General features: G+C 37.8%; 3 protein-coding genes and 1 long non-coding RNA gene across 5 annotated transcripts; 2 read left to right on the top strand and 2 right to left on the bottom strand.

The window, feature by feature from the left end:
* Nucleotides 1-13,975: 13,975 nt before the first annotated feature.
* LOC108698633 (homeobox protein Nkx-2.1) lies at nt 13,976-18,879 on the bottom strand. The gene is made up of 2 exons (XM_018230259.2): nt 17,279-18,879; nt 13,976-16,021 (listed from the first exon to the last, which is right to left on the bottom strand). Exons 1-2 carry the CDS (start codon nt 17,532-17,534, stop codon nt 15,477-15,479), a joined length of 801 nt encoding a protein of 266 aa, XP_018085748.1. The 5' UTR covers nt 17,535-18,879; the 3' UTR covers nt 13,976-15,476.
* Nucleotides 18,880-23,892: 5,013 nt separating this feature from the next.
* Nucleotides 23,893-30,959, top strand: selenow1.L (selenoprotein W1 L homeolog). The gene is made up of 6 exons (NM_001351454.1): nt 23,893-24,150; nt 25,110-25,134; nt 26,062-26,115; nt 28,198-28,272; nt 30,569-30,685; nt 30,772-30,959. Exons 1-5 carry the CDS (start codon nt 24,125-24,127, stop codon nt 30,644-30,646), a joined length of 258 nt encoding a protein of 85 aa, NP_001338383.1. The 5' UTR covers nt 23,893-24,124; the 3' UTR covers nt 30,647-30,685; nt 30,772-30,959.
* Nucleotides 29,136-60,754, bottom strand: LOC121397064. Its single transcript, XR_005963402.1, has 2 exons — nt 60,591-60,754; nt 29,136-31,292 (listed from the first exon to the last, which is right to left on the bottom strand). It is a non-coding gene; the product is annotated as an uncharacterized LOC121397064 (long non-coding RNA).
* On the top strand, nt 60,486-70,040 carry crx.L (cone-rod homeobox L homeolog). Of its 2 annotated transcripts, XM_018228707.2 has the most exons (5): nt 60,486-60,625; nt 63,128-63,180; nt 66,212-66,429; nt 67,771-67,922; nt 68,238-70,040. In XM_018228707.2, the coding sequence occupies exons 3-5, from the start codon at nt 66,333-66,335 to the stop codon at nt 68,859-68,861; spliced, it is 873 nt and encodes a 290-aa protein (XP_018084196.1). In that variant the 5' UTR covers nt 60,486-60,625; nt 63,128-63,180; nt 66,212-66,332; the 3' UTR covers nt 68,862-70,040.
* Nucleotides 70,041-72,089: the final 2,049 nt, after the last annotated feature.

The following is a 72,089-nucleotide window of genomic DNA, read 5'->3' as shown; positions in this document are numbered from 1 at the left end:
CAACAAACAACCCTATTTGATAGGACAATAAAAAGGTTACAATGTAAAACATAGCTGTAAAGGGAGTAAAAAGGGCCCAATGGCATCCTGACTATTAAAAAGGAAAATTTTTCAGCAGGCATGAATTTGTAGTAAAACTTTTGCCTTGTGCATTTTTTTTTCACAAAACCGCTGCAAAATGTTGCTCCACTTGTCTCCAATGTAGTTTGTGTGAAAAAAGTCACAAAAGTTATTTATTTCTTACATATTAGAATAGGAATTCCATATTTTATTTCCATAAAGGTGAATTATTCCCCACACTATATGACAGTAGGAGCTGACTCATATCGGAAGGTCTGGAGCACTTGCTAGGTGGGCCAAAAGACCTGTTAGGGTGGGATTTAGGGTCAATGTATATTTGCAATGCTAGATAGTCCTATTTAAAGGTAAGGTCTGGTGTCTTAGATATTCTTGCAAATATAACTGTTATGCTTTCATACATTTATTGAATGAGGGCTTGAAGTAAAACTGTCTGAAAATCTCTGCATAACTCCTTTCTATGTCCCATACTGCCACCTCGTGTTTCAAAATAAAATGACGTTTAGAGAAAAAAAGTTTTTAAACAGCACTTTAAATGATACTACCAATTAAATATTTAATTCTCCCTGAATAATTTTACTGCTCACAGAGAGATTTAAGTGCTCATTACAAGAAATACTCATAATGTGTTCAATTTATGTGCCCTATCTAATTAGTATTTTACAAACTGCAATAAAATGGAAAGCAGTAGGTGGCAGAATTGTACATAAGGAAAGCAACAGATATGTAGCATGATGTTTACAAGCAGCTATACAGGCATTGTAGATTACTATATAATCTACACTATATCTATCACTATAGGTCACTATATACCTGGCACATGGCAATTGGAGCATTTAAGAAGCTTGGACCTTTCAGCTGAAAATTATGGGAAGTTTTACACACTCTCTAACCATCTCTGGTGCCTCTATCTAAAAATAAAAATAAATTTCAATAATGGACCCCAATATTTCTAATAAATGTTCAATCTATTGTATTATATAGACAGCTTTGATCTGTTTCATAAATATAACATTTAGTGGCATGCTATAATGCTGTTTTTCATATGTAATTATTTGCATTAAATTAAATTTGAAAATATCAAATGAGTACTCTGCAGTTTTCTGTTAACATAGTCATCACTTATTACATAATTTACATATAATTTGTCTCATCAATCTCACTTAGGGTAATGCCCTGTTTGCCCCTTGTATGAGCCTAAGCTGTCCACCCAAACTGTACAATGTACTGCAGCACTGTAAATATTAGGATATTTACAGCAGAGAGCATAACATTGTAATGCGCAGCTGGGGTGCAGATGTGAATGCACAGAACAGTTCAGAACTGGAGGTGTGATAGAGACAGCAGAGCTGAACACAACTATGTGGATGTGCAAGGGCCAGATATGCATGATGCAATGAATCATCTATATTCGAGCAACAGCTGCAGCAAAGTTTACAACAACTTGGTAAGTGATCCATATTGTGTTAGCTGTTCTTCCCTCCCTTCAAAGTTTTTTTTTACAATTCTTTTTATTAAGCAACTGTATTGCATGGACTGTGTTACATATATAGGAATTAACAACCATTTGTATGTTGCCAAACATTTTTCAATAAACATTTTAAACCATTAAAATAAAGAAAACGTGGTGTTTTCATTTCCATGAACCTTCTCAAGAGGGCAGTGTCTATACATTCTGTTTTTTTAATTACCTACATTGAGTTCCCATCTCACATTAATTTTAGTATTTTCCGGGTTGACTTTAACGTTTTAAAGTAGCGGATTGGTTTGGGGGATGAAATATCACAGAAACCGGAGAGTCTTCAAAATGTGGGTTTGTTTTATCACAGCACTACATGTTTGGACCTCTAGGATCCTTCCTCTGGTGCAAGTGGGGGAGTTTGGGGGGAGTGGGTACCCCCTCGGGGGAGTGGTTACCCCCTCAGGATGAGCCTACATCTGGCTCCACACTCCACAGTTTACTCGTTTACTTGTTACAGGGCACACAAAATCAAGAAAATCCTAAAATAACCAGCTGCATTGAGTTGGTACTTTCTAGGTTCCCTTATATGTTTGCCTACACACACAACTGACATTCACTAAATTTTAAGTTAATACCATTATGGACAACGTGCACCCAAAGTGAAGGTATTTACATACTGATTCAAAAACGTGCACCACAGCTTGCTTGTCATTTAACATTAATTTGTACCTGCACTGATAACATCTCCAACTTTCCATGAGTGTTTTTTTTGTGTTCATCTTCTATTACATTGTAATTCTATGAAGAAAACTGTTGCACTTATAAAAAAAATGACAATTTGTGTGCAAAGCTGATTTAGTAAACAAGCCTTACAGACTTTATTTTGGTCACCATTTCATTTTTTCCTAAAATGCCCAGTCTTTCACCCTACATATCAGGGCTTATTTAATAACAACAGCAAGGCACAAATTAAAAAAAAAAGGAAATAAATCCCATGTATTGTTTGCCTACATTCCAACATATTTGCTACAATCTGTCATAATTCACAGTGGGCTGTGCAGGATGTATAAGATTTGCTCTACAAAGTATAGCATAAGCTGTACCCACAAGGGGCAGCACCTCTCTATACTAGTGCTCATTTGAGGCAAGAGAAAATGTCTATAGGTGCAAACACAGCAAGAGTACTGTAATAATGACTGATTAAGTCAGATTATAAGGACTTTTTTGTGACCAGCGATGCCCCACCTTTAATACAAGTTCTAGGGGGTATGATGTTTTAACAATAACAATTTTGGGTCCATAATTGCTTTTAGTGCTGTGCCTACCATTCATATATAACCCTTATAATGTGATAATGGGAGTTTTCATGTCACTGATTATTGCCTGTCAGGCTGCAACATAGCACCTAGGTGCATATTAAGGGTGTTTCAAGACAGAACTTCTTATACAAATGGCCTGTGCCATACTGTGTAGGAGATTGGGCACAGGTGGCAAAACATGCCATGTGCCACTGACCTCACAAAATACAGTTTAATTAAGTCATAGATCTTGCACTTTCCTTAGTTATGTGGTCCCCCCCCCTACTTTTGTCGGTGTTTTTTTCTGTATTGAATCCCTTTCAGCCTGCTACCATGGGCGTGGTTGGGCAGGTACCATTGCATTATCTGTGTCTGGGCTCTTGAGGCTGAAGAGGTTTTTCTGGTAGAACAAAGAGTTAGATTGTTCATAGAGAAAGTATTTTATGCTGGCAGTGTTTTCAGAAAGCTGAGATGTTTTGTTCAAGTGAGCTAATAATATCTGTCAGCTGGTTCACTCAAAGCCTGTGGGCTTCTTGCATGTCCCAGAGAGTGATGGGAAAATTCAATGTCCTCTCTACCCTGCATATGTAGTAAAAACCTCATCACAGAACACGTACTGTTTCACTTTAGAACAGGCATAGGCAACAGGTGCCCTATAGTAATATGCTGTTGAACCATAACTCCCACTAAATGTCAGGAATTGCTGGGAGTAGTTAAAACGCATGTGAAAAGCTGCCAGCTGCTCATCTCTGCTCTAGAATTGAAGCCCTTGTGAACAGGTCTTTACAGGAGTATCCAGTACTATCTGCCTCCTATTGTGCAGCTCTGTAAGCATTGATGTAATGACCCATCCCTTTATTGCGCTTTGTCTCTCCCACCCCATCCTATGCTGTACACTGCCTCTCCCTGTCTTGTTTACTCTCTTCCACTTCTTTACTCCCACTGTCTTTTTACACCTTTTCTAATTCTCTGACTTTCCCTCCCTCCCTATTTATACAGTAACCCTTCCATGTCTCTCTCCCCCTCCTTACTCCCTGGGCTGGAGCTTTTTTTCCCCTCTAGCCCTCTTATAGTGTTTCCATGGTGATACTTGGTGGCTGGCTAGCAGAAGTGGAAAGCGCCCCTTTCATTTGCCAGTTCTGCCCTTTTATATCTTCTGCTTGGTCACCCCCACCCCCACCGTTCAACACTATTAGACTCAACCTGTTCTCTGTGGTCAGGCGCCACTTGCTCGGTTGCCAGGCAGCTAACATAACAGTTGTTATCCAAACACACATGTAAGGTGTCTCACTCTTATGGACTGCGTAACATGTAATGTCAACAAAGCAAAATGTCCGTATGGTATTCCTTAGACATGTTAGCACAGACCCACATTCAAAAATCATATCCAATACTGCATAGTGTTAGGGATATACAACCTGCAGTTTCTTATTTGGGAGAAAGAGAAAAGCACAGGGAGATGAAAACCTGCAGTACAGTGCGGCATGGAAATCACAAACAATATTTTGCAGTGAGGGGGATGTGACTTCATACTGTATTGTATAGAAGAGATCGGGCCTTATATTTACAGCGAGGGAGGCATAATAAGTGCACTTTACAGCGTTGTGCTCTCAGGCTGTAAATTTAAACTGTGCAGAAGGCAGAGGTCAATCCCTGTAGAGTGTAGGGCAAATCAGACCCAATATTATACAGGTGTTGTGAGATCAGACCCATTACTGCCCCTGTACTCTACATTGTTGGAGATCAGACCCTGTATTATTATGGCCATGTCAGATTAGGGAGTTATGGTATTGTACTGGGAAACAGGGGAGTTGGGATTGGAGGCAGGCTTGGACTGGGATTCAAAATAGGCATTTCTAGTACACAGAGGCCCAAATAGCCATCCACCAGCCCTCTAAATAGCGACTGTCTATTGCAGTGATGCCCAACCAGTGGCTGTGAGCAACATGTTGCTCCCCGACCCTTTGGATATTGCTCCAAGTTGCCTAAAAGCAGATGTTTCTTTTTGAATTTCAGGCTTGATGTCAGGCTTTAGTTGCATATAAACGAGGTGCTGCCAAACAGAGCCTTCTGTTGGATGCAAATCCACACAGGATCTACGAATAGCCAATCACAGACCTTATTTGGCTCCTGGGGAACTTTTTGCATGCTTATGCTGCTCTCCAACATTTTTTTACATTTGAATGTGGCTCATAAGTATAAAAAAAAGTTTAGGCACATCTTACAGCAGCCCCTCATCATTTACCAGAATCCACTGATTGCCAATCTGGGCCTGGGGGGGGATAAGTCACTGTACTTTACAATGTAAGGTACTTATGGCCCCGTAATGTACTGTATGGCGAAAATTAGACTCTGTATTGTAAATTAGGGCAAGATCTGATACTGCACTGCACAGTGTGGTATAGGTCACTATACCATGTATTGTACATTTGGGAGTAGATCAGACCCTGTAGCGAAGAACAGATTCTGCTATGTACAGTACAGTGTGGGGCATCCGATATAGATTTAGTGTTGGTTACACTTCTCTTAAATTAAGTCCACTATGTTATACAGTGTGTGGAAGATCAGGCCCTGTATTACATTTTACAGATCAGATTCTTAAATTGCAGTGAGAGTATCAGACTGTGTATTGTATAGTGTAAGGAAGATATTACTAAACTAATCTAGTAAAGGCACCTGTAAGGTTGAGGGGGTAAATCCTGTTATTTAACAAGAGGTAGAATGTGGAGGAATCTAGAGATTGAAGCATACAATACATGGGAATTGGGTCCTATGTGCTGTACAATGCTCCTTTAAGTTGTGCATTTTTGCGCGTCCACACAAATTTTGAGGCCAGCGCACACAACCATTGCTCACAAATAAATTTGCATGAAAACACAAAGTATTGCATTTATTCTGACCTGTGCACACAGTTTTTAAAATTGCTCACAAAAGTTTAAAATAAGCTCACATAACTGAGAAGGAATTAGAGGGAACATTGGTTCTGTATCCTTATCTGTAAACACTGTAGCCCTATCTCGGCGGTTAATAGCATCATTCTTTCTTTCAGTTGCACGAGCTACAAGAGAATCTTTTGTTAGAGAAATGAGCCATGGCCGACAACATTGTACTGAACAACTCACAGACAATGGCTGCTCAGTGCTCTGAACTGGAGGTAAACGCTCTTGAGGCTGCTGGGATCTGAGGGGAGCAGAACATTTCACAGAAACATGTCAGACGTGCAGTGTCATATAGAGAGAAGCACATAGGCCAGAGATACCTGACAGGACAGGAGGCCTGGGGGCTAGATGTGGCCTTCAAAATGATTTTTGTTTCGTTTATTGCTTATGCAATGATATCCTATCAGGTCCCTAGTGATATCCATCCCTGTATTTGTTCTTGAAAAACTGTCAGACAAATCTGTCCCAGATCTCACAGTCCCATACTGCATCGCCTGCTAGCCATGGACTATATTTCCACATTTGTACTCTCATGCAGGTAGTAATACAGGCACACAAAACAAAGGCTGGACTCCAGAGAAGCATTGGCAAGTACACATAACAGAATATATGTCAGTTAAAATAAAGTAGTTAAAACAAATAGTGTTCAATGCATGATATTTGCAGGAACCAATCAACCAAATACCATATGGTTTTTAAAACTTTGGACAAAATATATATTTTTAGACAAAACGATAGAGAACCATAACCATCACTGTTCTTTTGACTTGAATTCTATAATTTCAGCTGACAAAGTTCAGTATCCTCCCCTAGCAATGCTTATTTCCACTATGTGTACAGTTATGCTATGACCCTAGTTTTGCTCAGTCAAGCTATTTGTTGTGCAGTGCAAATCCTTGCTATTTCTCTGTACTGCACAATTCTGCTATCCACAGGCAGATATTAAATAAGACTATTACAGCTCATTCCCTATACAGTTAGCTGGGTTTGTACAATTATCAGCATGTGTATGGTGGCCCACTGAACCTGACCAATATTCATGTACTATGGATACCAGTTAGTTCAGTATTCAAGCAGATTTGAAAATGTCATCTGCCGATGCTCCATGTCAGGTGGTACGTTGGGCATTGGCAGATGAGGAAAATAAAAGGATCTTACCATGACTCATTATAGAAGCCAAATAATGGCCACCAAGTATGTGTCCATCTTATGTGTGCTAACATTGCTTTAAATCTAAAACATGGTAGTTAGTACAACCTTACCAATTATATTCCAGGACAATGAGTAAAGGGGTTCTCAGATTTATCCAGATAGATAGATAGATCCCTATATCATTCATTAAGGAAAAGTGCATCTTGTGCATTGAGCTTATTTATAATTTTTTTTAACTTGTGCAATAAACCAATTCCCAACTCATCTTTCTTCACTATATTCTCCTTACTGACATGGGGGCTAAGGTAGGTTTGTGAATTATAAAGTAGTTTATAAAAACTACTTTTCTTACAAAGACAAATAAAATCACTGAAAAAAACACTAAAATCCACTAAAACACTGTTTAAGAACATAACAGTCCATATGCTATCCTCACCACAAGATTTAAAGAGATGCTCGTTCATTCAAGAATCTAACAGCACAGGGTATAAAACTACTACAAAACCTAGCTGTGCAAGCCCGAATAGTACAATACCTTCTGGCAGATGGCAGGGGATCAAAAGGAGTTGGATCTGTTACTATAATAGTTATTTTACTGGCACACTGTTTCTTAAACAATGTAGTATATACACCGCACACCCGGAGTTTACTCTAGTAACAGCAACTTTCTATTCATGGATCCGCACACAAACACAAATTTTCTGCTGTAGGGAAAGGCTCCCTTCTTTTTATTATATATTGGTTTTGTAAACAAATTAAAAGAAGGGGCACTTTCACCACTGCAGAAAATTTGTGTGTATTATAGTTTCTTAAAAACATCTTGAATCAATGGTAAAGTCTCACCAATAATCTGACCTGATGTTTTCACAATCCTTTGCAGCCTACTATAATCAGCACTACCGCCATTTCCATACCACACCATGATCTAGTGTACAGTACAATATATAACTTTAAAGATTAAGCTGCAAATGTAACCATATAATAATCCTATGGTCTGCTTGATTTTCAAACAGACCAGAATACATTTTTATTCCCTTGGCAGTACAGCTTTTAAATGATTCAAAAGAATTGAGAGTGAGTAAGAATTACAGAAAAATTACAAGGCTACAAAATGAATAGTGAAGGTGCTGAGTTGTTAATATTAATACAGGATGTTGCGTCAGTGAGATCATAACTTTATGTCATGCACGGCAATTATCCATTGGTGATCGAGCCCAGAGGGGATTTGCACAAGGTACAATCCATGAATCACTGCACAGTGCACAATTCACTAAATTGTATGTTTATATTGATTCATTTTAGTGACATCTGTCATTTACAGCCTATGGACTGGCTGGCTATATTTTTACATATAGGGACATATTTATAAAGTTGTGTATTTCATTTTAAATAAAAAAAAAAGTTTAAAACGTGGTACAAAATTAAAAAGCATTAGCATTTAAAGTAGGAAAGCTTCCACTTTGGCATAAATTCCAAATATAATAGCAATTAGTACATACTCCAGGGCTATGCTGGAATGTATGCCAAAAGTATGCACTTCATTGTGTGCATACAATGGTGGTTGGAAAAAGTGTGTGTATTCCACTAGCCACACTGGTTTTATGTAAGTTTACTGGAGTTTCTTGACTCATGATTTCATGGCAGTTCCTTAGCATATTAAATATACTTTCATGGCATAAAAAAGTGTTTAGAAAAATGTAGTCATGCTTTACTTTTAACGTTATAAATATGTCCAAGGATGATAGACATAATTAAATTAGCTTGACAGAACTAAGAGAAGATCTAAGTTCATACTGGGATTCTGAATGCAGGAGTGAGCAGATGTTGTAAACACTACCTATGCGACTCCAACAAGAGCTATAGCAAAATAAAGGGGTCATTTATAAATGTCCCTGCTGCAAGTGCAAGAACATTAACACAAAATCACACCCATTAAAGAGATACTGACACCAGAAATTGCCTTTGAAAGCTACTTATAACTTTGCCATATTTGCACAATGATTTTACATTACCTGTCATATGCCCCATAATCCTGAATGAGGGGGCTGCCATATTTGTGCAGCAGGAGTCCATTAGCATTGCAAACTTTAACTGGCAGGCTGAGATGGGACAGTCAGGTTGGCAAAACAGTCAGGTTTAGGAACTTCTACTAACAATTACTTACAAAAACAAACCTCTCAGCAAAAAACAATCAACATAGGTGCCTATAGGTAACTTTTAATATTCTTTCATATTTTAAAAAGTAGTTTTTAGCGTCAGTATCACTTTAAGTGCTCATTTATAGAGCATAGCTAAATGTAGGCAGTTTTGTCCAAGCAAGCAGTGATGCCACAGTGAACCCTAAGTCATTCTGATGTGAATACAAATAGCAACTGTGAGAACTGAGAACTCCATGTTTGCTAATAAATTATTCATATGGCCCTGGTACAGTATAATCAATGAGAAGCTGTAAGCTTTTTAGTAGAGGGTAGAACACACAATATCAACTTTAGTGGTGTAACTACAGACCCTCCATGGTACCTGGCTCCGACATGTGACATCAGTGATTGGATTGTGGATTGTGGAGGGGGGCTGGTTGCAAATTTTGTGCCTGTTGGTATTTAGTTCTGCCACTGATCAAGTTTTCTAACATTGGCATAATTACTAGGCCCAACAAGTTTTTCGGGAGCGTAGCCTTGAATTCTTTGGTGGATTTATTCTGTAATAGGTTTGTGCGAAAAGTACTAAGTTGCCCCTCATTTTTAGATACAATAATTGTAGTAAGGAGTCCAAGCTTAATGTTTTCTGGGAATAACTTTGAAAGCATAGTAAAGTCTGGCAGCAGTAGGAGCTTAAGACAAAGAGAGAACACTGGGTACAATTTACACTAGTAATTCCTTGACTCCTACATTTGCACAAACAGGATCAAACGCTATTACTGCTCAACTACCAAGGTCAAAAAAGTTTTTTCCACTCTGGCGCCGGAGCCCTGACCTGGTTTAAGAAGAAAGAACTGGACAACTTGGCTATCTCCACCCAAGTCAATATTGACCCAAATCTCCATGTATTAGGGAGGAATGATGTCAGTCACATCTCCAAATGGAGTTTGCTCACTTTGATAAGACTAAAAAAAAAAACCTTAACAAGGAGATCTGGCTCCTTGTCCTGGTCTTGTGGGTAAAGCTCTTTCATTTGTGCTTTTACTCTGTGCATTCCAATGTGAGTAAAGAGAAAATCAGAGACATGCTGGATTATGATGTTTACACTGAGGTGGCCTGGAGCCAAAGGTGTCCTGTATGAGGCAATGAAGAGAGGTATGATGTATGCACTCATTGTAGGACCATGCCAATTGGGAAATAATTACAGAAAGTTCTCCTGTGTTTGTTCACATAAAACAAAATCACAGACTAGTATACCATTAATCAATCTGAAAAGGACACGCTAAATCCATTACTTTCGTCTAAAAGTGGCTGTTACTTTGTGTCTGCTTCTGCATATTTTACTGTTTAGTGTACAGACATATTCATTTCACAAGGTATTAAGGCTTTATATAGATTGTATGTGTCACATGTAGAATAGACTGATATATTGTTGTAGCAAAAGTCATTGGGGCAGATTTACTAAAGGGGCGAAGTGACTAACGCTGGCAAAGATTCGCCTGGGTTACCTTTTCCAGGGACTTCGCAGATTTACTAACGGGCGCAGGCATCACTTCGCTAGCAAAGGAGATAGATGCTAGCGGTGATTTGCACTCTATCGCCTGGCAAATTTTCGATCTGGTGAATGTACGTTACTCTGCAAATTCACTAAGATGGGGATTTTACTGAACGTTACCTCTTTATCCAGACTTGCCTTCGCCAGCTCAGACCAGGCGAAGTGCAATGGAGTGCATAGATCTTCCTCATTCTTCTGTTACTTACATCATATTTTTTAGTCCAAAAAACGCTGGCGTCTTTTCCTTTTTTCAGAGTGAGCCTGCAAAAGTCCTTAAATTTTTTTTGGGTAACCGGGTTCCCCCATACATTTTCTAACATATGGAACTTAAACTATACAGTGGGCTCATGTGTAGGGCATTATAACAACTCTATTTTCTTTATTAACGTTCCATGGACTTGTTTAATGTAATGTATTTGCTGCAACATATACGTCCATTCAACTTTAAATTTCCCGCCGTATGCGAATTAGCCTGAGCGAAGACCTCTAACGAAGTTGTGCTAGGCAGAATTGAACGCTAGCGCATCTTTGCTTTGATTTGCTCGCATTGCCGAAGTAACTCTAGCAAAAATTCGCCAGCATTCGGCACCCTGGACGCAACTTCGCATTTTAATGTGCATTATCTTTGTCTGAGCGAAGTGTTCGTCTACAGTACTGCCAATATACTTTATGGTTTTACAAGTCTGTATTATCAGGTATAATATATAATGTGGTGCTGCTGGATGCAGGTGTAAGGGCAGTATACCTCAATAACATGAAGAACTATTGTTCTGTTCACAGTCTCAGGCATTAGGTACAGCTAGGTTTACCACCTTTTTTGGAAACAAATACCGGCCTTCCTATATATTTAGATATTTTCCCTATTAATAAAATTGGGGTCAATATAATTTTTACTGGTCAGGCTGGCTAGGTGGAAACTCTAGGTACAGCAGATATGGAGCTGGGTGATTAAACAGCAGGCTTAAGAAATCTGGGGCTGGTGGAAACATGTAAGGGTGTGTTTAACATTAATCATGCAATTCTAAGTGTGTCATGCCCAACTGTTATGCTTTTATAATTTGGGCTAAAATGGTTTATCAAAAGGGGTAGCAGACCATGTGACTTGGGGGTCCAGCAAGAGACGGGGCCTGGGGTAGGGGCTGAAAATGCAATATTTGTTTAACATGGAAGTAAATTTGTGTCCCCTCTTTACTGCATGAATGCCTTTAGTTACTCAGCGTTCACAAATCTTTTCTTCTGCTTCTTAGATCCACTTAGAATCATTGTCTGTGACCTGCAAGAACTACACAACCAGTGCTTCCATGGATCATGCAGAATGATTTAAGAAACTGAAGTTAAAAAGAAAGAAGTTAGAAAAAAAGGTCAGTGGAAGGTCTATTGCAGGGGTCCCCAACGTTTTTTACCCGTGAGCCACATTCAAATGTAAAAAGAGTTGGAGAGCAACACAAGCATGTAAAAATCCCTTGGGGTGCCAAATAAGGGCTGCCCCTATGTGGACTGGCAGCCTTTAGGAGGCTCTACTTGGCAGCATACTTTGTTTTCATGCAATTAAAATTTGCTTCCAAGCCAGGAATTCAAACATAAGCTCCCGCTTTGAGGCCACTGGGAGCAACATCCAAGGGGTTGGAGAGCAACATGATGCTCCCGAGCTACTAGTTGGGGATCACTGGTCTATTGACTTCAAGTTGCACCGCAGTATGGGTGTAATATTACCCTATGTCCCAAGATTGTGGACCAAGTGGCATAAACTGAACATTTTATATTTTTGATACTGGTCTCTATAATATTATGTTAGTTCTATACATACTAGCAACACTGCAAACTTTCAAAATTGCAGTTTGTTCTGCAAAAATTCTGAGATTTAGATCCCAATGCACATCTACAGGTTAGACAAGGGTGTGGAACTAGCACTGTGCGATAGTGGGAGGGATGGGGTAAAAATGAGTCACATGGTTGCAAAATAAAAATTTTTACTGCTTTCTTATTGTGCTCCAAGTAGTTGTGAAAAATAAATGCCTAATATGCTCTGTCCCTAAAGTTGTACATTCACAGGCCAATAAAAGTTGTAAACTCAGAGTGATTGTCAAATCCTGACAAAAACCCTGAAATGGGGTTGAAACATTGGTTTTGGAATTTTTTATTTTGCTTTATTTAAGGCCTGATGAGTGCCTAGCTTTATTCTACATACTCAACTCCAATTGTAATTTGATTTGGACTGCAACATTTGCACTATAACTATAGAAAAGTATATGCACATTAAAAACAAAACTAAACATTATTTAATGGGGTTTTCTTGTTTTTCCTTTTGTTTCCATACATACACACTAAACAATAGTAGTTTAGCTACAAACAGAACTTTTTTGTCTGCATTTTGTATAAATGTGGAAGGCGCCATATTGGCATTGATATTGCCAAGATACATTTTATTGTATTCCTATGGACCACTATAAAACAGTGCCCGTTTTTAGCTAGATTATTAGAAAAATATGTTACCTTGGCTTTAGAACAGGGCTGGATTATTCAAGTCTACAGACATGTCAACAGGTACTGTACCACCAAATGAACTTCATGGTGCATTTTGCAGGGAGAGTTTTGACACAAATATCAAACTGCATTACATCTGCCCAGTCCTGTGGGTCTTCCCAGGACATTATGGTGGCTCTACCACCACAAAGCAGCTGATAGAATAATTGATATTAGTGTTAATAGTGTTGTTCTACAAGAAAATATACAAAGCACTTATTCTTAAAATCCACTATAATGTCCCACAATTTTTGTTTTTTTGTCTGTGGGAGCACCTGGAAGAAACCCGACATTTACAATTAAAATAAAGACTGCATTTATATATGTATGTTCTATGTTCTTATGCGTGCTTAGTCTTGTAAATGGGTCTATGTTGTGTGTATGTTGTGGTCCTGGAGGACGTTGTTTCGTTTCACTATGTACTGTACAAATGTGTATGGATGAAATGACAATAAACTCACTCTTGACTTCTCTCTTGACTCTTAAATGTTATATTGTAGTCACTATTTATATTGTTTAAAAAGAGTGATTTATTCAGTCATAATTCTGTGTTTTGTTGGGAAAACTTTACAAAGCAATTTTTCCCACTGTAGATATTCATAACAATGCAGAAACAATATTTTCTGTATTGTTAAGCTTCCCCCATTGACGTGTATTGTATTATTTTTAGTGCAATTCTTTTTACATTTTGATGATTAATGTTTTGTTGGTGTTTTACAGCTCAGGGCATATATATATATATATATATATATATATATATATATATATATATACATATTTTTTTTTGCAGGAAAAAGGAAAAGCACAAAACAGTAAAAACTAAAATTACATTTATATTCAAAAACTTTATTCAGTTTAAAACGTTACAAAATGTGATTTTTTTCTCCCTTTGAATACATCTTAACTATACAACACTAAAAAAGACTGGTCATAATGTAATAAATATAATTCTTAACAGGAGCTTTATAGGCATGTAATCATATTTAAAAGTACATTATTATTGCAAAAATAGTAGGTTAATATTCACATAAAAGTAAAACTATTAAAACAAAGTAGAATACATTTAAATAGTGTTCTTGTTGCAAGAAAAAATTATGTTAAAATGTTAATGCTTGGCAATAAAATGAACCTTTATTTGCCATTGTTACATTAAATATAAGGCAATTGTTTTTAGGGACTGTGTTGATCCTATAATGTATTTCATTTACTAGTAATTAAATACAAACAATGTTTCAGAGAAAAACCCATGGTTACAAAGAAAGAAAAGGGTGTCTACTTATATTTTAAAAATGATTAACAAAAAAGTAGTGAAAACAAGGAAAAAATCTTTATGGTTTTAAAAACAACTTTCCTGTCTGAAGTGCTCTTAGGGATAAAAAAAAGAAACAGTCATTGTTTTTTCATCCATATAAATCATGTGCACATTCTTTATTTAATATAATATAGTATTTAAATGGTTTGCGATAGAAAGATATATAGCAAAATAAATGTATTTTTATAATAAATTGTTGCACAGAACATTTTATGCAGAGAGGAGGAATTGGGATTTCGCCCCCAAAATAGTGAATTGTACTATATAATTATTTCAAGAATAACTGTCGCACTCTGAGGACTTGCTTATCTGGCGATTTAATATAATATTTCAAATGTTATGCTTATGGCAGTTTATGAGTTGTTTAACCAAAAACAAAGCATCAAGTACATTCTGTTCTTTAGACTATCATTTTGTAGTGGAGGCATGAAAGAAAGCTAAACTAGGAAAAATGAACTATGTATAAAGTGGGGGTTCTTACATTCTGCTGAAGTACATTTTCCAGCCAGCAAACTAAGGCAACCATAACAGCATGTAGTGTTTGGTTAGAATAATGTAATTTTGTTTCTGGGTTGTGTTGCTTATCTCTCTTAACCATAATACTAGTAAAAGTAAAGCAAAGAGGACAGATGACCTCGGACTCAAGAGTCACTGGGGGCCTTTGGTCAAAATATATAATCAAAATATAATTATAAGGTGTTATAATAAATTATCTCTTTAAGCATTTATATAAGGGATAACTAGTAGCATATAGTCCTTCGGCTGTTGTATTACAACTCCAACCAAAAGGTGAAGGTTGTAGGGTATGCTGGGTGCTGAAGCCTAGAAACAGCCGAAAAGTTGCAGGATGGACAGTGTGGATTTAGGTATTTTTTCAGGTCATAACCCCATCTGTCCTTCGTTGTTCCAGTCCCTTTTCTGTAAGTTTGGCCCTAGTAATAACAGGAGATACATGTATTCCAGCAAAACTGTAGAATCAGATATCTGTAACAAAAAGGTAGTTGTTTTTTTAATCTGAATCACCAGGGTTTAAACATTAAATTTCGACTGGCTTTCTCAAACTCCTGAAGATCTGATGCTGAATTAAGAAAGTCCTGTCCTAAAAGTATGCCTTGGTTATTGAGTTGTTGGTCCTGGACTGACCCTTTATAGTCCAACTTGATTTCGGCAGGTCCATAATCCTCAACAGAGGTGCACGGACTGCCGCAGGCTACTTTGCTGCCATTAGACTCCACGCTGTAAGGTTTGGCTTCTTCTTCTGCCAAAGGATCATGGTTCCTTGATTGCCTCTTCATCTTGTAGCGATGGTTCTGAAACCAGATCTTGACCTGGTTAGGAGTGAGGTGAATGTGTTTAGCCAACTGTTCCCTTTCTGGAGCTGTGAGGTATTTTTGGTGTTCAAACCTTTTCTCCAGCTCATACACTTGTGCCTGAGAGAATAGGACTCTGCGCTTCCTCTTGGATGTGTGCTGCAGATACAGAGAATGTTTTGGTCCTTCAGCAAGGTAACCCAAACATCCTGAAGTTGAAACATTGAATCCAGATGGAGCAATAATTCTGGAAACTGAAAAAATAAACAATATTCTTTAAAGTATCGCATATACTAATAATTACAATACTGTAATGCATATACTAATACAAATATATGAATATTAAAAATGTTTATTTTAAAGTGTAATACTTTTGTCATCTTAAATATAAAAAACAAAAGTAATTTCATTACAGATGTTTTTTTTACAAGTGCTTCTTTCAGTGGTTATGTCATTCATTTAGTATCACCTTTGAATAACGGGTTTCATTTCATATCAGAAAAGCATTTACTGTTGTATCACTACGAACGTATGGACCATTAAAGTTTAAAACAACTCTACATATGATATTAAGAATATTAAGAACTTAGATGATAGTGTTATTAAAAAATATAATATTGCATTGGCTGCATGTATATGTTTATTTACTATTTATACATGCTTGACATTTTGATAGAGCTGTCTGTCTGTTGGGGGTCAGCTATATCTCAGTTCAAACAGTGGAGTTTGTCAGAGATAAGATACAATCTTCTATAAGCCTATTCAGTTAGTAAATATCTGTCTGTCTGCTACAATAGCGTTTTGCGTTTAGACAGGCAGAGATTACACAAGGTTATCTTCTTTCTTAGATAACTGATGACGGAGAACAATGGGATTAGCCATATAAATTAGAATCCATTTACATAAAACTGCTCTGGTTTCACCAATATTTATCATAAAAATAATGCAAATAACAATAAGTATTAGCATTAATACTGCAAATAAAATTATCCAATAAGTACATTCTGAAGTAGGACTCAAATTTAAGCCAGCAGAGAACATGCACTGTATTACAGGTATTGTATTGGGGACAGACCATTGACTCACAATTATCTGATAACAAAAGCAGCTATAGCAGATAGTTGTTTAATAATACAAACTTTATCTTCTAGTGACATTATCAAAAGGTTATAATATATCAAGGAAAGCTGAACTAGAACTGAACTAGGGAATTAGTTTTTTTTTCCCTCAGACAGTACAGCATTTAAATAAAACTAAATACAAGCCTGATTTAGTATGTATGCTTTCAAAAATATAAAATAAAATAATAAAAATATCACCCATTGGGCATCATTCTTTTAAATACAATTACATTGATTTTATTGGTGATTGTGCTCTAATGCTATATTTAATTATATATTTTATTATATATATTTGAATAGCTTTAAGCTTGTAAAAAGCATGTAAAAGAAATATAATTTCCTATATCATAAAGGTTGGAAGTGAAAACTTAGAAATGCAATCCTACTTACATGGTGGGTAGTGCATATCCTGGTTTCCCCCATACCAATCGGTGTTCCTAATGTTATCTTGGTAGCTTGGTAGATCTCCGGAATTGGCGTATGTCCCAGGGCAACAAGTCCTTATCGGGTTTTGAGGAAGGCAATGGGTCATAGAAAAGCCAGCTGATGCCATAGGAGGTTGCAAGCAAGTCTGGTGGGGCATTTGCACTAAAGGCCCATACCCATCTAAACAGGAATCCAACGAAAAAGCTTTGAGGTCATCCATGTAGGCTGGTAGCTATAGTTCCCTCCAATGTCAAAGAGCAACAAAATATAGGACCCTGTGGCAGAGCTGCAGTATGACTGTGAGTTGGTTAGACCTCTTCTTGAGGCTGAAGCAAATCTCAAATACTTGGTCTTGTTTCAGCACACACCTCTTATCAAGAGGTTGAGGGGGGACGCCACAGAAAAGAGGACAAGTGGAAGGAGAGGAGGAGCCTCTCCAATAACAATGGGGATAATGGGATACAATGTAGCTATCGATCACTGTGTAACAACAAAGGGGTTGAAATTCCTTCTTTAAGAGTAAAAGCGGAAAAGAAGTAAAAGTATAGAAAAAGTATTTCGCATGAAAGGGAATTTTCCAATTTACACAAACCAAAATGAATGCAGCGTCTACTATAGAAAACAACAAATTAATTTTTCATCAGCCAATAATAGACTGTTATTTGCTCTTGCTTATAAAAGGAAATGCTTTATTAATTATATGGATATTGATGCAAAATTAGGATGATCTAAATACACAGACTGACACAAACTAGCAATAAAAGGCATAATGTAATGTATTCAACTGTATTGGAATTGTGTATATATACAGACATATGAAGTAAAATAATTATGTGTGTATATGAATATTTGCTGCTGTATGCAGTATGCAGCTGCTGTATATGGATATACATTAGTGTATATTAAATCAAACATGCAGGTTCTTAATTTTTATTTATTCTTTGTTTAACAAGTACAGTTGGGATTACTATAATAATGCTGACAGCACTCACACAGGCATGCTACCCATCAGCAATTCAAATAAGCACATTCGATTTAGCATAAAATCACAAAAATATGTAAGATTGCTATAATAATAAAAATGCAATATTCCAATATAATGTGGATGACCAGTTAAAAAAACAGAAAGACGGAAAAAAAGAGAAAACAGAAAGAAAGAAAATAAGATCAATGATGTTTTTATTATTAGTCCCTTTCTTGGCCAAAGTGTGCTAATAGTAGTGATGTTTATAGGGCAATCCCTTCACTACAAAGTGTTTATTGGTCAATCCCTCTAAAGGCTAGTACAAGAGTGGATCTTTAACTCAAGCGCTGCATAAAAGAAGTACTCTGCAGTGCTCCACTAGTATAACTCCACCCAGTTCTGCAAGTTTCAGGTTACACAATTGCCAAGGAATGCAGAATTTAGAATTGTCAAAGCAACATTTGTCACTTGGAACAAAAAGTACCGATGCCCATTTCTGGCCCATAGTTTGCACTGAATATCAAACATACTAGTGCTAGCAATACATAAGGGTGCATTTTTGAGGGTGGTGACACACGCTTTCCCGCTGGCTAGAATGTGAATCACTGGCAGAATGGCACTCGGATTGCTTCAGCTTTCCAAAGTTGCCTGAAGATAAGGGATGCAACGAATCCACTATTTGCGTTTCGGCTGAATCCCCGAATCCTTGGTGAATGATTTGGCTGAATACCGAACCGATTCTGAATCCTAATATGCAAATTAGGGGCAGGAAAGGAAAAAGTGTAAAAAATTCTTCTATTGTGTCGAAAAGTCACGTGATTTCCCTACTCGCCCCTAATTTAGATATGCAAATTAGGATTCGGTTCGGCCAGGCACATGGTTTTCAATCGAATCCGAATCCTGCTGAAAAAGGCAGAATTCTGAACCGAATCCTGGATTCGGTGCATCCCTACTGAAGATGCATCACAACATATGAAAGGGAATGCCTTTCGGGGAGATTAGTCCCCCGAAGAGGAGATTTGTCGCTGGTTGACTAATCTCCCCAAATCGCAGCATGTGCCACCGCCTTGACAATTAGTAATTACCTATTAGCAATGCCCTAACTGGAACTGCAAATACTGCATATCTGTTTGATCAAAGCAGTTTGCACAGTTATCTAGCTGAATGTGCAATACGGCATATACAGCACTATAAATATATCCATACATGCAGTTATCGTGTCGTGTGGGATGATTTTTGGTGTAATGGGAAACTTTACCTATGTGTTGACCTAGCCTGAAATTTCAGTGTGACCATGGAGAAGTGTAGACTGCTCATTCTTAGTTAACTGAAAGCTTACACCCTTTCAAATATACAGTACAACCTATGCACATTGTTTTATGAATGATGATCAAAAGACATTTAAGGAGTAACTTATAAGAAGAGTCCAGTGTCCATGAGAGAATTTTTTGTAACTGGCCGCTCCATGCCGTCTGAGGCAAGATTCTCACCTTACCTCATGGCAGGAGCGGCCCTGGGTACTGTACTTCATATTCAGGAGAAAGTACACTGATTCAGATAAATTAATCAAAATAATAAATGCACCTAAAGATTGACTCCATAACCCTTATCATTGCATTTTGCATAATCATATGCCAGTATATATGATATACTGATAAGATGTCTAACAAAGGCCAAGGGGGAGTTTGGATATAAAAAAGGCTTTTCTTCTGTATGTCTGTGAATGCTGTAGGATAGTGTATGGTTTTCCTTTTGTTTCTTTTTGTAAAATGTATTCATATTTTGTGCTGAATGATGAAGAATATTTCCTGATAGTCAGGATTTTTCCCTATGTTTTGTAAAAATAACTAACCAAAGAAAATAGCAGTTCCTATAACACCCTGTGACAAAAGATGAATCACAAAAGAAAGGTTAATGTGAACTGAGGAGAGAAAGCTTAGAAAGTGAGTGCTAACAAGGTGACAAGCAAGTCTAATTTAACTGCATAGCCCGATACCTAGGCCTGCAATGCAAAAAGCTGTAACTGATTTACAAATAGATGAATCACATCAGCATTCAACCATTCAGCTGTAAAATTCTCTCCCTGAATCAGTTGTACGGGCTGATACATTAGATAGCTTTAAGAAGGGGTTGGATGGCTTTTTAGCAAAGGTGGGAATACAAGGTTATGAAAGATAGCTCATAGTTGATCCAAGTTGATCCAGGGACTAGTCTGAATTTTTCCCCACTCTGAGGAAAATTGGAGAGGCTTCAGATGGGGTTTTTGGCCTTCCTCTGGGTTAACTAGCAGTTAGTCAGGTTAAAAAAAAAAGTTAAGGCGTGTGGGGGGGGAGTGTTTTTTTTATATAGGTTTCTTGGTGTGACATACGAAAAAGGACACTCTATCCATGATAATGGTGTAACATGGCCAACGAGCCTTACAGTCTACAAGAAGAAACCTTGAAAATAGGTTTTATTGCCTGGACAGGATTTACAATGTCGTGCTGGATTCACTACCTCTTACAAGGTCAGTTTCAGAACTTATGTCAAAACTTAGAAGTTGTACTTTTAGTTACCAAATGCACATGCAATATATGATTACACAACATAGATGTTTCTGAAAATCCTTATAAAATGTTATACAGTATATCCTGAGTTTCCTAATACTGTACACATTTGTTTAACAAAATATAGGGCTTCAACTAAGTGCAAGACTTTTAACGTCTGACACATTGGAAGCAAACTCTTTTGTACTCCATTCTTGCGACACATTGGGGCATGTTTAAGTGCAAATTTTCTCCTCCTCTAAGTTTGTGTCAATATGTCAGCCATATTTTGATGGCTAGTGGAAGGTTCTAACAAAAGGTGTACCCCTGTGTCACTCGAGATAATAAAAGAAAGGCTACAGTTTCCCGAAGCCTCTTTGGCTGAACTACAATAAAAACTTTATGAAGCTAAGGTCTAAGGCAGAGGTCCCCAACCTTTTTTACCCATGAACCACCTTCAAATATAAAAAAAAATTGATAGAAACATAAGCATGCTAAAAGTCCCTGGGAATGCTAAATAAGGGCTGTGATTGACTATTGGACTATTGGATTGACTTATGTTGACTGGTAGCCTACAGGAGGCTCTGTTTGGCAGTACACATCGTTTTTATGCAACTAAAGCTTGCCTTCAAGTGAGAATTTGAAAAAAAATCCAAGGGGTCCGAGAGCAACTTGTTTCACACAATCCACTGGTTGGGGATCACTGGTCTAAAGGAACCTACCTCTGAAGAGGTGCTCATGTTGGAGCAAAGCCCATTAGAACTCCTGAACAGTTTTATAGATATTGTTTTAGATGGCATAAGTGAGGAATAGGCTGACCAGCTGAGCTCATTGGACTCTACTAAGAAGTTGAATTATTAGAATAGTGCCACAGCGATAGGTTAAGGCCTGCTTCACTGGGGTTTTCAGTCTGATATTTTTGCTAAGCTCTTGTTCTATATCCTGCACTCAGGAGAGATGCGCTGAAGCAGGCAATAACTATAACAGCACTTCCTTGTGCAACTGAGTGATCAATATTCTTCTTTCACTGCATGCGTGTTGAATTTCACTTCAAGTCTTGTGTGCTGAGTTAGTCAGCCTTACTTCTGGCACACAAATCCTGCCTTAGTAAACAAGTGTATAAAATAAGCCCACGGCAGGACACAGGAAAGGCAGCTGCAAACAGTACTTTGGCCTGTGAGGGATGCGGGAAGCTGGTATTTAGGACATTTTTACTTTATTCTTCTATGTGTTTCTAGAACATTAAACATGATGGTGTATTAAATATAAAGATGGAGTGTATTTATATTTCTATGTGTTCTGAGAACATAAAACAGGCTTTATTTATATTGCTGTGTTTCCTATGGGCAAGCTCCAATAGGTGTGTGTGTGTGTGTGTGTGTGTGTGTGGTTTAAAGTGCTTGGCCTAAGAAAATGTTTCACCTAAATATGCGTCCCCAGATTTTACTTATACAATCTGATAACCTAGGAATAAAAGCTTCCTAAGATTTGGCTAACCTTATTAGTACCTAAGGCAATGGTCTCTAACCAGTGGCTTGGGAGCAACATGTTGCTCACCAATCCCTTGGATCAGGGGCGATCCGCCAATGAGGCGAGCTGAGGCGCTCGCCTCAGGCGGCATCGCCAGCTAGGTTTCCAGGGGCGGCAAAAAGCCGCTCCTGGTGCCTTTAAGAGCCGAATTTCCGGTTTTTGAACCGGAAATTCGGCTTTACTAGGGCGAGAGAGCGCAATTGCGCTCTCCGCACTAGCGTTGCTGCCTCCCCCCGGAAATCGAATCGGGCTGGGGGGGCGGCATTACTGGAGCCGCCTCAGGCGGCAATGCATACAGAAACGGCGCTGCCTTGGATGTTGCTCCCAGTGGCCTAAATGCAGGTTGAATTCCTGATTTGGAGGCAGGTTTTGGTTGTGTATTAACCAGGTGTTCTGCCAAAGAGAGCCTCATGTAGACTGCCAGTTTACATAGGGGCTAAAAATTGCAGCTCTATTTGGTACCCTCCAGAAACATGTTTTATAATTGTGTTGCTCTCCAACTATTTATATTTGAATGTGGCTCAAGGGTAAAAGAGGTTGGGGACACTGATTTAAGGGTGATACTGGGAAAAGGTAAAGCAGCCTCATCACACTGTAAGTCACACTATCCTCCCCAACTAGGGTTGCAACCTTTTCTCGAAAAAAATACCGGCCTTCCCAATTTATTTATCTTTTTAATAACATTGGGATCAACCATCATTTTTATCGGCCAGGCCAGTAAAATACCGGCCAGGTGGCAACCCTATCCCTAACAACTGCCACATTGATTAATGTATTGTTTGTGCAGCAGTGAGATTCAGGTTGAAACTATACAACCAATACTTGTAAATCTTGTTGCAGATAACCAATAACAATTTACCCAAATTAAATTGTTCTGGATCCTAATGGCACATATAAGGTACAATTAAGGATGTCACCTTTTTACAGTAAAATTAGGGGCCAGCGGGGGGGGGGCGGCAACAAGAGGGGTGGTCTGTTAGTTAGGTGTCCTTTGCTTTAAGTAGTAAAGTGCTTGAAAATGCATAAGAAAATTGAGGCCTTATGTTTGGCCTCTCAGTGTTAAACAGTATGGCATAAAAAAGAAAACCATTGGAAAATGAATAAGACAGACTAGACAGCAGATGGAGATGGGAGGAACAAAGAGGGTGAGTTGAAGTCGACAAATTAACGAAACAGAGAGATGACAAGAATCAGAAAGGCAAATGAATAAAAAGCAGAAGTTAACTAAGCAAAATAGTTATGAGCATGCCCAGGCTGGCAATTTATTGAAGTTCTGATCAGGAGCACGTCTAATAAATGCAAGTTGTTGGGCTGCCCTGTATTTGTATTAAAATCAATCAGAGTAGCCCTAATAGCCAAATTTCCCCAAATCAGTTTTTATAAAAAATAAAAACCGCGTTATGTCTTTAAACATTATTCGGTAGCTCTTACGCCCACTCTATTTTTACTTCTAAATGACATCACGCTGCCTATAGGCTCTCGTTGTGTTCGGTCGCGCTCAATCAGCTAACGGAGGGGGGGGGATCAATGCAATCGTGAGTGGATAGAAGCAAAATATACAGCACGTTACCTGCTACTTGCCGCATACAAAAATAAAATAGTTCATTCAAATGATTTACACCACCTATATATTTGACTGATTTTTTGATAGGGCAGCGATCTCCCCTCCATCATTGGTATATTCCAGCCAGGAAGTAAGAAAAGTGCGCGGGGTCAGTAAACAAGTAACTGTATCCAGAGCGAGGCTCCAGTGTAGGCTAAGCGGAAGGATCTGTTATGCCTGGCGGCGCTATGTTGGAAATTAATATTGTATACTGGTAAGCTGGGGCATTATTAGACGGATGGAGGATTAGGTGATTGTGGGGCAGGTGATTGTGTGTGTGAGACCATGTTTAACCAACATACTAAATCACAGCCTGAGCGCGTATGTATGTATGTATGTATGTATGTATGTATGTATGTATGTATGTATGTATGTATGTATGTATGTATGTATGTATGTATGTATGTATGTATGTATGTATGTATGTATGTTTTAAAACAGTGTATGTCCATTTAGGTTGCCTGTTTTTGCTTTGTTTTGTGCACATTTGGAGTCCTTTTATTATTATGTACCATTATTATGTATCAACTGTGCATGCTATGTGTTAAGCTCTACTTTAACTTTTAGTATGTAATAGAATGGCTAATTCCAAGAAACCTTTCTATTGGCCTTGATTTTCTATTCCTCATAGTTTTTTTAAATTATTTACCTTTTGTCTTCTGATTCTTTTAATCTTTCAGATGGGGGTCACTGGCCCCATCTAAAAAAAATGCTCTATGAGGCTACAAATGCAATGTTATTGCTACTTTTTATTATTCATCTTTCTTTTCCGATGTCCCTTATTCATATTTCAGTCTCTTCTTCAATTCACTGCATGGTTGCTAGGGTAATTTGGACCCTAGCAACCAGATTGCTGTCATTTCAAACTGGAGAGCTGCTAAATAACTAAAGACCACAAATAATAACATGAAATTGCACATTATCTCAGAATATTAATCTCTACCTCATATTAAAAGTTAACTCAATGGTGTACAACCCATTTAACTGCACTTGCTCTTGTGGTGAAGAAGACTTGAAGCAGCACGAGAGGGCACCTGCCAACCCTGCTGCACAATTATTGTTTTCTGAAAATATACTTTGAACGTTCCTGTATTCATCCTAGTACATCCTCCTATTAATCCATTTTTTTTTAAGTATGTAACTCTTGTCCATCTTTTCCCCTTTCTGTCACAGTGGTGCCTGAGGGTACTTGTCCAAGGTGAGTTTAATTTTTGTCTTTTTTTTTTTTACCGCCAGCAGTTAATTACGTAGCTGTCAGTCAAAAAAGCTCTACCTTTGTTGTAACAAGATTTCATAAGAAATGGGTTCACTCCATATCTAACCCCAGCCTGAAAAGTATATTGGAGTTCTTCTCTCATCCTATGTGACCAAGGGAAAAAGGGGGACCATAGATGTTAATATTTTTAAAATATTGTTTTGTTATTGTAGGACTTGACTTATGATTTGTCCATCAACAAAAATGATCTTTTCAAGCAATATTATCTAGTTGAAGCTAGGAAACTGGGTTAGCTGCCTGATTGGCCCTGCAAACAATTGGACAATGCAGACATTTCACTGTAACCCATAAAAATATTTTTAACCTGACTAATCGGGTTTCTGACCAATGTCAGACAAAAATCTCTTGGCGCCCACTAACCGCATGATAATTTGCCAAATTTGTCAAATCGCACAATAATTGGTTGAAAAATATGTCTATGGCCACCTTTAGGGTAAGTTCCCCTTGGGAAAACCAGTAACTTAGTTGGACAATTCATAATACTGATTGAGAACTGTGCATAGGATTCCAGTCATGCCCTGGCATTAGAAGTTAGACTCTTTGAAATCAACAGTAATGTGATATATTTTTGACTTGTTAGTTATTGCTGTCATTTTGTACAGGCAGAGCGCAAATTCAGTGGGTTATTCCTGCTGTGGTGGAGATGGACTTTTCAAACACAGACTGAGAATCAGCCCAGTGTGACCGTAGTCTTAACAGCTAGTACTACTACCCCCACCCCTAGTAATTTGAAGTATCTTCATGTCTCTCCTTCGAACAGAGTAAATCTGAAACTGTTTTAGTTGGTCGCAGTTTTAAAGATTGTTTATGTTTAACTCTGTGGTAATGTTGGTTTCCAATCTTTTGTAGTTTCGGCGGCTGAAGAATGAACTGGATCAACGGTTCCCAGGCAAGCTGAAAATTGTAAGTATAACATTCTCTATTACCCTGAAATAATAGATTTTGCCAGTGCTGTCCTTAAACACACCAACTTCAGAGGCCTGGAATAAGTTGTTTGGGACTGGCAGCACAGAAGGAGGAGATGTTCGTGAAGATGGGAGTGGAAATGGATGTAGAAAAAGAATCCCTTTTATTACAAACATGCAGTTTTTTGAAAATTTAGTTCTAACGCATCTTAGCATGCTTGCCAAGATCTAACTACAAATATGGACAGAAAATAGCCAATACATCACATTCTTAAAGGGGTGATTCTCCTTTTAGTTAACTTTTAGTATGTCATTGAATGGTCAGCTCTAAGCAACTTTTAAATCATTCATTAATTAATTTTTATGTCTTTTTAATTATGTGCCTTCTGAGTCTTTCCAGCTTTCAAATATCTATCTAAAAACAAATGCTCTGTAAAGCTACACATTTATAGTTATTGCTATTTGTAATTATATCTCTTTCTATTCAGGCCCTCTCCTATTCTAGTCTCTTATTTAAATCCCTGAATGCTTGCTGAATAACTCCAAAACCAAAAATTGTAAAAAATAAAAACCAATTGCAAATTGTCTCAGAATAACTCTTGACATCATAAGATGAACAACCCCTTTAAATAAGCTTCTCTTATTCTACATTTGTTATTACCCCATATCATTGGTATACAGGGGCTTACACTGTTTTTATCCTTTGGAGAATGTAAATCATCTGGCCTATCCTAATTCAGATGCCTCACATCTTATCTGTTATTTGTTCTATAGTCTAAAAATTGCAGCAGACCTGAGTTGATATGAAGTGACTTTAAAGCTGGCCATAGACGCAAAGATCTGATCTTACGAATCATCGTACGATCGGACTTTCCCATCTCCCGACCTGCCACTAACCATTCAGATCAAATAAAGTAGTTAAAGAACAGATCAGCTGATGTTCTGCCCCTGACGGCAATCGTATGAAAGTTATGTCCGACCAAAGCTAGTGACAGTCTCCCTCTGAAAATCGTACGATCGGCAATACATGCAGAGATATTATCGGCAGCCGACAAATCTTTTAACCTGTCCGATCGAAAAAACGATCGCCGGACGAAAAATGTCGGGACTCTCCACACACAGTCCGAAAATTGTACGAATCCTCAATTCGTACGATCAGATCTGTGCATCTATGGCCAGCTTAAATCGGAGTGATTGTTTCACAGCAGTGACAAGCCCATAAGAATATGCAGATAGGCTGTATTCATTACAAGACCTGGTACAAGTTGTAGTCTTTCATTGCCTGATATAACACTTCTAGCTTGTGCTTGCTGTAGTGAAAAGGTAGTAGATACATATGACCGTGGCACATAAGCAACCAGTATGTTGGGCAGTCACTTTGTGTGTTCCAGATGAGCTTATTGATAACGTGAAGCAGCCAACTAATCTCTTTGGCTTTTAGGTCCCTGGAGAGAGCTTTAGCTCCTCATCTATTCGTAGGCTGTTTAAAGGTACAGCAACACCAAATAATGAAAGTGTTTTAAAGTAAAGTGACTGTTGCCCTGCACTGGTAAAACTGTTCTGTTTGCTTCTGAAACAGTACTAGCATTTTATATATACAAGCTGCTGTTTAGCAATGGAGATACAATTGATACAGGGCTAAATGACACAGATTAAATAGCAGATAACATATCCGCTCTGTAGAACACCATTGTATTATGGAACTTATCTGCTATGTAACTGAACCTTTTCTCTACTGAATAGTTGGCTACATAGCAGCTGGTTTCTATACTACTATCTAACTATAATCGTGTTTCTGAAGCGAACCCACCAGTTTTACCACAGCAGGGCAACAGTACATTATGAAAAATAAAATTGTGTGCCCGTGTTGCCATGGTTTCCATTCAACCAGTAGAAGCAGTTTGGCATGTTTATGCGCCTTTTCTAGATAAGCCCAACTGCGATCATGACAAAAACCAGGAATATTTTTCTTTTAATGAATCACATTAAGACATTAATTCAGCAAATATTAATACCTGAGAATGAGATGAAATAATCCATATAAAACTATTCAACTTTTTTTTTTTTTCCCCCTATGGAGAATGGCGAAGGAACCCAAAGAATGACTGGTTGGTTTGAAGTGAGCATAAATGGGAAGCTGGTGCACTCAAAAAAGGTAATAAGTGACTGAGTGTTCTGATGTAGATGTTCTATGGCTGCTCTTCAATAAATACAATAGTAACTGTGGTCATCCAAGTGTAATGGGAGTACTATTTGCTGATATATAACAGAATCTTTTGTAGATTATGTCGCTGATAGATCTAATAGTGCAGCGGCTGGCAGCACCAGCCGTGGTCCTCTGGGGGAATAAGCAAGTCTTGGCCAGAGTATAGTAATGACATTATTTATTTATATATAACACATCTCTTTCTAAGTAGTCCAACCCTGCCTTACTAATGTACGTGAACATATTCATATGTGGGTATATCAATTCAGTTATTTCCTATGATTCAGATGACCTCAGTATTCTGATTCTGTTGGTAAATGACCAGCAGCTGAGTCTGTTAGCAGTGTACTAATGCCATCTGGTGGAGAGTTCCTCAGCAAGCCAGGGTTTATTCACAGGCCTGGTCAATCTTTTTATATAACCTCTTGGGTTAGGGTTGAGAGAGCAGTTTTATTTCAATTCTGGAATTAAGACTGGCCTCGTTGTTCTTTTCATTGTGGAGTCTTTTAAATATGTTTGTTTTCTGGGTAGTTGTCTGAGGGGTGTGTAAATAGATGACAGGTTGACTGGCAATTCTGTATGGGGATACTGGTAGCTTTTCAACAATGACTTTGAAAAGGGATCTCTACGGGTGAAGACACACAACTGCTAGTAGCAGCTACAAAATAGACAACAGTGATTTGCTTAGAAACTACATGTGTTTTCTCAGAAGCAATTCTCAGTATTGTCTATGGCGGGGCATTTTGTAGCCGCTACTAGTAGCTCTGTGTGTCTTCGCCCTAACAATCTCGGGTCAGAGAAGCACTTAGAAGCAATTTAATATTTCTTTATTTTTAAGAGAGTAAAATCTTCAGACAAATGGACACTGTATGCCTGTTTGGATCAGTTCATACTAGTAATGCATTGCTGATCTGATAACACTCTGTAAGCTAGCCCTGTGAAAGAATGCATTTCTCTTTATTACTTGGTGAGAACATTTGTTCAATGCTGTGTAGCATGTGACTGCAATGCAATCTGCCAGGTGTATTGATCTTCGTTCCGTTGGAGAGGTTATTTTGTCTTCCAAGAACAACGAGTAAGAGTCTGCATTTTAAACTAAGTAACCCAAGCCTTTCTAGTGCTGTTGACCTTCATGAGCTATGTTAAAGGGAAAGGTGGGAGGATGTCGGTCAATATTGCTAGTGCTACTGGGATGTTCCTTTCATTAATAATGTCTCTGATGGAAGCATGTCCTTTTAAAGGGCAACTAATATTGATTGTTATAAAAGCATAGGATATCCGTGCCCCTTTCCAACGACAACAGTCCTATGTAAGTTAATAGTCCTATCTGCAAGGAAATCGTACTTACAAAAATACTTTGTCTATGGTGTTTTAACTATGCTGGTAATGTGTGAAACTAACCAATAAAACTTTATATTTCTTTTACTTTACTTTTTGTATTGCATTCTAATTGATTATAGTTATCTGGGGATTAAGTCCACTAATGTAACTGTGGTTTTGTGATTATTATGGAGTCCATCCATCTACTTACCCGTAAATTCACTGGTGAGACTAAAGTCTTTGCTTCACTATCTGCCCCCAGGATACACTAATCCAGATGTACATAAAATAAGAGGCTTGGTAATAAGCTGACAGGGTTGCTATATATGGGGAAACAACCCAATAGCCCTATCCTATTATCAGTAAAAAAAAAAATAATAAAAGGCACTGTTTTGGGACTTAAGTTGTCTTTTAAAACAAATTATAAATGCAAGGCTTATGAGGCAGATATTTTATAGATCAAAACGGAAGCATCTAGGCTGATTCCCATTGGTTCGGTTGATTTAGTGATTTCTCAAAAGTCAGGAGCCTCTCCTTGGCTTTTTGCCTTTAGGTAGCATTATTTTTTATAAAACTGGAATACACATCTTCTAGGCACAGTGTGTCTGACTTATTACATGTAGTAGGATGGTTATTTCCCATATTCCAAAGCCAGATTCAATTAAAATTATACCATACAGTGAAGTCTGTGAAGCCTTTTGAGCAAAGTGGGTGGGCAAGAAAAATCCTTTTAAAGGTCACATCTGGCCTGCGGGCCTCTGTTCTGGAGGAAGAAAAAGCATTTCCCGTCCAGCAGCTTGTGTCAAGTCTGTTTACTTTTCATTGTGTAAATTTTATCAAACCACAAACAACTTTGATAAGTTTTATTACTGAGATCTTAAAGTTTGGAGTCACATGAACTTCTTCTGAAATGTTTGTCCTACAGAATGGGGATGGCTATGTGGATAACGACACCAAGCTGCAGAAAATCATACTGGCTATTGAAGCTGCCCTCAAACAGTGAGGGGTTGTTCTTTGGCATGTTCTGCAAATGATTGCATAGGTAAGCAAGATTATAGTGTTTCATTGCTCTATTAGGTCTGTTCCACAGCTAGCCATAACAATTTATGTTTGTATTATTTCCTCAAGGTGGAGGAGACTTTTGCTTCCTTTATCTTAACCGAATGCCGAATGATGGGAAAGGCTGAAATGCTCACTGGGTATGGCTCCTCCCTGATGTCACTGCGTGGAATGTTAGGATGAAGAAAGTGATTCGACTTCTTTATGCTTACCTTTGAAATTGGTTGCTTTTTAATAAAGATCTTTGGCTCCTAATAGTGTTTCTCTGTCTTGGGATAAATATTTCTTTGCTTATGGACTGCCAGATACTTCTAGCACTGAAAAACAAACAAAATGAAACCAATGCATGGGTAATATAGAAGATATTTGATTTGGGGCAATAGAAAAGGGCAATCTAGCCATAAGGTGTATTTCCACATGTATATCGATTCTGTTCAACCATTAAGGGGCAGATAAACAGCTGACTCCAACAGCAGGTCAAACAGGAAGATAGTCCTCCTCCATCTTTGAAGATAGTCGTAATGCCACGTCTAGGCTCCTGGGTGGAGGTTTTTCACCAAGTCTGATGGAATCCAGTGGTAGCTATAGGCCTAGAAACAACAGCAGGGGGAAGTCAGTGGTAAGACAAGAACAGAGCTATTGAAATATAGGGCACAGCTAGAACATGAACAAAGAGAGTATATCAAATCTACACAGAGCACAAGTATAATGTAGGACTACCTTCTCATTGTAATATAAGCATTCAACAATTCACTGATTTTTTATTTTGTAGTGAGAGGTACGTTTGTTTCTAAATACAGAATTGACCTTTTTAACTATTGTTTAACGCATGCATCATAAGAAGTCATTTAACATTCCATTCATTGCTTTCTTTACCAAAGCTGCACCTGTTTGGTCAAATGGTGCCACTGCAATAGCAGCTGTCTGGGTCTAAAGTGTAAAATAAAGCCTCTTCAAACGAATGTTTGAAAACTGTATGCAATATTGTAAAAGCAGTGCATGGGGAGGGCTTGATGTTCTTCTTTCAGAAAGGATTTTCAGAACCTACATATTGCACTTGCTTTCAGGCACAAGTGAACACTATATTTTAATCCATTTCCCCTTTACTAGCATAACAAATTGATTCTGCAATGCTGTTACAAACAAGCCTGTAATCTTTGTGATGGGACATAGAAAAATGCAGGCATGTCACAAGTATGTTAAGTAATGTGACGTTTCTCTTGCATGTATACTTTATTTATAAAGGCTCCTTTGCACCTGTTTTTAAAGGGGTTGTTCACCTTTAAGTTAACTTTTAATATGTTATAGAATGGGCAATTCTAAGCAACTTTACAGTTGGTCTTCATTTATTTTTTTTATAGTTATTTTTTTTTTTTGCCTTTTTCTACTGACTCTTTCCAGCTATCAAGTGGGGGGTCACTGACCCCATCTAAAAAGCAAATGCACGTAGAAAAGAAAATGTCTTCAATTTAGGGTCGCTACCTGGCCGGTATTTTACTGGCCTTGCCGGTAAAAATGATGGCTGATCCCAATGTTATTAATAGGGAAAAAAGATAAATTATATAGAAAGGCTGGTATTTTTTTGCAGAAAAGGTGGCAACCCTTAATGCATTGAATGATTGCTTTAAATAAAATGTGCAAGAATTTCTTGATTTTATACATATCCAACCATAGCCTTAAAGCAAAACTAACTTTGTAAAAAGAAAAAAAAAAATTCTAAGGATTAATTTAAATGGAGTATTCAAATCAAAACATTGATGTTTACTGAACCCTAGGGAAACCACTAGTAGTGTGGCAACTGTACATACTTACTCATACATGCTGTCTAGTTCCCTAGCAACACTAGCTTGTCACTAGAGAAATATCTAGGAAGCCTGCATGCGACCAATCAAAATGATTCTTTCTGAGACCTAATTGGTGACCCTATCCAAACAATGAAATATCTGAGATAAGGCTGCTAAAGTGATTGAGTACAGTTTTTCTTGGCAGATATCCAGCATAATAGCGTTAACGCCTGGCAGGTAGAAATGATGCCAACGTTATTAATAGAGAAGAGGAAAGTTTGCTTCTCCATGGGATGGGTGGCAAACTTAGCCACTAAGCCTCCAAAAACGCCCAATAGGTTGTTAGGAAAGAACCTACAATAAGTGACAGCACAGCCTAATAATTTGCAGTGAATGAGTTAGAAATATTTGGTTAATGTACAGAATGAAAAACCATTCAAGCTTTTGTTTGTGCATGTAGGCATGACTTTCAGATAGATGTACATGATCATCCTAATGTAAGTATTTAACCAGGCTATTACTTTAGCAGAAAAGAAGTAAAACTATGAATAATTTTGAAAAACAATGCAGGGCTTTCAAGTGTTATCCATTCCCTGGATTACATGGCTTTGCTGTCATACATAACATTTACCACAAGGTGGTGCCAGAAGCTACGCTTTGCCCTAGAACTGCAAGTAGTTCAAGTGAGATACATAGCATCCTATCTAGGTCAGTCTCTGCTAGGAACAAAATATCAGCATGCATTTCTACCTGGCTAACTTGCTGTTAAATTATATAGATGCATACCTGCATAGAGAATTGCACTGTCCCATTTCTACATCCTGCTTCTTTATTTATTAGCTGCCCAGCATATCTTTTTAACTGCCTAATTTTCATAGGATAAGCTGGCACTCCAAGTTTTTCATACAATTCCGTACAAGTACTTAGATCAATCGTAAGCGTACTGGTTATTTTGGGAAACGTTTCCAATGGCATTTCAGATATTCCAAAAAGAGATTCTGCTGGAAGCACCAGCTTTTATACTCTGATGTTCCCACGGACGGATATTTTGCATCCATTGTACTAAGGGAAGGGGAAATAATCTAGATGTACTGATCTACATGACTCTATTAACAAAGGGGCAGGTCAAGTAAATCTCCAGGCACTTGTCAAAAATGATCCCAGATCTAAGGCTGTGTTGCACCATGAAATATTATCTGAGGTCTAAGGAGCATTGACGAGCTAAGGGTGAGCAATATAACCATAAACAAAGTAGATGCTTCTCCTTCCTGCCCAGTATTTGAACACCATTTTACATACACCAGGAGGCCCACAGAATTTGGAGCCAAAAGAGCAGCCAAACACAAAACGCTAAATGATTTTAAAAAGGATCAACAATAAAATGAACACTGTTCGCATGCTGTAATAGAGAACTACTGACTATACCACCCCAGAGGTCAATATTATGCAACCTTGCTTCAGTGCAGTAACCAGACATGTTTGTGCAGGCTGGGTGCTTTTAATATATCATGAAATTCCAAGGTGACTTCTAATATGCTGCTTTTTACAACAGGGGGTACATTATTATTATTTATGATGTGTGAGTTTCAGCCGTGACTAGTAACTCACTAAGCATTATTTTATTGGACAGCTACTTCATGTAATTCAATTTCTAAAAAAATCCACAAATTAGACTTTGAATGTGAAATGAACTTTGCCTTGAACTACACTAATTGGAACATTTAAGAGGCTAGGCTGTAAAGGAATCCCCACAGCAGTTGCCTCCCACTCATTTTGAATTCCCCTATTATGTGAAGGGGGTGGGGAAATATTTCTGTGTGATTGATTTGTATTGTAACACTTGACAAAGAGCCCACAGCTCGAAACATGTTGTGTTAAAATAAAACAATGTAGCAGCACAGTTCCTGCACTGGCGTATCTGTTCCCTAATATATTTACTTTGGTATTGCAACTTTACTTTATCTAAGGACATAAAGTTTGGGAACCAGATATCGGAATAATCAAGAAAATCACAACCTGATCCAGCAACTTCTGTATAAGTGCTGCTCCAGGCTGCTTTTATGTTCTTTTCCTCCGCACATCATAGTCCAGGAACCCTAACACAAAATATTAACTATTTCGAAACACAAATATACAGAGAGAACTCTTTACTCTCCAATCAGATGAAATATTGCTTTGAGCAAAACAACACAGTGAATCAGTGGTATGGAATCATTAATCACAGTTTGTGGTGTGGCAGTCCCTGCTTGTTCCCATCCGGGGCTAAGTGGATCATCTAATATATGCTGAAATGTACATAAGTCCAGACCTTCAGTTGGGTAATCTTTCATGTTTTGTCTGAGAGGAGTTACAAAATACAAAGTATGAAGTTATAAATAAGTGACAACAAACAACAATAAACAGACACGATTCTGCTTGTGACTTTAGTTTCCCCTTGAGGAATAGAAAGAAGCTGTAACTCAGAAATACTGACTGTACAGAGCTGTCCTTATGGATCTACAAGCAGAGAACTGCTTTGTGCTCCTCAGAGCACCAATTGACATTTGTAATTATCAGCAGGGCTGGAATGCTCATAAATGCCTCACAAATGGATCTTTTGATTGTGCAAATCTTATAGTGGACTCAATATTTTCAGAGACAGTAGTTAAGCAGGTACGGTAGCATGGGGCCTATAGTGGGGATAATGTCTTCTGAGAAAGGACAATGCCTATAGGGTAGCAAGCATTGAAGTATATGAGGCCTGTAGCTAGTGGACATAATAGCTGTCGTGACTGTGGCTGTGGGATAGCAGGTATAGTAGGGAGATATGGGGGTATATTTATCAAAGAGTGAAGTTAATAGTGAAGTTCCACCACTAGAGTGAAATTCCGCCACTCTCCATTCATTTCTATGGGATTTTTATAGGCCTATTTATCAACGGGTGAACTTTCACTTTCTCACATTGATAAATACGCCTTTCAAAATCCCATAGAAATGAATTGAGAGCTGCGGAATTTCACTTTAGTGGCGGAACTTCACTCTTTGATAAATTTACGCCATGGTGTCTATCGTAACAGTGTCTATCGTTATCCCTGTGGGATAAGGAGAATAGGAGTTTGAGATGCTATTTGTAGCAGTGCAGAGATGTAACCAAGATAAAAGACATTGTGGGGGTAATATGTGCCTAAAATAGTAGTGTGCATTGCAGTCCCTGGTAAGACACTGTAGGTATGCCATAGTAGGCATAATAGGCTGATATGGTGTCTGTGCCAGAGCAGAAATAGCATATGGGAATATGTCTAGAGACCTTAGGGCTCATTTACACACAGATGCAGCAACCAATCAGCAATCAGTTTTGATCAGTAAGCAAATGAAAACAAAGATCTGGTATCGGCTGCTATGGGCAACTGCACTGCTTCAATTTAGCACTTATCTTTGTAAATTAGCAACAATTACCCCTTTTTTAATCTTTTTCTTGTCTTCTCCCTCTTCCTCCTTTCTCCTCTATCTCTCTCAAACTTTCCTCTGTGGCTCACATGCAGTAAATAAGCAGAGACAATATTGTGACTTAAATAAATGCAGTTAGCTGCTTACTCCAGGATTCAGTGCTTGGGTTTTTACATCATGGCTTATTGTTCCCCTATCACTTTTAGGATTAGCCATCATTCTTGAAGGGATTTTCTCCAGTTTTTTCCTATAATACATTCTTTGTCAGATGGAAATACCCTGATACTGGCCAGCACGGCATCAGCTTGGGGAGTTGAACACACTTTTTAATGACTACAAGTGTTTCCTTGAGGACTTTCCAACTAATAACTACACAATAGGGCAAATTATAGCATACACAGCCCTCTTAAAACCTATACCAACTGCCATTCTGCCATTCCCAGCTACGGGGAACCTCCATTGGTTTACATTTCAAGCACTGTAATATAGGACTGTTGTACTTGTTCCTGTCTGTAACTGCATTTTCCAGTCTCTTTATCTATCTATTCTCTAATACTATATTGTATTATTGTTGTATGCTGTTTTAATATTTTAATATTTTAATATTTTTATTTGCCCTTAGTATGAATTGGTATTTGTAAAGGACCACTTATTCCCAAAGTAACCACAGTAACTGTCCATCTGATTCTATCTATCTGTTTCTCTGTGAATCATTTCTGTCTGTTTCTCTGTCCGTCTATCTAGAATCAGTGTTACTGAAGCGAATGAATGTGTCTTCATTGTTTGGGTTAAAGTTGGAAAAGGATACTCGAGTCAAGACTTTTTTTTTTCTAAAGGAAGCACATTACAATAGCACAAATGTGCACACACACATTGTAGGTCACATACATCCTGGAGATAATGACAATTGCAATTGAAGATTTGAATTCCACCTTTGGAGGGCAGCAGATTACCTGTTTTCAATTTTGAGGCCAGGGCATAAGAAGATGTTCTATTCAGTACAGAAAGACACATCAAGCAGTAGCATAGAGGAAAAAGCGCCCAATAAATCAAAACACATGTGAATTGCCTGATAAGTACTTGTACTTGGATTTTTGAGATCCTTAGAGGGATGGTCAGTTAAGAGACAAGTCAAGTTAAGAGACTCCTCATGGGACATTGGCATAAAGGTGTCAGTACATGGATAAACATTTAAAATATTAGGGAACAAAGAGGCTAAAACAGCAGATCTAATGTATTTATTGTCACACTATACATTTTGAGCCCTACATAGCCCTTTGTCAAATGTATAGGTAAAAACTGGCTGCTGCACAAACTGATCACCTTTCTGATTCCTGTGTGATCAGGTTCATTCAGATTTAGACTTGCCAGACAGATGGGAAATCACATCAGCTGAAAATCTGGTTTTTCATATTTGTGATTCTGGCCTATTAGTAAAGCTTTACCTCTGGGGCCCCCCAACAAATATGCAAGAATACAGGGTAAAATAGATGAGAGAAGGTGTCTATGCTCATTCCAGATTGCAATTCAATGTTATACAGATATTAAGTTAATATAGAGAAGTGAGAAAAATGTACTGGGATGTTGTTTTGGTACTTGGAATACCTAATGAGGGTGTAGGTATGAAAGGCCATCTTTAAAAGAATTACTGTATATCTAGATCATATTGTGGCATCTACATATTTGAGTCCATAAAGGTAATGGCAAATGGATAAGGGCATTTCAGGGTCCTCTGCCACCTTGGAGTAGCCAAAATGTTGCGGTCCCCCCAACGCTTTACTTTTCAGAGCTGGAATGGGATGAGGGGGCCATTCATCACATTTGTGATTTTGTGTGGGTGACAGAACACTCTGTGCTTCATTATCTCAGTGTAGAAGGACCAGTGGTACTTCTGGAAAATGAATGAGCTGTAGTTTGCAATGTCAATAAGCAGCAGTAATGGGCAGCAAGGTTTTGTGCTATGCTATAAGGAGTATAAATTTATGGAAGAAAGGGTATTTTTACCCCTTTGCAAACCACTGGTATGGCCTTGTCTTGATCTATGCAGTGGAGTTTTGCCAAAATCCAGCCCAAAATCCACCCCGTGTGGATACAGATACAGTCAATGTCTCTGTTGTCATTTTTCCAAGAGAGGAGAAAAGCTACAGTACATGTGCGTGCCATTAGCCTTAGGGGGGATTTAATTATAAGCCTTGGAACCAGGGGGCCAGCGGGACTGCGACCCCCCCCCCAGAATTTGTATCCCACCATGGAGCATGCTGCACGTAATCTTACCTCCCACCCCCTTAGTGTATTTTCATTTGATTAATATATAAATATATACTGTAAGGGGCTCTCTTTATATTCAACATAATGGAATCACTTCTGATTAGAAGAAAGTTAAATGGTTAAGGCTAAAAAATAAATTAAGAGTAAAGTTGTTGAATTTACTGCCTGAAGCAAATGTACTGACAGATACTTTTTAGCAAGTGAGAAAATACAATATTACAGTTATTAATACTACTAGTACTTCTAGTATCGTATATCCTTTAGGTGACTAAAACACTCCTGAAAATTAGATATGCTGTCTATACATTTCTCTGCAGTTTAATGTCTCACGTGTTACTCCAATTTTCTGTGTGTTGTACTGCAGAGCTCATGTAATACACAGTAGTATGCAGAGACTTCTCTGCGTACTATATGCCCATATCCTGCCTATTCACTTATTCTGCTTCTCCACTGGTGTAGGACTACAAAAAAGACCAGGCGCACTCAGAGATGCCCATTAGCCAGACTGGTATAAAAATAAACCTGTTCATATACACATTATGACTGCCCATAATCGACCAAAAAAAAAAAAATTTGGCTTCAGGTTGCATGCCCATACATAGAGTCTTCCTATTCCTTTCTGCAACTAATCTCACTAACAGAATCTTGTTAGCGGCAATGGCCAACATGAAATAAAATGGATTGCGGGGTTAACCCATTTCTGGTCTCAGTATCACTCTTCAGTGTTCTGTTTATCCCCCACCAAATACACAGATTTAAATGCATTACTTACACCCAGCTCCTGATTCAAGGGGTAATTAGCTACCTATTTGTGTGTATTGATAAGCTCCATTGATATGGTAATTGCCCCAGTGTCTTCCATTGTCTTTGTTAATCAACCTGCATAATTGAATCAGATAGCCCTGCTGGGGGAGCCCTAGGCAGAGGAGGTGGGATGGCATGTACATGGAGATTGCGTCTGACTAGTCTAGTAAGGACCACACAAAGGTGGAAAAATACCTAAGGAAACCTACCATACATATTTTTCAAAGCTAGGGCTAAATGGAAAGATGCTGGTCAGTGAGCATTGAGCACAGCAAAAGATGGTTGCCAGTAATACACCTACTGACTTAAGCTGCCCATGCAAAAAATAGATATCAGAGTAGGGGTGTATCTATATTGGAAGTAGTCCCTGGAACTCCTGGGGCCATAATAGCGGCGTCCACTATTGATTCATTTGACTAAACCCTTGAAGTAACAGGCAGTAAGTGCCAGGCCAAATTGTATTGGTGCCTTAGGCCTAGTGCCATGCCATGCCAAGCATACCCCCCCACCATCGCCAGTCACTTGCTTATCTGCACCCTTGCCAGTCTCTCAGGCACAAACACACCCCACTGCTGATGGTTGCTTACTTTGCAAACTGTCAGTTGCTAGCTCACTAATCCATTGTAAGTTGCACCCATTGTAAGTTGCACCCACCATCCCATTGTGCCCTAAACTGCCACCTCTGTTGCTACCCTTAGTTTCACCAGTGGCAGATGATATTTACAGTGTTCCCTTGTGTCCTTGCTACCTGTACTAATTGAAAAAAAATTTTTTGTCCCTTTTAGTGCTTTGAACTTGCACTTCTATGTATAAATGAGTCTATATTTAACAAATTCAGAAGCATTTCCTCATACTTTTGAAAACCAGACATCATGACACCTAATTATAATCTCTTATTTTAAAACAAAATGATTCATTCACAAAGTGGGATTGGAGATATAGTAACAAACATGTATACGTGAATATAATTTATTTATAATGTACTCATCTAATTTTAAGCTGAAGCCTTTTGCACTTTAGGGGAGTTCATAAACAGGATAGAGAAGAAGCAGGGCCATGGAAAGCTTGAATCCTAAATACCCCAGCTAAAACCTGTCAAATTCATGTAAAAGTCAATGGCAGAGGTCCCGTTAACCATTTGAAGATGTTTTTTGCCTTCATGATTTTCGGATGTTTTACAACTGATTTGTGTTCGAAAACTCGAGGTATTCGAGTTTTTTCCCCCTGATTGCATTCAGTCGAGTTTTTACATTTTGATTTTTTCATAATTAAGCAAACGTTCGAGTTGTGAGTTTATTCGAGGTGGAAAAAAACTCACCTTTAATAAATAGGGAGGATAAAACAATGTGTGTACCAGTTTAAGAATATGACACATATATGTCGTTTTCTATCCTTGTGACTTAGACACCCCTAATTAATTTACTGTTCACACTTAATAAATCTTAACTAGGTTAAAATAACAAGATTACCCCTTTAACTGGATCTCCTATAAAAAGATAAAAGAGAGGGAATGGCACTGATCATTGCAATTAGAGTTCCCTTGCAGGATGCATTTATTCAGACCTAGGGGTGAATTCACAAAAGGGCCAATAACACACATTTTGTGTAAAATGTTTGATTACACCAGAAAATCATAAATAACAATTCACAATTATATATTTTCTATTCCTCAAAAAGTTGTAAACCTCTTCTGAATCTCATAATGCCAGAAAAATGTTGCTGATAATGGCAGTTGGTGTAAATTGTAATCCCAATTTGTATGGAGAAATTCTGACATTCTGGAATGACAATTTAACTCCAAAGTGTGTAAAACCTCTGTGTATACAACCTGGATAAGTATATGGGCTTTTTAAAAGCATTGAAAATGTGTAAAAATGCATATATTGCAGTTTTTATTTTTTTTTTGCACATTAGTGCATTTTTTGTCAGTTCCAAATACAGACCTCTATTCTGAACGTGCACCAGGTGCAAGAAAATGCAGTATGCTCTGTCTAAACAAACGCCACTCTGAACACAATATAATGAAATCAATTAGCTAATGCTTTTAGCTACACTCAAACCTGCATCTCAAATGCATAAACAAACCAAAGCCTTGTTGTAAGAATGCTAAGGGGGTTAATTATCAAAGTCCGAATTTATCTCAGTATTTTTTGCTACAAACCTATCAAATCTGCTCTGGTTTTTTACACTTATTTATTATTACATTTTCCCGAAAATTTGCTTTGCAGGAAAAAATCGGATTTTCATGAAATTTTCAGACTTTTTTCATCCTATTTTCACTATTTTTTCGTAATTTTCACCTGAAAACTTCGGGGTATTGCCAGAAACCCAGTGCACATCAAAAAATCAATGGGACTTTTCCCATTGACTTATATGCAACCTTGACAGGTCTGAGATGCCGGATTTTCAGATTCGGACTTTTCCATCCTTGGGGTTTAATAAATTCCCGAAAAATTCATGATTTTTTAAAAGTCAGATTTTATAAGAAAAAAATCACAAATTTTTCGTGATTTTTGCATTTGGAGTTTAGTAAATAACCCCCTTAGTGTGTGATCATTTTGTGAATTTTAGATTCTTTTAATTTAGGTACTCGTTATTTTAAATTCAGTTTAACTATAATATTTGCTACTCCAACATCAGTTTACTCCACTTTTGCAAAACAACCCCCTAGTCAGTTTAGAATGTGTAACCACAATAGTTCTCAAATGGATTTTGGTGCAGTTCTATGCATTCCACAGCACAACAATGAACATCTTAATTGATCTCATGCTTCCCTGAGGGCCTGTACCCATGGAACAGAAACCAAAGCTGACTGCAATATTCAGCATTGGTCTCCACTCCGCCTGGGTATGGGCACTTAGTGCAGAATTAGGTTGCTAGCAAATGTTGCCACATAGTAAGAAAGCATAGAACCGGCAAAAAATGCATTTTTATAAAGCTAAAGAGTTCATAGCAGTCTACTGTTTGTGTTAGGTGATTTTTGCCGTTGAGCAATCCATTGTGTTTGTATGCAGATTCAATGAAGTATGCCTGTGTATGAGGTCCGTCCATGAATTAAATATGTTAATAAAAAAGACCATGGGTTCATGGGAAAATTATGTTCATACACCCCCCCCCCCCCCCGAATGCAGTTAAAAGATTATCCTAATTTTCCAGTCTCTGATTTGAAATCTCTGCCCCTGGAACTGTTAGCCTGCACAGAAAACCTCTGTGATCTTATAACCAGAATCAGTTCTCATTTCAACTTTTTCCTCTAAAACCTATGGCTTTGATTGAAACAGTCACCTTGCTTGTTCTTTATCAGAGCCACAATCAGGGGGTTAAAAGAGATTGTGAGGGAAGTGGCTTGTTTTGTGGGTTTTTATGATTACTGATATTGGCCATGTCTTCAAATATAATTACATATTCTCCCCATGACTTTGTCTGTTTCCACCACATGCGGCAGGTTCAGCTCAGTTCTTATATAGAGGCTATATATGAGGTAAAAGCACAGGAGCAATGTGTGCGTTGAAATTATTATCAAATGTTGTTAAAAACAATCGTTATGTGGGGAAAATGTTGGCTTTGTGTTTGACAACTTTTTATATTTGCCGACTTTCAGACATGTCAGTTCTGCAGTATGAAACCACCCCGTACCTGGTTACCTGGAGTCTTTCACCTGCTTCTTGTGATTTTCACCCAAATATTTTTGCCCCGGCTGTTGCTTTGCTAATGAACTCAAAGTCCTCCAAAATAGGCAGTTTCACGCAGAGCAGGGAATGTGAATGGGGGTATGGTCATAACAGGGGTCTCACAAAGGCATAACAGGCATGGCCAAGATGCACTTGATATATAATGTTGCTGTTTGGCATCTCTGCAGCTGAATGAAAATTATTATTATATATATATATGGTTTTATGGTTTGTTGTTATGAGGCAGAAAACAGCAGTATTTACAGAGTCTGTGCATCGCCCCAGCATAACACTACATGATAAGGAAAGAGAGAGACCATTGGGGTAATCTATGGCTTTTTACATTGAAATCCATGATATCTATCTGCTGTTCTGCAAGTCTCTAAACATTAGAAGCAATGATCAAAAATAATTACATTGTCTCGGCTGCTAAACTAGGTACCCAAAGAGTATTACAGGAAACAACGGCATTAACAATTCAGGCTTATTGTTATCGCAATCGATCTACTTATAACTTTGGCACCAAGACGATATTCTAAATTCTATGAGACTGGGACCAGGGTTGCCAAATCATTACTTACATCACTGACATTTATGAAAAATGCAATGTACTTTTGATAATTGGTAATTAGTAATTAAAAGGATATGTTGGCAACACCACCATCAACAGAATGTTGTATTCAGCTATTTATTTAATGAGTGCTGATATATAAGAACACATATAATGATAAAGATAGTAATAGCTGGGACAAATATACCCTATTTATGTTCAGTTTAGCTTCCCATTATCTTTCTGTAAGCATAAAATAAATCATAGAATATTACACATAAAGAACCTTATTAATCTGTATAGCAGTGATCCCCAACCAGTAGCTCGTGAGCAACATGTTGCTCTCCAACCCCTTGGATGTTGCTCCTGGTGGCCTCAAAGCAGGTGATTATTTTTGAATTCCAGGCTTGGAGGCAAGTTCTGGTTTTATAAAAACCAGGTGCACTGCCAAAACAGAGCCTCAATGTAAGTTGACAATCCACATAGGGGCTACGAAATGGTCAATCACAGCGCTTATATGGCACCCCAAGAACATTTTTCATGCTTGTGTTGCTCCCCAACTCTTTTTACTTCTGAATGTTGCTCACGGATTCAAAAGGTTTGGGATCCCTGCTGTATAGGATTTAAAAAAAAGTTAGTGAAATTAGTTTCCCCTAATAGGATTTTCAAAGCTGCCCAATAGATCCCCAGACGAATATCAGTCGGTCACACTAATTACTGTGGGGATATGGCAAGTGGATGGAATTGCTACTGGGCAGTATTAGAGACAAATATAATAAGGGCTCCTACTCACGAGCGGTTGTAGCTGCGCTCCCTTGTGTTCTGTTTTTCTGCGTTCAGCTGCAGTGGAGCGCAGGAATAGACGCATTACTTTTTTTCCAATGGGGCTGTACTCACACAGGCGCGTGTAGGTGCCGAACGCAGGTTGAGACGCAACATGCTGCATTTTTCCTGCGTTCGGCACCTACACACGCCTGTGTGAGTTCAGCCCCATTGGAAAACTGTAATGCGTCTATTCCTGCACTCCCCTGCGGCTGAACGCAGAAAAACAGAACGCAGGGGAGCGCAGCTACAACCGCTCGTGAGTAAGAGCCCTTAGTTTAAAATTTAAATGAAACATTTAAAAGGATACCTGATTTACATAAGGGAATGTTAAATATATGAAAATGTGTTATATATGTAGAAATTGATTAAACACAAATAACAAAAGATTTATGGTTGATTTTCTAAAGTGGACAAGGTGCCCCAAGTCCTATGTTGTTGTCCACAGTGCACCTTGATAAGGATTCCATTTTTGCACCAGCCACTGTGAGATAAAAATGTTTGCCCCTTCTGAAGCATGCAAGTGAGTGTGACATGTATTCACAATGTAAGAGGAAGCTCATGGGTTACATGTGGGAAGCCAATGCGCATCCACACATCCCTTACTATACCACCATTCCAAAGGAATGCCTCGAATGCAAGCTTCATTGAGAGCCTTGTAGTTATTCTTGCTTGTTACAGATGGCTGTTTATTTACCTAAAAGCCTACATTCCGCTTAAAATTTGATTTAAAATGACATCTTTTGTTAAAAAAATCTTAAAGGGGTCTCTCCCAGGGCTGTTAACCAGCTGGATTGTGCTATATTGTTTCAGGAGTCACCATAAGCAGTACAGAATATATAAACAACCAGATGAATACTGCTATTCCTACATTGGATGTGGATATGAGAGGCAGATATGAGTGCAATTCAATCTCAGTCCCTCAATTAGCTAAATAATTTGGCTTGGTTGTACCACCAGCATTCAAATCTGCATTTTAGCATGGCTGTGTTATAAGGCATTTTTCTTTGTACACACAATAGGCATCTGCATTTATATTATATTTATTCAGCACATATTCATAATACAATAAAAATTGCTTGTTGGGCTAAATATAAAATATGTATTGTTTTGTGCAGTGATTTGGACTCATTCTCCAGGTAGATTCATGCCCCTCCCCCAAGGTTGTTACAATTTGAGGCTTGTGGACCTCCATTTTCAAATATCACAGATTCTTATTGTGGTCTGAATCATGAAAGGGCAATTGTTGGGCTCTAGCTGATTTGTTTTCAAGAGTCAATAGAAGTTAGTGGGGGAGATTTTAGCAATTTGTTGCCATGTGTTTAGGCTATTTACATGTCTGAATCCTCCCTGTGTGTCAAAGTCCTTAAACTAATTGTTTTAGTTTTTTAGTTTAGTTTTTTCTAGGAGGGCTATGGCACATGAAGTGATTGTGGGTATTTTAATATCTCAGTGGGTGACACAATGAAGTAGAGTAACTATAAAGATGAGCCCATAAGGGGTAGTAACTAGGGACTCGTGATATTGGGTCCGACCCATGCAGAAACATATGTGACCTGTGATTTTGTGCCGGGTGGGGTGGCCCAAAAATATAATTTTGTGTAAGGTCCCAGGCCCTCAGATTTATGCAACTGGCCTAACGGGCCAGATTCAATTCAGTAAGAAAAGGTTATCCCCTGGAGGAGAAAAAACTTTTCTCTAAATTAATTTCCAGTTTTTTGCCATAGACTTCAATGAAGTTTTCACGTGATAAACTGTGAAATAAGTTTCTCTGAATTGAATTGCATCTCAAATTGAATCTCATCCATAACTTTTCACGTGACAAACCCTTTTCTCACTGAATTGAATCTGGCACAATGCTTGGTATTAGCCACTACTGATTTTAATAGCAATCGCCTGAACCATTAGATACAGTTGTGATTAGGCAACTGTCGCTTAGAACACAGTAGTCAGCCCTATCCTTAAATTTTGTTGTCACAAATGGGATCCTTAGTGCATATTGTCTTTTTTTCCTTAAGACTTAAATGTAACAAAAACAATTTAAAATGTAGCTAATTTTGTGTTTTGGTGCTTTGAATAAAAAGCAAATAAAATTCCAGTGCAGGATTTCTTATTTAGTAAAATAAGAGAATTGGGCAAGGGTCTGAATATTTGCACACGGTTGTGTGTTTACTGTTGCTATGTAGCTTGTGCTGCATTTTATTGAGCAACCATTTGGCGCTATCCCTTGGATTTATATTCCTTACAACAAAACAGCTTATATATTGCTATTTCCTTAGCTTGCTACAAACTGTTTTACTTTTGCCAGTCCCCTGTACAATGGTTGGATGTTAATGTATTTCTTGTTACTGGGGAGCAGGTATTATGTGCATTATTATAATAACATCTCAAAGGGAGATGACTGTTATTATTTATTTATTTTTACAAAGTAATAATCATAACAAGAATAAATAATAAAAAAAAGCCTGAGAAACTACAAAATGAGATTGCTGGAGACTTGGCACTGGGAATCTGGGGGAGAGATCCATCCACTTTGTTATTGCAATTTTCAATTTCCTCTAAGCTAGTTGGACAAATTAAATTGTAAGTGTATAATTGTGGAGTATATTATATCTGTTGTGTGCAGTCTATAAGATTGAGAATAGGGATTAGGATGTGGAAATCAATTTTCATCAGGATTTAATACCCTGCTCCTGCTGTCCGCACAGCCGTCCTGCCATCTCCTATTTGCCTTGGAATCCCCTCCCTTCCCAGTCCCTGAAATTTGTATGTTTTAGGGCTAAATACCATAAATTCTGTATTATAGGGGCACTGTGCTGCAGGAACAGCACGCAGATGCTAGGCTGTGTATTATCGCTTCTTGGAAGAAACACCAAATGGGACGTGGAAACAGTAAACATTCAGGGGCTTCAAACCCATAATTTGATGTAACAGAAAAACTTAGTGGTGTGATAGATAGAATAAATATTGAATGTTATACAGTACCTCTGTGTAGGAATTAGAGCATATTTTGCCAAGAGCACTGTAAGAATATCAGTATTTGAACAAGACCAACGCTAAGGCAGCAGGCCAAGGATATTCTAATGTTTAATAAAATTTAAATTTTATCTACAAAGGTCAATGGAGCATTTGACAGAAAAGATCTGTTTACAACAGGAATGCAGTCTATTTATAGTACATCACTGTGGAACATGCTAATGCTTTATACAATACGTTGTTATTATTAAGTTCCCAGAGGTTACTCATTTTCTTAGCTTCAACAGAAACTGCCACTGCTCATTCAGGCTGAATTGAGTTGTAAATTATATTTGAATTTAGAGAACACTTCATGTCAATTCACAACCGACCCATTTCCTTTTGGAGTGACAAATATTTAATTAAAAAGAACCTTTCTTTTACTGCTGATACTGGTATTTACTGGGGAAACAATGTTTGTTGTTTCACAGATGAAAATTAAATTTTGTCAGCAAAGGTGACTACTAGAATATCTGGATAGAAGTTTTGCAAAAATACCCAGGCTGAGAGCAGCAGAGCCTACAGCTCTGTGTGTTCATAACCTAAAGGTGGCCATACATGGGCTGACCCACAAACTGAACAGACGAGGGCTGCACACAGTATGGCTGCTCTCCTATTGTTGAGATCATTTGTGTAAAGTGTGAACAACTAGAACAGCAGTCGACACTGGCCAACATGGTGCACTGGCAGATGAAAATTTTCTAACCGGAACTGACCAATATAAAAATGTAGGTGGATATTGGCGAGGCTTAGCAGTGCACCATATTGTACATGTACCAATACTTGTTCTTACAATCATTTTTTTTAAATGTATGGCCAGCCACGTTCATACAGCCAATGTATGCATTCAATCCTCCAGAGTCTCTACCCCAAATAGTAGTGGCATGGTGGAAGATGTTTTTCCGGAACAGATGGAGATTCATAGAAAGCCAGACACACAAATGTAACTTGGGTAAATTTAGCATGTGAGAACTCACCATTATTTGGGCTCTGCTTCCATGTGTTGTGATTGCTTAGAAAAGAACTTTCATATCAAAATAGAGGTCATGTAGTGATTTGTGTCCAAATTAAAGAAGTGATTCAATGATCATAAGTTGGTAACACCGGCCTGGGAGATACTCAGTGCTGATGCTATTATAAATTAATGAATCATAATAGCTCAATTATATCAGTGCAAGTGCAAAGAGCAAAGTTGCATGCTACATTGTGCACACGTAAGGACAATTACCGACAGGGAGATTTGTCGCCCATGGTTACTGCGGGCAACAAATCTCCTGAAAATGCATCTCCATTTGAAATAACTGAAAACACTGCCAGTAAAACCAACATATCGCGAAGTTACCCAATGTTTCCTCCAGAGGCAACTTTAGGCAACTTTGTGATATGTTAGTTTTACTGCCAGAGATTTCCGTTATTTACAGTGGAGACGCATTTTTGCGAGATTTGTCACTCGCAGTCGAGCATAAATAATTGCCGATGACAAATCTCCCCATCAGCCACTGCCCTAAAGGTGCTTTCAATTGCACACACTCCCTGCAACTTGTCTACAACTGATCCACCAGTTCATCCTACATTCATGAATTTCACTCAAGCTGCAAAGTAAATGGAAAACCTTGGAACTAACACCTGAATTTAGTTGGTGTTGCTTTCAGGGCTCTCTCTGTTTGTTACACATTGACTCAATCATAAAGTGATTTGATTCAATTCACACACACACACACACACACACACTAACTGTGATAAATGCTGCTGCAACTTGTGTGCGATTTTAACAATATTAGTAGATATTGATTTATGCCTTCTGTGGTAGAATTCTGGCTCATGCTCGTTTTTTCTCTTAGCAAATAACCCCTATAATCTGCAGTAAATTAGTTATTGCAGAAAAGGAGATGAAATCCCACTGAAGTGACTTTCTGGGCAAGAGAACCATTGTATCGATGAGAGACTCTAAATCAAGAGGTCTGGAGTAATCAGTATTGTGTATGTAAAAGTCAACAATGTTTGTGGTGACGCATAAGGTAATTCAATATAGAAGAGAGCTCCAACAGAAATGAGAGGAATCTAAAAGATGGTAAAGTCCCTTCACAGGAATAGCATGCCTTCTCACCATTAAATGTCTGGTTCCTGTTTAGTGCCGCTTCTTCTACAAGCAATTCGGCTTTTAATCCCTCTCGTATTCCAAGACAAGGGATTTCCAATTAAGAATACTTACACTGTCTCTCTCTATCCATTTGCCTAATGAGGAGGGAATGGCCATAAATGAAATGCCCTAGTGGAGCAGGTTCATAATCCTCTTGTGTATTATAATTAAGGTGGATAGCGAGGGGGCGGCAGTGCCCTTGTTATTTCCAGCTCTGCAGTCATGTAATTAAGGAACACGTGGCTTTTATTGGAATGGGATTAACAAACACACTAACTCTCTATTCATTTTCCCCAAGGAACAATTATGAACTGAGGTCTGTTATCAAGATTTTACCTTAACTCGCCGTTTGCTGCTTACAGAAATGCTTGTATGATAGATCTCACTTCCCAATCCCAAGCAATAAACTGGATAATTTATCAGAGTAATAAAATATAAGGAAAATGTATACAGAACAATAATGTTTTTTGCAATAAGTTTGTAAATGAACCATCAGGTACAATAAGACAGTATATGGGGCAGTTTGGAGTTGCAAAAAGGGGCTATTTATAAATGAATAGTAACATTAGCTATATGGGCCACTTAAGTAAAGCAGTGAAAGGAGTTATAGTGGAATATATGGAATGGTAGGAAGATTAATAAGGCAGGGTGTTACATATCAGTATATCTTTAAAAGGTAATTTATAGTTGGGCCAATAGCATGAGTTGTTGCCAGAAAACATAGGGAAGTTATATAAGACGGCTATAAGGAGCAATATGTTATAGGCAAGTGTATATATTTATATATATTGTTTCTGTGTGCCCAAATATCAATAACCTGTAAAATACATTACATAACTGGTGCTTAATCTCAGTAATTATAATCAATTCTAAGTAACATCAGATGTCACATGACCCACGGAAACTTGTTTTATAAAAATATTATACACACTGATTTAAATTATCAGAATAATAGAAGTCATCTAATAGTTCCATGACTGTATGAAATTTTTCAACTTTTGGCCTCATACCTTTTTATGGAGAGTAGTCGATATTGTGTGTGCTTCAACCACCTTATGTAACCTTGTGAGTTGGCTGCAAAGAGAGTTAAGGTGGCCATAGACGTAACAATAATGATCTTTCTTGGAAAAGATCTTTCCAAGAAAGATCGTTGATTTCAATACACACGTGTAAAGCTGAATCGTCAGATATACAGGTACAAACAATGGAATTCTACGTGTATCTGCACTACTCAGCACTAACAATGGCCGGTGTTTGGGTGCCTTCAAAGGCAGCCGATCAAAATTTGTTTTGTACGCAGTGTCAAGATGGCCTGGCGGGATACCGGGAAAAAACCCGGTGGGCCCCGACCCTCGTGGGCCCCCGCCGGGCCAGAACCCTTCGATAGATATTTCCAATCGCAAAAAAAACAATTTTTCCGGCGATGCGCAGCGCTGCCTGTGCGCCGAGCGCCGCTGTTGCTGGCCCGACGCGTCTTAGTAGGGGGGCAGTCCCCCCGGGCCCCCCAGTCCGACCCTGTTCGTACGATATTATCTGTGTGTCTATGGCCATCTTAAGCCCAATATGTTGGCTGGTTGTCTAACCAAGGGGCATATTTACATTGGAGATAAATATCTGGAGAGATTTCTGGAGATGTTGCCCATGGCAACCAATCAGAAATTAGATTTTAACAGCCACATATAAGTTAGAAAACAAAAGCAAAGATCTGATTGGTTGCAATGGGCAACAGAAATCTCTCCAGATATTTATCTCCAATGTTAGTAAACATGCCCCCTATGGGACATGCACACAATGGGAATACTTGTGAAAAAAATCAAGATTTATTGAAAAAATCTGAACACCAACTGTGCTCTTTCTCAAGGATAACAAGAAAGAGAAACGAGAATGAGAAAGAGCACAGTTGCTGTTCGAAATGTCGGATTTTTTCAATACATCTTGATTTTTTTCACAAGTATTCCCATTGAGTGCATGTCCCTTAAGGGATATGTTTACTAACATTGGAGATGGAAAGTATTCCCATTGAGTGCAGTATTATGTTACTTATTTTACCTTATGTACCATATATACATATAAATAGAGCACAACCTCCCAGTAATAGCTTTGGTTTCAGAATGAGTCGTTTGACACTCATGTGTATTTCTATATACCTATAATCTGTATTATATTTATTTTTTACACATTTGGAGAAATAATAGAAAGAGTGAATAGAGAGCAACGGGTGAAATTATGGAGGCTGATTTAAAAGAACAATATGGTGGGATATTCAGAGTGTTTAAATGCATTCAATACATTTAGTAGATCTATGGAGAAAAATGATAGGTTCTGGGTAGGAGTTATAGGGAGGTTAAGCAGATAAACAAATAAGAAGGGAGTGAAATTTTGAGCAGTAGCAGGGGTTAATGGGAAGCTTTATATCAAAAGTCAGATGGTGGTATGGAGCAATAGGAGGAGTTATTTGTAGGCTTTATGTGTCGAGTGGAGAGAGTGTTGTAAAGAGCAACAGTAGGAGTTATAGTGAGTGATAGTAAGAGCAATAGGAGTTATTTTTAAGCTTTATATGAAATGTTAGAGAGTGTTAGGGGGATGGAAGACTTAAATTATGAGGGTAGACTGTCAAGATTGGGGTTTTCTCTGGAAAAAAGGTGCTTGCGAGGGGACATGATTACACTTTACAAGTACATTAGATGACATTATAGACAAATAGCAGGGGACCTTTTTACCCATAAAGTGAATCACCGTACCAGAGGCCACCCCTTTAGACTAGAAGAAAAGAACTTTCATTTGAAGCAACGTAGGGGGTTCTTCACAGTCAGGACAGTAAGGTTGTGGAATGCACTGCCGGGTGATGTTGTGATGGCTGATTCAGTTAATGCCTTTAAGAATGGCTTGGATGATTTTTTGGACAGACATAATATCAAAGGCTATTGTGATACTAAGCTCTATAGTTAGTATAGGTATGGGTATATAGAATTTAATTAAAAGTAGGGAGGGGTGTGTGTATGGATGCTGGGTTTTCATTTGGCGGGGTTGAACTTGATGGACTTTGTCTTTTTTCAACCCAATTTAACTATGTAACTATGTAACTTGTATGGAGCAACAGGAGGAGTTACAAGGAATTATGGGAGCAGTTATAAGGGAAGTTATGAAGTCAGGAAAAAGTATAAATTGAGTAATGGAGTGGGTTAAAATGAAATGTTTTTGTGAAGGAAAGATGGGTTGGACAGGGAGTTTATATAAAGAAATATGAGATTATACAGGATATAATGAGGGCAATACAGCTAATGGATCACAAGCATCACAGACAATATAGATATTTATTGTATACAACTATAATCAGATATAAAGAGAGGTGATTAATGTTGCCTTATCAACAAGTGTTATATTGTTACTGTTAAAAATCTGTAGCACTTTATCCAAGGGCCAATCTCTGGTCAGTTTATTTCCCCTAGAGACAAATTAATGTCATCTCAAACTGAACCTAACTTTGCTATTTCTGAGCATGTTAACAGTGGAAGTCTTTTTGTATGGTGAATTTCAGATTGCCTGGTTCCCAGTGTGAATGGAGCAACAGGTCCAAGCTGCTGCTTCACAAAGTGTTGCCTTGTTTGCTGTTGTTGCCCCAGTTTGATGAGGAGTCAATCTTGATGGACAGATGGGGCTAATCTGCTTCCTTAATTAAAAGCGCGTGTTCTCTTGCGTCCAGGGATTAGGGTCCAAGGAACATGTTCCTTTCACCAGCCCTCCCTACAGCTTAACCCAGTGATTGCCACAACAGTCGACAAACTTCACAGGGCTCTTCATAACGCTAAACTTAGACTTAATTATTTCCAATTTCATGCTTTATCCTACCAAGGCCATACTTTCACTTAATCACTTTGTGTGCGTAGTCTGTGTTTACATGTATATATATATACACAGCATGCAGAGAGAATACAATGTTACATGAAGTTCTTTAATTCTTTAATTCTCAGAGAGAATATATTGTTACATGAAGTTCTTTAATCTGATCCACTAAATCAGAACCCTACTAGCTAAGTACAGTACATACAGCATTTCCTTAGAACCAATGTGTGTGTGTGTGTATATATATATATATATATATATATATATATATATATATATATATATATATATATATATATATATATATATATACCACTCCTGTGCTGCATGTGTTTTAATGAAATACAAATCCCTTTCTTTGCTAGCCACTTACAAAGCTTGCTGGGATCTGTAGTTCCAAAGCATAGTTTGGCCTGTTGTTACTGGCATAGGAAGGCTATGGTGCTAAACAGGAAAATAAAGAAGCATCAGAGTACTGTAGCATTTGTAGCTACTGAAAATAGCATGGCAATTAGACTATATGCTAAAGTCAATAATATGTAGCAGTCAATATTATCTAGCCCTTAAATGTGCTGCTATTTTTCTTGCAAAATGGGTTTATTCTGCTTCACTACACAAGAGGGAAATACATGTGAAACCAAATGGCAAGTAAATCAAACACAAAGTAGCAGCTTTGAGTTCAACACTTTTAAATGCTAAACCATCTCATTTAAATTTACAGTATTAAAATATATGAGATGCCCATCTGTGCAAGCACTAACATATCCAGGTTGCCTTATTGCAACCACGTCCTTGAATAGCTTGCAGAGGTTGTTTCATTGCTTCTAGTTTATATCCTCCTTGCCTTTACTATAAATTGTTGCATTAGAGGCAATTTGCTGGTTAATCCTCTTAAAACAAACAGATTTTTTTGAGATGAGTCAGGGTAGGCCTTAGAGTTAATTGTGCCACATGCACTATAGTGTGTACTAAATCTAGTTGGTGCTCTTTTCTTTCCATTTCTCTATTCTATCTATGGGTAGGCTCAAGTACTGAACTCAGTATGTGCAAATCACTATTCTCTGAGTTCCTAAATTGTGATGCTTAAAGAAATGAATGACTGCAGTTGAATGGGAGTTTGGGCAGTCTTGGGGTGAAAAACGTAGTTGCTCTTTTAGGGCAGTGGCACACGCAAGATTTGTTACCTGCGTTTTTTAGACGTGGCTGCGGGCAACAAGTTTTCCCGAAAATGCCTCTCCATTGCTGGCGTTATGTCCAACTGATCGCTTAATAGCCCAAAGTTGCCTCCAGAGGAAACTATATTATATATTTCTAAAAGCCCAGTTTGAAGGCCATATGGAGTGATATCTGCAGTAAACATTTATCTACACTAGATACTGGAACTATAGCAGGTTGCAATGTTTAACCTTGTTATAAGGTCAGGGGCACTGATCAAACAGGCCAAACAGAATATATTAGCATATATATATATATATATATATATATATATATATATATATATATATATATATATATATATATATATATATATATATATATATATATATATATATATATATATACATTGAGGCCCACTGTAATTTACTGTACAGTAATACATAGTAGGGGTCATTTATCAACACTGGGCAAATTTGCCCATGGGCAGTTACCCATGACAACCAATCAAATTGCTGCATTCATTGTTCTACTTGCAGCTGGCTTTAAGCTAATCACTGATTGGTTGCTATAGGTAACTGCCCATGGGCAAATTTGCCCAGTGTTTATTTAGCCCCATTGTTTTTTGTGCTTTGGTAATGACAGGGCCCTGTGCAATAAAAGGTTGCCTTATTTTAACATTATCAAATTTGCTAGCTACATACATATTAACAAATATTTCTACCTTCATATATTTACACACACACACACACACATATAATATACTGTATACTATAATATGCTGTTTGTAGCATATCATACTATAAAAATCCACTATATATACAGAATGTATACAGAGTAAGTAATACACAAGGGAAGTATATATACATAAACTATTTTATCTGTAATATTATTTATTTATATATATATATTAATAATGGTTTTCTAAATGCTGTAAAGATTTTCAACTGTTTCCTCAATACAGCTCAAATCTACCTTCTACAATGATTAAAGACTATCGCTTTTTTCCTGATATATGCTGTACACTTTTTTCACAGACTCTTTAATACCATCCTGCCCAGAGGTATCTGCATCCCCACATCAGCCTATCCTGAGTGTTCTGACAAATGCCAGAGGGGCTGCTGTAAGATGCCATAGTCACTATATATTGGGCTGGTGGGGAGTGGTTTGGGCCTCTCTGTACTTGAAATAACAGAGCCTATTTTGAATTCTAGTCTGTGCCTGCTTCCAATGCCCTCTCATATCTATGCTAATATGTAACCTTGTGAATCAGTGATCCCCAACCAGTGGCTCGGGAGCAGCATCCCCTAGGATGTTGATTCCAGTGGCCTCAAACTAGGTGCTTATTTTTTAATTTCCGGCTTTGTGACAGTTTTTGGTTGCTTATAGGGTTGAGGCCACAATCTCAAAAAAAAAAAATATTCTAAATATCTTCATTGTAATTGCAGGTAAATTTGTTGTACCGTGTTAGCCAGTAAAAATGTTACAGGGCAACCCTTTTGAAATAAAAAAATAACAAAAGTGGTATAAAGGTGATATCTTTATTGGCTAACTAATAATCATAGCAAGCTTTCAGAACATTTTAGTTCCTTTTTCAAGCTGATTACAATGAAGCTGTGGTGTTCTGTGGTATATATACAACATTCAGCTCATAGGTCAAATGACCAACAAAAAGGAATATCAATCTATGTGTGAGGTGTCAAAGTCATTTAAGAGGGGATCTGCAGATAACCTACAAGATAATGTGAGTCAAAGTGGCTGAGTATAAATTAGGGCTGAATTATTGGAGTGTAGAATAAAAGGAATTCCATATTATCCTGACATGTTGGTATTTCTGACCTGGTGCAGAAGTGGACTTCCTCTCCACCTGCAACACCAAGCCTTTGACATACCTCCGCTATATAGATGACATATTCATAATATGGACAGATACTGAACAAGAATTTATTCAAGACTTTGATCCAACTATCAATTTGAAAATGAGCTACTCTCCCACTCACATCCACTTTCTGGACACAACCATTCACATCAGGGAAAATACTATTCAAACTACCTGTTACGGTTGGCACCCTCAATCCAGAACCAATGCTAAGCACCCTGTTCACAGCTCTTGCTTTCGCCTTTAACAGCCGCCTTTCACCTAGCCCTCGGCTAATCGGATGCCGCCAGGTCTTAAAAAGAGAGGTGCCAAGCTAAGGGTTCTGGACAAGGAAAGGGGCACGAACGTAAAGCAAAGTCTTTGGGCAGAAGGTCACAGTACAAGGTGTAGACAGAAAGCATAGTCAAATCAGGCCGGGTCGGTGCAGGCAGAGTACAAGTGAAGTCATACATGCAAGGGTCAAAGCAGGAGATCAATCAGAAGGGATACGGATACAGTAGAGTTGATTACCAGGCAGGGTCAGGATACAGAAGTCAGAATCGTCAAAAGCAGGCAGGGGTCACAACAGGTATCAGAAAACAGACAGAATTGCAGACCAAAAGTACTAGGAACTCTGTTAGAATGATCCTATAACGGGCAATGTTTACAATTACAAAGGTCCCTTAAGTACTATTTGAAATTCGCGCCATTGCACGCTGACGTAAACACGCCAGTGCCAATGTGCACACAAATTGCGGAAATGCGCGCGCCCTAAGTGACCAGCAGTGAAGATGAAGAGGAGCAGCGTGGCAGGCGTCCCTGTCGATGGTGCGGCGGGCGTCCCCGCCGCATCACTAGACCACCAGGGCAGTAAGTTGTTACACTACCATATATCGAAAGCCAACGGACAAACCATCATATCTAATGTATGACAGCTTTCACCCAGACCACACTAAACACTCAATAATCTACTGCCAGGCTTTACAATATAATCGTTTATGTTCAGACACCGCTGAAAGTAACCACCACCTCAAAACACTCAAAGCAGACTTCATCAACAGGGGCTACAACCCCATGATTGTAGATCCAACATTCATGTAGCCACCAGGATTCCCAGAAGTCACCTTCTACAATATAAACAAAAACCTGAAATAAATCAGGTTCCCCTAGTGGTTACATACAATCCACAACTAAGGACCCTCCGAAAAATAGCCAGAGATCTACAAGGTACACTTCATAAGGATGAGAGGCTCAAAATCATATTTCCGGACCCACCCCTTCTAGTATTCAGACAGCCTCCCAACCTAAAGTCACTAATAACAAGAAGTGTCTTATTGCAAAAATGGAGCATATCCATGTGGCAAAAAACAATGCAAAACCTGCCTACACATCCTGACTTCAGACAAAATACCAATTCCAGACACATTAGAGGAATACAGCATCCATGGTCACTACAACTGTTCTTCTTCCAATGTAGTGTACTTAATACAATGCACTAAATGCACAGCAGGGGGACTATATATAGGAGAGACTGGGCAAAGCCTGAGAAAGAGAAATACACACCACCGATTCACTATAACCAATAAAAAACTGGACACACCAATAGGAAATCATTTCAATGGCCCTCCATAAAGGATTTAAGAATTTTTTTCTTGAGTGCAATTTTAAAACAGACAATGAAAGAAAAGTGTGGGAATACAAATTAATGAAAACTTTCAGTTCTCTGAAGAAGGGACTAAACCTGGGCCTTGGATTTATGGCTAATTATGTGGACTAAGAAAGGACTTCACCAGGTCAGAAATACCAACATGTCTGAATCTGGACTAAGAGATCATATGGAATTCCTTTGTTTCTACACTCCAATAATTCAGCCCTAATTTATACTCAGCCTCTTTGACCTACATTATCTTGTACCTTATCTGCAGACCTATGAGCTGAATGTTGTATATACCACCGAACACCACAGCTTCATTGTAATCAGCTTGAAAAATTAACTAAAATGGTCTGAAAGCTTGCTATGATTATATTAGTTAGCCAATAAAGGTTTTTTTTTTATTTATATAAAAGGGTTGCCCTGTAACATAAATATCTTCATCAAAGATGAAAACTTGCCACTCCACCTTATAGAGAGTATGACACGTTAGGTGAATTAACTTTGCACATTCACATCTTTTCACCAGTTTTGTGTATATTTGACTAGTTAGAGAAGGATAAAATTCACACTTCAGTAAATAGTAACCCTATTTTGGAATGAGAAAACTGACGGAATCCCCTATTACTACAGCAAAACTGGTATCAAGCATAAATCCTCCAGCAAATAATCTCTTGTTACTGAGCAAATGGTGTGTTACCAGTACCCATTCCTAGATATATACAGCAGAACCCCCATTTACGTTTTTCAAGGGACCAGAAAAAAATGGTGTGAAATCCAGGAAAATGTATTATGCATAATATATATGTGGGCCACAAAACATAACTACACTATGGTGCAAGGGTTGTGACTAACTCAGGCCCCTGGAGCTGTGTGGGTCCTCATGGGCAGAACAAAATAAAATTACCCTTTAAGGGGGTAAATGTAATGGGAACGAGACAACAAACAATTCAACACTTAACGGTGACTGGGGATTTGTAACTGTAACTTCAATAGTCATTTATAAATGTGTTTAAAGAAAGAATACTGATTTTTAGAATTAAAATATAATGTGACAATTTCACCAAAAACCTTCTATTTACATTAGGTGAATCCTAATCTAGCCCTTTAATGCTGACGCTGTTATTATGATCTTTCAGAAAAGTAATTTACAGTAGCTGTATTTTTAGAAAGACATAAAACACAGGCAAGGGGTTAGGTTTGCTGGAAGTGTCTATCTCATTGTTTACTGTGTTTATCTGTACAGTTGTCCTCTCACTGTATTTCTTTTTTCTTGGGATGCTGTGATTTCATAGCGACATATTTATCAGGCATAACAGAACTCAAGACCTGATACTGCTAAGAAAGTTTTGTCTAAATCAGCTACCATCTATTAAAAGTAACCTTCTCTCTGCAGATCATCCATATAACAACCAGGGCTGACAAACCATTGCTTTACTTGAATTATATGACGTGACTTGTAAGACAGTACACTGTGGGCTGATTTAAATCCAATGCACATGTATATACAGGTATGGGGTCAATTTTCCAGACATCTCCAAATTACCCATTTGTCATATCCCCTAGAGTCCTACTCTTTTTTTTTGTTTTTTTGCCTTGTACCGGATGATGAGTAAGCTAGCACACATCTATACTGATGGCACAACCATCCACAACATATATATCAATATGTTATTATTATTTTGTAGCTTTAAGTCATGGCGTGCCAAATAATCAAAAAATCCCATATCTGGAAAAAAACAGAAAATAACCCATAACCCAATAATCCAGATGATACATCCAATACCTGTATATCATGTAGTTTTCATTATGAATATATTTTTATATACATAGTGAGAAAAACAAAGTGGTCTAGAACACAATTATAGTTGAAGTTTATTAACACAATAATGTGGTCCAGGTACGCCAGCCCCAGACCCACAGCTCAAAGGAGTGGACAAACTGTAACAATGCACAAAGAAATAGGCAACGGGCAGTCTGACAATACATATATAAGTGGTATAAATTATGGTATAAATAACGATGCCAATAAAGATTGCCATTGTCTAGTTTTTTTGCATTCTTAAGCAGCATAAAATAGCCTCGTAATAATGGACGAAACAAATGCTAAATGTATTATTTAAGTATGATTTAAAAAATTATTTAAATTTAACCAATGTTTTTTTTTTGGAGTTAGGAGAAAGTTAGGCCCACACGGGAGGGTTTTGAGCAAGTTTCTTCACGTTATGGGATATTTAATGCAGAAAATACTGGGGTGCAGAATGGGTTTATAGTAGTAGACTGGGAGTGTATTTCAGTTTTGGGTTACACAAAGGGTTGATACTGTAATAATAAAGGTGAACGGGGTAGGAAAACAGGGTTTTGATCAAAGACAGGAAGGGTATACAGTGTCTGCCAATGCAAACAATATCCTCTACCAGCACCTATCTATTCCAGATGGACACCCACAAGTTATAAGTAGCGACCACCTGCCTTTAGCGTTGCACTGAGATGGGGGACCAGATTGGTCCACAGGGACATCTGTCTTTCCCCCAGGCCTTGCTAGGGAGCCAACGTGTCAGCATCCCGTCTAGAGGGATAAGCACTAATTGGTCCCGGCATGTCATAGCAGGATTAAGTTGACACACTCAGCACACGAGCCAAGATGGGCATCCTGACAATGTCACCTCCATCCTAGTATATTCTCCCTCCTCCAAAGCTACTCCACCCCCCTCACCCCAGCCACTGCCACACTCCTCATATTAACCAGTGAAATTCATACAATGCCCCATGACATCACAACCCCTTCGGCTTAAAGATGGATACCCAACTATCTTTGGTGATACTTATTTCCTTTTGACACCCGCCTTGTAGCGTCCCATGCTGCAAACCCTCCAAGCCAAGTGACAAGCCCAGCTCTACCTGCACTCCTCGCTCCTCGTCCTCTCTTCTCTGAGGTAAGGATCCGATTCTCGTTCCCCTTCCACTTTTCTATCCGCAGGATATCTGATCCAGATTTAAAACAGAGAGGTTTAGCCATCCTGATAAAATTATGACTAATGATTTAAAGTCCTTACCCCTGATAATACAGCTCTACAGCTCTGATCTAGATTAACTTCTTTCATGTTGGGGTCAACAGAGTGGGATAGAAACAAAACCCAAAGGTTACTTATTCAGATAAATTTGTTTTCCAGATGAAGATCCAGATATATATAGAAGAGATCTTTTAGAAAAGTTCCTCTACACTCTAGAAATTCAAAGCATATAAAAACAGCGGAGATAGATAGATAGATAGATAGATAGATAGATGATAGATAGATAGATGAATATTTTAAACATTAGTTCATTTATAGTATTAATGTAGATTAATATATTTTAGAGAAATAAATTAAAGAGACAGATGGATATATGAATAGATACGATAGATAGATAGATAGATAGATAGATAGATAGATAGATAGATAGATAGATAGATGTTAGATAGATAGATAGATAGATAGATAGATAGATAGATAGATAGATAGATAAAAGATAGATAGATGATGATAGATAGATAGATAGATAGAAAGAAAGAAAGAAAGAAAGAAAGAAAGAAAGAAAGAAAGAAAGAAAGAAAGATAGATAGATAGTGAATAAAGATGAGAGAAGTAGAACTGTCTCTGGGTAAAGGCACCCTCTGACATGCCAGTTTAATTGATACCTGTGTTAATTCCTACCCTGAAGAGATATTTTATTGTTCTATAAAGTTTCCAGTAAGACAACGCCTAGCCTTTCTTAGAGGCATTTCCATATTTTCCTTTTCAAACGGGATTGTTTTATTTATATATTTTTTTATATTTCTGGATTTGTTTTGTATTATTTTAAAATGAATGCACACCAGGAAAATGAAATGCTGCCATAATTCATAACATAGAACAAAAGTTTTGAGATTCTATTGGATACAAAACACCAAGACCGAGAGTAAAGGGCTTAGTGTTTACTGCAATATTAACTGCATGTTGACTTACACCTGCTTTCAGATACATGTGCTTTTTTCTTGTTCTCTAACAAGGCATCTAATAGACTGCAGGTTCATCAGTGCGGGGATATGCTTCTAGTAAAGATACAGTCTGCAAATATTTTAGCTTTATTGATATAGTTTCAACTTGCCTCATCCCAGTGAAGTTTTATTGGCATTTTTGTGTTTTTATGCATAACAGCAGAGGCCCCAACATGTTGCTAACAAAGAATTATGGGTGTTTTTAATAAGAAAGCACCATTGGCAAAGGATTTGTCATTACGATATACACCGCTGACTCAATTCAGTGAGTTCATATTCAATGGGTGGACTTGTGACATGCAAATCTTCCTTAGCAAGGAAAGCATGCAACACGGAACTGGGGCTCATATCATGCTTATTCATGTGGGATGTGAGGCAACCTTTGTTATAAGTAAGTGCGAACTTCATCTTGAGCTTGTTCTATAACTATATTGGAAAGTTGTGCACAAGCATTCAAGATGCTTGTAATATATTTATCTTCTGGGACTGGGTGGTTAATATTCATGCATAATATTGCCAGCATAATACTGGTACCCCATCCCAAGCAGCCTGTATGGATAAATTACAAATAATATTTAGTGGAATAAGAAAGTCAAATTTAACAAGCCCTACAATTTAATAAAATGATAGAAACTAAAGCTAATAGGGAAATGATCAATCCATACCATATAGGTTTTTAGGAGGTATGCAAGGTTTATGTTCAACTGAATGAAAATGTAGCTCTTGTAAAGGGGGTAAAATGAATTTCAATGCAACACAGATCCATTTAATCTTATTTAAAAGTGTGTAAGGGGACTCTTCAGCTTGTGTCTACCATCAGTTCAGTTTTAGGTGAAATCACCAACTAATCTGTTCAGATCTCTGACAAATAGGACCTCTGGGATGAGTGGAAATAATAGAGGAGATGAAGCACTGGATTTCCCAGGGGCCTGGGACATTGATATACCCGTTTGTTTAGCAGAGACCCCTTTATACACAATACACAGACAGACTGCATAGTTACACATTTATAAAACATTTAATTGAATTTTTATTTAGTAGGCCTGATACAGTTGGCTGGATGTGTAGATAAAGGGTTAATATGCCCTAATTCCACATACAAGGCTCTATTATTCCGAGAGAAATTAATCCCAATGTGATTGAACAGTTCCCAAATTTAGTAAATCAGGCCCCCTGTTAACTCTTAGACCGCCTACAGTGAATGTGTAAGTGGGACAGTTTAGCAATTGTTCTTTCTGGGAATATAATCCTGAATACTTGTTCTTAATAGGGTCAAACTGTTTTTGTTTCACTAGGGGTTTAATGGGACTTGTGCAGATCATGCAAATCTCCTTACCACAACTCACTGCTCCAAACTCCACTCCATAAGAAAGTTATGGTTAGTGTGTCAACATAAATGGGATTTTGTGTTTTGTTGCAGAAAACAGCAGGACTGCATATTAGATTCACTGTGGCTGAAACTGCTGCTAATTGGTAAGTACCAATTATATGGGTAGAGCATTGTTCCCTAGATCTCTATGTCTGCCACATATTAGTTCCACACCAAAAACTGTTCTCAGGCCTCTTTACCCAGCAAAAACTGTTTAATCTGTTTCACAGAATTGATGGTTTGTCAGACAAGTAAACAATACTAAATGATCAAGAAAAAAGCAGTCCAAAATAGATACAATTAAACTCACATGGACACTGCCTTGTTCAAGACAATGTGAAGAGGAACAGGGTTATACAAAATAATAGCTCAATTTCTTTTTTATTAAAATGCATTAATTAATATCACAGTTTACTCAGCTCTTTTTATTTATTTATTACTTGGGCTCCTTGTTTTTTTTTTCACAACCTAAAGGCTCACTATGGGCAGCTGGAGCAGAATGGATTGCTAGTTGTGACTACTGAATACTGAAATCCATATCTTGTATGAATGTTTTTACTGCTTGGTTTATAATAAACTATCCAATATAGGTGTTAGTATTAGTGTCTAAGACTAATATTTAATTTATCAGGGCATTTCCAGAAAGCTACATTAGAGACACAATATCCTATTAAATTATTTGTAACAATTGTCATATACTATTTCTCTGTATGCATGGCTTTCTGAACATGCCAATGGATTTGTTGGGTGCACAGATTTTCCAGTATGCAGCATTAAAATAAAATCTCAATACTAAAAGTATGTATGTATATATTTTTTGATATACATATGTACATACACAGCAGTGTACATTTTTAATTCATTATTATTAATCTTTTTGTCAGTTTCACCTCACAGATATTAGGCCAGTTTGGGTATAAATAATTTCACAGTTCAATAATTGACCTGTGTGCAGAGTTTTCTTTGTAGACAGTTATGGACTAATCTAGGGATCTGCAGTCTATATGTAAAATACCCATTGCCCACATATCAACATCCCTAAGCAGAGAGGTTTTCTGCAAAAATGACAAAATAATTCAAACTAATGTATTTTTAGGATAAAAAAAAACAATTATTTTATTACTTTATATGGCCGACTGGATTTTAGAACTAACAATTAACAGGATGTTAGAGGAGACATGGACCTCACACCCATTAATGTTTGTGCTTTACAAAGTGGAAACCCAGCCTTGGATTTCAGTAATTGAAGATAATTGACCATATGACGGGTTGGGTCTGTCTGCCTCACACTCCACCAGCAGACAGATCTTCTAACTTACTGGTACACAATGTTTCACTAAACAGTGGGAAGTAATTAGCTACCTGTTAGTGTTAATGACAACTTAATTATATCTCAAGGAGCAGTGTATTATGGCAGGTCAGCTTCACACTAATTACAGTCAAATATGTGGAATGGATGCTCTGCCATTTTGTGCTGATGTCTGTAATGCTTTCATATGTTAATTGCAAATTGCTACAAAATATTCACAAGTCCACAAGCCATCAGTGAGTGATAGAAACCAAGATGTATGAACCAGAGAAGGAAATGGTGCTCCAGATAAAATGATCACTGCCATGATACAGAAATTAGTATTATAACAACCCAACCTCTATAAAAGGCTACAATCCTTTGTTTAAAAAAATTGAAATCTCACCCACTGCTATTTCAATAGGAATGATTTTCTGAGCCATAAATATAAAATTCCATGTGCATCTTTTACTTATACTGATATTACTGCCAACTATTCTTGTATTTATATTTTATATAACATTATTATCACTGATGAAAAGTTCATTGAATTTTATAAGTAACGTGATGTTTATGTTTGATATATAATCACAGTAAAAGTCCTTATGTGACTGTTTGCCATGGCTCACTTTTGCTATACTGTGTGAACAATCTATCCTAAAAAAGGTAAATTATCTGTACTGGAACTTAGTTCACATGTTTCCCATTAAATGGGTAAATATTATCCAGGCATACCATTCATGTCATGAAAAAATGTTAAACGGGACATCAAATGCACTAAAAAATAATTTAATATAAACTGTAAAGTCTTGTGCTTTTTTCCTAAAATGCCTCTGCAAGAACAAGCCCCAGGGAAACCCGTCTGGAGGGGGCACAGATAATCATTTAGAAGCTTTTCTCCCAGATGTTATCCTAATGAAGCTGCTCATCAGATTCCTCTATCTCTGTTTACCTAATTAGCACTGTATTAACACACCCTTGGTGATAGTCATTGACGCCCAAACAAAAAGGTGTAATAGGATATTAGCTGGGGACACATCACCCATTTTGCCCATGCTAAATAAACTCTTTGTGTTATCCAGAACCCCATGAGTGTCCATTGTCCTGTATCATTACCCCCCTGAGGATCACACTGTATAGAAGTAAATTTGACTTTCAATAGTAGGAGCTGGAGAAGCATTCGAGGGTTGATTTATTTGCAATCTACACCATCAAATGTAACCAAAGTAGTTTGAGACAATAGGAATCCCTTTACAATGGTTTTGTAATGCTCTGGGGAGCACAAGATTTCCCTAATATTTTAAGCAGAAAAATACATGTATCCTTCGTAGGAACATATAAAATAAAAAATGTCTTTTTATGGTGGGCAGTGGCCTTGATTTGTTATGTTATGGTTCATTAGAACCTATTATTATGAGGTTATTAGGGACAATTATCAAAACAATATGATATGTTATCAGAGATACCATCTTATCTAAAACTGGAACTATTTACCTCTTGATAAAGTCTTTGTTATAATGAAACTTGGTGGGCCAATGGATTCATTTTATTTTCTCAGATATTGTGTTTCTCCACCCCAATGGTTTGTTATATCTCCACCTCACAATGGGGGAGGGAGAGCAGGCAATGTTTGGGGCAGCGAATGGGAGGTATGTGGGAGGAGCATCCTTGGCTTAATTAGTCAGTGGTCTGAAGAGGGACCTTAAACAATCTGGTCTCACCTGCAATTAGTTTCTGTCCCAGCCTTGGACTACTGGTATAAGACACAGTTGAGCACAAAGTACCATCCTTTGCATCTTCGATTAGTTTAGTGGAGTGGATCTCAGATTTTGATGTGTACTTTACAGATTCAGCTGAGAAAAGACCTCTATTCGGATCAACTGAGAATAAAGAAACTCTAATCTGAGGCTAGCATACCAAAAAAAACCCATCAAGTTTATTGAAGTCCCTTGATACTTGGTCACTGAAATGATGTCCTACATCAAACAGCCTCATTATGCAGTCAATGGACTAACCTTAGCTGGTACTGGAATGGACCTTCTGCACTCAGCTGTAGGATACCCAAGTAAGTTTTTATTATTTCATTTAGTATTACAATGAATTTTCTTCAGAATTACTGTAGTTGGGTATGATGCTAGAATATCTATCTGCATTTTCTTTTTCAAAATATGTTCAGTGTAAGGAACCAGTTTTATTGAACAATATAACAATTATATATAACAGTCCTTATGTTAACATTGCATTAAGTTTTACTTATTAATAATTAAACAGGGACTGTTAAATACGATCAGACTTAGATGTAGAATTTTATTAGCCATGTTTGAATGCAATAAATTCCTTTACATTTTTTTATAAAATTAATTAACTTAATAAGAATCACTTAAATGTTTAAATGAATAGTAAATAGCCGAACCACTCTTCATAGTTTTTTAAGTACTTTTGAATTAACATATTTTGTCCAAGATCAAACTTTATTTATAGTTTCATTTATTGTTTATTTTATATTACTGCACAGCACTGTGGAGCTTGTCAGTAAAACAATATCAATTGTATGTATATATAAGCACAGTGAGGAAAACAATGAAAACCAAATTGGAGGCCAGGCTTTATAATTCTACAAGCATTTCCAACAACCTGATAATTCTACATTAAAAAGTATCATGCCCTGAATTTCAATTCAGGTAAATCACGTAAATAAAATAAGGTTGTATAGCCAACTAAACAAGGGTCCTACAATGTCTCAGTGATGCTTCATTTAAAAGCTATTCAAGCACAAATGTTTTATCTGCAACACAAATTAGGCCTTTTGTTGATTAAGTTGAACACAGCTAAGAAAGTTGAAACAAAGCTATAATACATATGATCTAATTCCTTACATCAGTGAAGGCATGCACAACCTAAAATTAAGATATTAATTATCGCATTAGTTAAATCACAACATTTAGGTTCATTGAATAGTTTCTAATAGTTTTATGTAGCTGCATACTGATGAAATTGGTTCTAAAATAATTTGAGGACATTTTGCAACGAACATGAGGAAGCATGTAGATGAGCAAGTACCTCCATGTGCCACTGTCCTTATACTAAATTATAAACTGATCTTCCTTAGATGTTATGGCACAATAATATGCAGGAAACTGCCTTAGAGTATGTGGTTACTTACATTCTAACTTCCCAATGTCTCTGTAATGTAAAGTAGTTATCCCTTCCCGATGTCTCTGTAATGTAATTGTTATCCAATATTTCCATAATAAAAATAAAACATTTGTTTTATAGCCTATTAAGTATTTTTTTTAATACAGATTAGGTCATTTTTGAACATCTAGCTAAGATATACTTAGCACAATATGAATACCGCAAGCACTGTAAATATCTTTACTAATTAAAATCTCAATTTCCCCCTCAGCAAACCCACGGAAACAAAGAAGAGAGAGAACAACTTTTACCAGGGCGCAGCTGGATATTTTGGAATCCCTCTTTGCTAAAACACGTTACCCTGACATTTTTATGAGGGAGGAGGTGGCTCTAAAGATAAATTTACCAGAATCCCGAGTGCAGGTAAGATATGAATGATTGATTACTGACAGTCCTAATTTTTACCATCTAGTATACTATTTCCTCTATACTGTATGTCCAGATTCATTGATGGCCTACACTGGAGAATGTAGGCTTTTTTACTATAGGTAGGGGGACACAACAGGCCAAACATTGCACCCTTTAGTAAGTGCAAAACCCAGCACATGGCACTGTTTGCATCACTCATAGTATACATTAGTATGATGCTTTAATCGTTGCTATTAATTTAATAATAAATAATAATTTTATTATTTAGTAACCCCTTTATGTTTTTCTTCCTCTTTTTATGTGCTGCAGGTCTGGTTTAAAAACAGAAGGGCAAAATGTCGCCAGCAACAACAGCAGAGCACTGGACAAGCTAAGCCTCGACCAGCTAAGAAGAAGACATCCCCTGCCAGGGAGACAAACTCAGAGGCAAGCACCAATGGGCAGTACAGTCCTCCTCCTCCTGGCACTGCAGTTACCCCTAGTTCCTCAGCTAGTGCAACAGTGTCCATATGGAGTCCAGCCTCCATTTCCCCGATTCCAGATCCTCTCTCTGCTGTGACTAATCCCTGCATGCAGAGGTCAACTGGCTACCCAATGACCTATAGTCAGGCCCCTGCTTATACTCAGAGCTATGGAGGATCTTCATCTTATTTCACAGGGCTGGACTGTGGATCCTATCTGTCTCCTATGCACCCACAACTCTCTGCTCCTGGTGCCACCTTGAGCCCAATTGCCACACCTACAATGGGTAGCCACCTCAGCCAATCTCCGGCATCCCTTTCTGCCCAGGGATATGGAGCTGCCAGTCTTGGCTTCACCTCAGTGGATTGCTTAGACTACAAGGACCAAACTGCTTCATGGAAGCTTAATTTCAATGCCACTGACTGCCTTGATTATAAAGACCAGAGCTCATGGAAATTTCAAGTCTTGTAAATCTGATCAAGTCAAAGCCTCATTTTCAGCATCCTTCACTTCAGCATCAACTGTGCTTCATATTCCAGCTCTAAGAGTGTCTGGATTGGAAATCTAATAATGGAACAAACACAAAAACATTTATAACTTTATGGCCTTTTGCCATTTAATCTTTTAGAACAAATTGCATGTACAACTCAACAGTTTGAACCTACACAATGTAATTTCTTCTAAAAACTCAGCACACAAAGTTAATTTACTCATTTCCATTATTAAAAACGTACAATGACAGCAAATGTAGGGGAGATCATTAAAAGCACTTTGGATTGAGGCTATGATAACACAGTCCTCACTCCTTCATCTTGTTGTTGATTGGGAAATTTCTTGTGATAAAGTAAACTTCAGGTTATCAGCATCAAACCTGCTTTGCTGAACATTTTGCTTGTTCTTCCCCAGCCACCAAAGATTTTTCAGTAATCTCTGGAGTTAAAGTACTCTCAGTAATCTCTGCAGTTAAAGTATTCTCCAGCTATCTACCAAAGTTTCAAAATGAGAAGTGAATCAACACAGCCATCCTTTGTCCTTCATGTTACAATTACTTGACCTCCGAAAATATCTGATCACCTTCACAGGAGGTTCAAAAGATGCATACCAGCCACCTGCTGCAAAACCTGTATTTGAACCCCTACCATAAATGAAAAATTATGAAAAGTATTCTGCTCTGTCCACTTAAGGACACAATGCCTGAACTTGAGGAAAGACTCACAACCAGTACAAAGGCACAGCCCTCTTTAGATATGGGAATCCAATCTAGCTGAAGACTTAGACGGCTCTTCATGTACTAGAGCTAACACAATCACTGTAGTTCATTACAAGCATTGCACATTTATTTGAACAAACATAAACTCAAGACTCACAACTAACCAATGATATTTTTGAATGGAGTTAATTTATTTTATAAAATGTTTCTACCTACCCACCACTGTATGATTTATCATACCATGGAATCCTATAAATGAGAAGTGTTTTTCCGTGTTGTGCTTTCGTCTTTGTGTTGACTAGCATAGTCCTATGTAGGGGTTTGTGTCTGTTCCGCCGAATCAGTACAAACTTTCTCTTAGTTCTGTAATATTAATTAATTAATGTTGTGACAAAAAATATAAATGTGCAAAATATTAAAATTATTGTGTTAAACCACAATCTGCGAGTTTTTTTTCTGACAAACACTTACAAATGCTGAAGGTCTGGAGTCAGATTTTAAGTCAAGTACTTATTTTGACTAATGCAAAGCAATCAAGACTTACATAGTTTGCTGTCCAGACTCCTTAAAATATGACCTACTATAAGGGTATATTAACAATGGTATAAGGGGCATAAATATTATTTATTTTATTGTTTTAAGCCATCCACTACCACCACCACAAATATTTGTTATAGCTGGGAACCAATAATTAAATCTCTAAAAGGGTAATATAATAAAAGTCGGTAAAGAAAAACTATTCGCAATGCCAAAAGTTACCCATTTCCACAAACAAATTTTCCTTTACATGAATTTAATATAGCTTGTGCGAACCCGGAAACTGTTTAGCGACCACTCCCGACAGTGGAAGAAACTTTGCAAATTTCATAGTTTGCACCAAAGCTCAGTGAATTTAATAAAATGACTTACTTATAAATTTGTTATGTTTGCTCTAAAAGTTAAGGACACCTTCAAGCACTTCTTAATAAAAAATTGCAATGCACAATTAAAAATTCACAATGCAATAACAGTTAAGGAAGAATATTACAGTACATTGCAAGATGTGCATTTTTATTCTTATTGCTGCAAATTGTTTTTCTCTTGCTCTTTGTTATGTATTTAAAGCCATACAAAAGGTCAACATGCTCATGGAGTATTCCAGCCCTCAGTAAATTCCATGGGATACAAATGTGATGTTACAGGAACTGCAACACAAACGGAACCAATATTGGCCATATGTTAGTGTTTGCACTGTTTAGTACAGTTCCTGAAGACAAATCTTATGCAGGATGCTTGTTTGACCAAGTTGAAGGGTGTAACTATAGGGGCACAAAAGAGGAAGGGCCATGACCACAAACATTTTCTTTCTCCCGAGGAAAAAAGGCTCTGTGATGAGGATAACCAATGGTGGATAGAAGGAATTTGACATTTGAGGTGAGTGGGCCCTGGTCATTTTGAGATAACATGAAGGGTCCTAAAGGCAAATTCTGAGCTAGGCTCATCTAATTATAGCTTGGTGAATTCAAATACGCAGTACAGAAATGTTTCTATCCATAATGGGAGGAGTACAAAAGAATAGTTTTCTTCAGGGTGAGAAATATAGCACAACACATTATTATGTGTTGTTAAAAGTAAATAAAATAGATTGAACTTTATATATGTAGTCATATTCTCAATGTCATGTTAGTAATGCATGCATCATGTGCACCTCAGTAGCCCAGCAGTGAATGACTGGGAGAGTTGAGGTGAGCAGTTACATGGTGCATAATGTATATGGATAGAACAGGGCGGCACAGCACCCCAGCACTACAGCACCCAAGACTATGCTGTAGACTGCACACAAATTGCAATAAAAGACTATGAGGGTTATTTGCTAAAATCCGAATAAATCTCATTATTTAAAAAAAAAAAAAACACAACCAAATGCCCATACCCAATTTTACCGTATTTATTATTTAAAAGGCTTGATTTAATTGGTTCCGGTAAAAACTCGATAAAATCAAACAAAAACCTGAATTGTATGATTTTTTTGGCCTTTTCCCGAAAAGCCTGATTTCAGATTTAATTTCATTTTCATTTCAGAAAAGTCTGAAATGGTCGGATTTTTTGACAAATTCCAGCAGAGACCACAGAAACGTCAAAATAGGATAGGGACCTCAGCCATTGACTTAAGGTGGCCATACAGGGGCCAATTAAAGATGCTGACAGACCAAGTTTATTGTCCCGTGTGTGGGGCCATCCGACAGGCTTCCCTGATCAATATCTGGCCGACAGATGTTCGTTGATGTGGTCCTGCGATCCAACCGATCGTTTACCCTTTGTTATGATCCAATCGTTGGGCCCTAGGATTCACAATCAGATCAGCCCGATATCGCCCACCTTGAAGGTGGGCATATCGGGGAGAGATCCGCTCGTTTGGCAACATCGCTAAACGAGCGGATCTCTCATTGTATGGCCACCTTAATATACAACCTTGGCAGATCTGAAATGGAGGATATTCGGATTCTGGC

Source organism: Xenopus laevis, chromosome 8L (assembly GCF_017654675.1).
Source record: "Xenopus laevis strain J_2021 chromosome 8L, Xenopus_laevis_v10.1, whole genome shotgun sequence".
Taxonomy (NCBI): Eukaryota; Metazoa; Chordata; class Amphibia; order Anura; family Pipidae; genus Xenopus; species Xenopus laevis.
Note: the sequence above shows the minus strand (reverse complement) of the source record. Positions and strands in the feature narration are given on the sequence as shown.

Coding starts and splice junctions, on each gene's coding strand:
- LOC108698633 (XM_018230259.2), bottom strand. CDS start 17,534: ATGGATGACCTCAAAGCTTTTTCGTTGGATTCCTGTTTAGATGGGTAT. Junction 16,022..17,278: donor GGATATGCACTACCCACCAT/GTAAGTAGGATT, acceptor TTATTTTTTCAG/TTTCCAGAATTATTGCTCCA.
- crx.L (XM_018228707.2), top strand. CDS start 66,333: ATGATGTCCTACATCAAACAGCCTCATTATGCAGTCAATGGACTAACC. Junction 66,430..67,770: donor CTCAGCTGTAGGATACCCAA/GTAAGTTTTTAT, acceptor TTTCCCCCTCAG/CAAACCCACGGAAACAAAGA. Junction 67,923..68,237: donor TACCAGAATCCCGAGTGCAG/GTAAGATATGAA, acceptor TATGTGCTGCAG/GTCTGGTTTAAAAACAGAAG.